Source organism: Theropithecus gelada, chromosome 4, assembly GCF_003255815.1.
Source record: "Theropithecus gelada isolate Dixy chromosome 4, Tgel_1.0, whole genome shotgun sequence".
NCBI classification, from domain to species: domain Eukaryota; kingdom Metazoa; phylum Chordata; class Mammalia; order Primates; family Cercopithecidae; genus Theropithecus; species Theropithecus gelada.
In genome coordinates this window covers 32,625,609-32,697,697 of record NC_037671.1, presented here as the reverse complement: position 1 = coordinate 32,697,697, position 72,089 = coordinate 32,625,609, and the positions used below count along the sequence as shown (strand labels likewise).

General features: G+C 45.9%; 1 pseudogene; it reads right to left on the bottom strand.

Moving 5' to 3' along the window:
* Positions 1–37,404: 37,404 nt before the first annotated feature.
* Positions 37,405–42,507, bottom strand: LOC112622557 (annotated as a pseudogene).
* Between the last annotated feature and the right edge of the window lie 29,582 nt (positions 42,508–72,089).

Below are 72,089 nucleotides of genomic sequence, written 5' to 3'. Positions count from 1 at the left end.
TGCAACCAACAAATACATTAAAAAAAAGCTCAACATCACTGATGATCAGAGAAATGCAAATCAAAACGACAATGAGATACCATCTCATGCCTGTCAGAATGGCAATTACTAAAAAGAAACAACAGATGCTGGTGAGGTTGTAAAGAAATAGGAATGCTTTTACACTGTTGGTGGAAATGTAAATTGGTTCAACCATTGTGGAAGACAGTATGGAGATTCCTCAAAGATTTAGAACCAGAAATTCTAAACCAACAATCCCATTACAGGATATATACCCAAAGGAATATAAATCATTCTATTATAAAGATACATGCATGTGTATGTTCACTGCAGCACTATTCACAATAGCAAAGACATGGAGTGAACCCAAATGTCCACCAATGATGGACTGGATAAAGAAAATATGGTACATGTACACCATGGAATATTATTCACCCATAAAAGCTAATTAGATCAAGTAGTTTGCAGGGATATAGATGAAGCTGGAAGCCATTATCCTCAGCACACTCACACAGGAGCAGAAAACCAAACACCGCATGTTCTCACTTATAATTGGAAGCTAAGCAATGAGAACACATGGACACAGGGAGAGTAACAACACTCAATGGGGCCTGTTGGGGGAGGGCGGTGGTTGGGGGAGCATTAGCAAAAATAGCTAATGCATGCCAGGGTTAATACCTACATGATGGGTTGATAGGTGCAGCAAACCACCATGGCACAGGTTTACCTATGTAACAAACCTGCACATCCTGCACATGTACCCTGGAACTTTTTATTTATTATTTTTTTTTTTATTTTTTTTTTTTGAGACGGAGTCTGGCTCTGTGGCCTGGGCTGGAGTGCAGTGGCCGGATCTCAGCTCACTGCAAGCTCCGCCTCCCGGGTTGATGCCATTCTCCTGCCTCAGCCTCCCGAGTAGCTGGGACTACAGGCGCCCGCCACCTCGCCCGGCTAGTTTTTTTGGTATTTTTTAGTAGAGACGGGGTTTCACCGTGTTAGCCAGGATGGTCTCGATCTTCTGACCTCGTGATCCGCCCGTCTCGGCCTCCCAAAGTGCTAGGATTACAGGCTTGAGCCACCGCGCCCAGCCTACCCTGGAACTTAAAATTAAATTAAATTTAATTTAATTTAAAAACAAGCTTTAATCATTAAAGAAAAAAATTAGATAACAGATGAAAGGAATGAGGCACATCCCCCATATATCTCCCAACTTCCTGAGCCCAGCACAAACACATTCCTCCATATTTCTTTCCAACTTCAGAAAAACACCACCTAGGAAATCCCCAATAAGGACACAGCGGGAACCAATAAAAAATGCTAAATGTGCTGTAACCGAGAGAATTACCTTGTTCCCCTGCAACTTTACATATCCTGTTTACATCGGGCTATAAAAAGCAAGCGCTCGCATTGTTCGGGGCCCTCTTGTATGCTGTGCAATGGAGGGACCAAGTTCGAACTTGCAGTAAAGATCCTTGCCACTTGGCTTTGACTCTGGACTCTGGTGGTCTTCTTTGGGGAACAAACGGTCTGGGCATAACATCTGGGGGCTCGTCCGGGATTCCCCAAGCCCACCAGACCCCTGGTCAACGGATCTACTAGGATCGATCTACTGATAGGTGAGCCGGCTCGTCTCCGTTTGTCTGTCTGTGTCTGTTCTGAATCTGAATCTGTGACTCGCGAGGTCTGAAACTGGAGCTGGCACAGTCCTGGCGGACGCGCTATAGGACGGCCAGCGGAGACCGGTGGGAGACGTCCCCTGGCTCTCGTCTGATCTAGTTTGCGATCTGGGCTGCCGGAGCGCCAATGCAAACCGAGCAGCTAACTCTGACCCGGGCTCCCAGTGCTCGCTTGCAATCTGGGCTGCCTGAGCGCCATCGCGATCCGACCAGCTAACTCTGACCTGGGCTCCCGGTGCGCGCTTGCGATCTGGGCTGCCGGAGCACCAACGCGATCCGAGCAGCTAACTCTGACCCGGGCTTCCGGTGCGCGCTTGCGATCTGGGCTGCCGGAGCGCCATCGCAATCCGAGCAGCTAACTCTGACCCGGGCTCCCGGTGCGCTCTCGCCATCGGAGCTGCCGGAGCGCGTTCCCGATCTGGGCAGCAGCTGTCTCTGACCCTGGCTGCCCAGGCGCGCTCGCGATCTGAGCCGCTGGAGCGCGTTGGCGATTCGGGCAGCAGCCGTCTCTGACCCGGGCTGCCAGGGCGCGCTCGCGATCTGAGCCACCGGAGCACGTTGGCGATCCGATCCGGGCAGCAGCAGTCTCTGCCCCGGGCTGCCGGGGCGCGCTCGCGATCTGAGCTGCCGGAGCGCCTTTGCGATCCGGGCAGCAGCTGTCTCTGACCCAGACTGCCCGGGTGTGCTTGCGACTAGATATTATTAATAAGCCAGATTTCCTTTAAAGGTATTCTAACCCATATTCCTTTACAGGAAGAGACTACAAATTAGTGCAGGATGGGTAATACCCAGAGCGCTCCCCTATCTCTCCTTACAAGTAATTTCAAAGATGTAAGAGCAAGGGGCCATGATCTTAGTTTGGAAATCAGGAGGGGAAAGCTCATTACCCTATGCCGCTCCGAATGGCCTGCTTTTGATGTGGGGTGGCCACCCGAAGGGACGTTCCGACTTGCTGTCATCACTAGAGTAAAGTCCAAGATTTTCCTGCCTGGGCCTGCGGGCCACTTAGATCAAATCCCATATATCCTCATATGGCAGGACCTTGTTGAGAACCCGCCTCCTTGGCTGTCCCCTTTCCAATTAGCCCCTGAACCCTGTAAGGCATTGGTTGCTCGACCACTAAAATCCAAGCAACCAACTGCCCCCCCCATCCTGTTCTACCTGATAGCGGGGACCCACTGTTCACAGAACCCCCTCCGTACCCCTCTGGGCCCCAGGCCCCAGACCCCGGGCGGATGGGAGGCGGCCGGTACACAGGGACCCGCTGAGAGTAAAAGTAACTTTGAAGGGCCGGCGGGGCGGACGGACGCGAGGGTGCACTTCGCGGGCTAGCCCCCACCCAGCTGCCTGACTCCACAGTGGCTCTACCCCTTCGGGAAATAGGACCCCCAGATGACACGGGAATCCCCAGGCTCCAGTACTGGCCATTCTCTACCAGTGATCTGTATAACTGGAAGACCCAGAGTGCTTGGTTTTCAGACAACCCCAAAGATTTAATGGCTTTACTGGATAGTGTCATGTTCACCCACCAGCCCATTTGGGATGATTGTCAGCAGCTCCTCCGAATCTTGTTCACAACGGAAGAGTGAGAGAGAATACAGGTAGAAGCTAGAAAGCTGGTCCCGGGGGACGACGGTCAACCGACTACCAACCCTGACCTCATAAATGTGACTTTTCCTCTGACCAGGCTGGCATGGGACTACAACACGGCAGAAGGTAGGGGATGGCTACGCCTTTATCGCCAGACTCTAATGGCGGGTCTCCGGGCAGCTGCTCGCAAGCCCACTAATTTGGCTAAAGTATACTCTGTTCTGCAGGGAAAGACAGAGAGCCCAGCTACCTACTTAGAAAGGTTAATGGAAGCTTTTAGACAGTACACCCCCATAGACCCAGAGGCTCCAGGAAGTCAGGCAGCTGTTGTAATGTCTTTCGGAAATCAGGCAGCCCCAGACATTAAAAGGAAACTCCAGAAATTAGAAGACTTAGAGGATTATGGACATACACCCAACTGTGCCAAACCCGTATACCCTCCTGAGTACCCTAAACCCTAAACATCAATGGTACACTGTTTTAGATTTGAAAGATGCTTTCTTCAGTTTGCCTTTAGCCCCTCAGAGCCAAAAGCTCTTCGCCTTCAAGTGGAATGACCCTGGAAGGGGCATAAGTGGCCCACTGACATGGACCAGGCTGCTGCAGGGATTCAAAAACTCTCCTACCCTGTTCGATGAGGCCCTCCATGAAGACCTGGGTGAGTACCGACGTAAACACCCTGAGGTAACTTTACTACAATATGTTGATGACCTCCTGATTGCTGCTGAGACTCAAGAAGCTTGTATTCAAGGGACCAAGAGTCTCTTACAAGCTCTGGGAAATCTAGGCTACCGAGCCTCGGCAAAGAAAGCTCAAATCTGTAAGCCAGAAGTAACATATCTGGGGTACCTGCTAAAAAGAGGGCAGCGCTGGTTAACAGACGCCCGGAAGCAGACTATTCTGCAGATTCCCAGGCCACAATCCACCCGACAAGTGAGGAAATTCCTGGGGTCGGCAGGATTTTATAGACTATGGATACCTGGGTTCGCAGAACTGGCTAAACCCTTGTATCAGGCAACACGGGGGCAGCAGCCATTTAATTGGACAGACGAAGCCGAGTCGGCTTTCCAACAGATCAAAACCGCCCTACTCTCTGCGCCTGCACTGGGACTACCTGTTGTCACCAAGCCCTTCCACTTATACGTGGACGAGAGTAAAGGTGTCGCCAAGGCAGTAATAACTCAGAATTTAGGCCCCTGGCAGAGGCCAGTTGCCTACCTGTCAAAGAAGTTAGACCCAGTGGCTGCCGGGTGGCCCCCTTGTCTCCGAATGATTGCGGCCACGGCTCTGATGGTACAAGATGCTGATAAACTTGTCATGGGTCAAGAATTGCGGGTCGTTACCCCACATGCCATCGAAGGTGTACTCAAACAGCCACCTAATCGATGGATAAGTAACGCCCGGCTCACCCACTACCAAGGACTACTACTAAATCCTCTCAGGATAACTTTCCTGCCCCCAACAACCTTAAACCCTGCCTTGCTGCTGCCCAACCCGGACCTGGACACGCTGCTCCATGATTACACCAAGATACTAGCTCAGGTGCACGGAGTTCGAGAGGACCTGCAGGACCGCCCACTCCCTGACGCTAACCTCGTCTGGTTCACTGATGGGAGCAGCTTCATGCATCAAGGCCAGAGGTACGCTGGAGCGGCAGTGACTTCAGAGACTGAGATACTTTTTCAGGGTGGACTGAAGCATTTCCAACCAAAAGAGAAACTGCTCAGGTTGTAGCAAAGAAAATTCTGGAAGATATCCTCCCCAGGTATGGCTTCCCCGTCCAGATAGGGTCAGATAATGGGCCGGCCTTCGTCGCTAAGGTAAGTCAGGATTTGGCTTCCATCCTTGGGGCAAATTGGAAACTACATTGCGCTTACAGGCCCCAGAGTTCAGGACAGGTAGAAAGGATGAATCGGACCTTAAAAGAGACCTTAACTAAATTGACTATAGAGACTGGCGCTAACTGGGTGGTCCTTCTCCCCTACGCTCTGTTCCGGGCCCGTAATACCCCTTACAGACTGGGCCTTACCCCTTACGAAATCATGTATGGCAGACCCCCACCCCTGGTTCCCAGTCTAAAAGATGATCTGCTCAAATCTGAAACAGAAAATGTCTCTGAACTCTTATTTTCCCTACAAGCCTTGCAGAAAATTCATCAAGAAATCTGGCCCAAGCTGAAGGAACTATATGAGACCGGTCCCCCACCAACACCCCATCCGTACCAGCCGGGAAACTAGGTCCTGGTTAAGCGACACCAACAAGAGACCCTAGAACCCAGGTGGAAGGGACCACTCCAGGTACTCCTGACCACACCCACCGCCCTGAAGGTAAAAGGCATCGCGTCGTGGATCCACTACACCCACGTCAAGCCAGTGGACCCAACCTCCGGCCTTCTGGGACCAATCACGGCAGCGGCTAAAGCACCGGCCACGTGGACTGTGGACAGAGCTAAGAACAACCTCTTAAAACTCACCCTGCGCAGGCAATATAGCTCACTGCAAACATGCAGTTAGGTAGTCTAGCCCTAACGTTAGCCCCCCTAGTGGCCGCTGGGGAAAACACCAAACCAGCACCTAAACCCCAGTCAGGAGAAGTTTCCCTACTGTTTCTCAGGAACCAATTCCAGCCTCTGCAGCACCACTGCAGTGCCCCCTAATATCACCCTAAGGGCTCCACTGGGCATATTCTTCTGGTGTAATGGGACATTATCTAAGAACCTACCTAGTCCCTCTGTTACCAACCTACTGTGTCTTCCTGTCACATTAGTTCCCCGGTTGACTCTACTAACTGCTGGCAAGTTCCTGGGGTACACCGGTAACTGGACTAGTACTGCTATCCACCCAGTCCCTAGACCGAGACCTGCACAAGCCATATTTCTCCCCCTCATTGCAGGAATCTCCCTCACTGCATCCCTCATTGCGGCTGGGCTAGCGGGGGGGTGGGCCCTAGGTCACACCCTCATAGAAAGCAACAAGTTGTACCAACAATTTGCCGTTGCTATGGAGGAGTCAGCTGAGTCCCTTGCCTCCCTTCAGCGGCAGCTCATGTCCCTAGCCCAGGTAACCTTGCAGAACCAGAGGGCCCTAGACCTACTCACTGCTGAAAAAGGTGGTACATGTATGTTTCTGAAAGAGGACTGTTGTTTCTACATAAATGAATCAGGGCTTGTAAAAGACCGGGTCCAACAGTTACGCAGGTTAAGCACTGAAGTAAAAACACGGCAGTTTGCTTCAGCTGCAGACCAACGGTGAAATTCCTCTATGTTTTCTCTGTTAGCCCCCTTCCTTGGACCCCTGCTAAGTCTACTATTTCTGCTAACCGTAGGACCTTGTGTTGTTAACAGAATTTTGCAGTTTGTCAGAGAAAGGTTTAACACCGTTCATCTCATGGTCCTCAGAGCCCAATACCAACCTGTAAACGCTGAAACAGAGTCAGACTTATAAGACCCAAGATTGGCTCTAGAGTTACCTGAAAAGAAGGGGGGAATGAAAGGAATGGGGCACATCCCCCATATATCTCCCAACTTCCTGAGCCCAGCACAAACATATTCCTCCATATTTCTTTCCAACTTCAGAAAAACACCACCTAGGAAATCCCCGATAAGGACACAGTGGGAACCAATAAAAAATGCTAAATGTGCTGTAACCGAGAGAATTACCTTGTTCCCCTGCAACTTTACATATCCTGTTTACATCGGGCTATAAAAAGCAAGCACTCGCATTGTTCGGGGCCCTCTTGTATGCTGTGCAATGGAGGGACCAAGTTTGAACTTGCAGTAAAGATCCTTGCCGCTTGGCTTTGACTCTGGACTCTGGTGGTCTTCTTTGGGGAACAAACGGTCTGGGCATAACACAGAAGCCTTTGATTTACAAAATCCTGAAAAATAGTTTTAATTTTGCTTTTAACATATATGCAAATCATTTAATACTACTCCCTTCCAGAGGTGCAGCTTAATTTCCTCTCTTGAGTGTGACTTGGACTTAATGATGCCTTCTGATATGGCCTGGCTCCCTGTTCCCACCCAAATCTCACCTTGAATTGTCATGCAAATTGTAATCCCATGTATTGGGGAAGGGACCACATGAGAAGTGATGGGATCATGGGGACGGTTCCCCCATGCAATTCTAATGATAGTGAGTGAGTTCTCATGAAATTTGATGGTTATATAAGGGGCTTTTCCCCACTTCGCTCTGCATTTCTCTGTTCTGCCACCATGTGAAGAAGGACAGGTTTGCTTCCACTTCTGCCATGATTGTTAGTTTCCTGGGGCAGCCTCCTTAGCCATACAGAACTGTGAGTCAGTTAAACCTCCTTTCTTTATCAATTATCCAGTCTCAGGATTTCTTTATAGCAGTGTGAGAACGGACTAATACAACTTCTAACTGATAGAGTAATGCTGACATAACAGTTTGTGACTCTGGGTATAGAACATAAAACTCACTGTGGCTTCCCGCTTCTCTCTCTCTGTCTCTGGGATCATGAGCTCTGGGGGAAGCCAGCTGCTGTGCTATAAGCAGCCCTGCAGGAAGGTCCATGTGGCTAAGAACTGAGGCCTTCTGTGACCAGACCACAAACTAGGCCTTTTCCAACAGCCATGTGACTGAGCCCTGTTTCATGTGAATCCTCAGCCCCGGTGAAGCCCTCAGATGACGCAACCCTAGGCTGACAACTAGACTGCAACCTTGTGAGAGTCCCTGAGCCAGAAGCATTCAGGGAAACCTCTCCTGGATTCCTGACCATTGGAAATTGTGGGAGATGAGGAATATTTGTTGTTTTGAGATGCTATGTTTTACATAATTTGTTATGCAATACTAAATAACTCATACATATTCGCAAGACAGGATGTATTATTACAGGTTAATTTGCATTTTCTTTAAATTTATCATCATCATTACTATTTTTGAGACAGGGTCTCACTCTGTTACCCAGGCTGGAGTGCGGTGGCATGATCACCATGCACTGCAGTGTCGACCTCCTGGGTTCAAGGGATCCTCTGATCTGTGTCCTGAGTAACTGGGACTACAGACATGAACCACCATGCCTGGCTAATTTTCTAATTTTTTTGTTGAGATGGGGGTTTCACCATGTTGCCCAGGTTGATCTTGAACTTCTGGAGTCAACAAATTCTGACTTCCTCTGCCTTCCACAGTGCTGGGATTGCAGGCATGAGCCATCACACCTGGCCTAAATTAATTATAAGATACAAACATGTAATTTAGTTTTAAAAGGTAAGGAGAATTTCCATGACTGAAGAGGATGTATTTTATTACCATTCACAATGATCACTTTACTTGAACTTCAATTTCCAACTGTGTCCCAATGAAACACAAAAGGAAGATCCAACCCTTGCTAGACTGATTCTATGATGGCTTCAACAACCAGCTCCTGGCCATTCACCTTCCTCTAGTTATTCAAACCACTCTAGTGCAGGTGCTGCTGTGAAGGGATTTAGCAGATATAGTTAAGGGCCTCAATTAGTTGACTTTAGGCTGGGTTTATCCTGCTTGGACTGTCCTCAACAGTTGAGCCCTTTAAAGGACTAGGTTCTTCCTGCGCATAGAAATTCACAGTGTGAGAGGGATCCAGCATGAGGGGTTTCCTCCACTGTGGGCTTTGAAAATGAAGGGGCTGTGTAAGAAAAAATGCTGGTGGGCACCAGGAATTGAGCACAGCCCTCCCTGTTCTCTACAGTGACAGTCAGCGAAAAACAGGGACCTCAGTCTTACAACTGCTAGAAACTGCGTTCTGCCACCTCTGTATGAGCCTGAAAGAGGATTCAAAATGAAAACACAGCTTTGGGAAGCCCAGAACAGAGATTCTATCCACATCATGCCCAGATTTCTGACTGAGGAACTATAAGCAGATAAATGAGTGTTGTTTGGCCAGGCGTGGTAGCACACTCCTGTAATCCTAACATTTGAGGAGCTGACACAGGAGGATCTGTTGCAGCCAGGAGTTTGAGACTAGCTGAGATAAAATAGTGAGACACTTATCCCTACAATTGCTTTTTAATTAGTTGGGCGTGGTGTCACTTGCCTGCTATTCTGAAGACTGAGGCAGCAAGATCCCTTGAGCCCAGGAGTTTGAGGCTGCAGTGAGCCATGGTCATGTGAGCATACTGCACCCTGGATGACAGAGGGAGACTCTGTCTCTAAAAATAAATAAATCAACAATAATTGGGTGTTGTTTCAAGTCAATGTTTGTGATAATTTGTTATGCAATCTTATAAAATTCATACACAGGCTCAACAGACTCATGGAATGAATTGAATTGATATGCATACTAGTTACATAAAATCTTAACTTGTCAGTGTTTTACTTTTCATAACTTTTTGTGATGCAATTAATACACTCATATTTCATTCATTCAGTCAATAAAAATTAATTTAGTGCATAAGATGAACCAGGTATGCCCTCATATGCTCATGTACCTGACATTCTAGAAGCTTCACAAGACCGAGGTGGAGCCACTGGAGTGTTTTATGTGAGGAAGTGACACACTCTGACTCACAGTAGCAGGACCAACGTGGAGAGAACAGTCACGTAGCAGGTAATGGGACAGTGCTAGAGCCACAATTTAGGAGTGACAGGGTGGTGGGGACTAAGGGGAGAGGAGGGTCTGAGGGATGAAAGGGACACAGGGAAGGGCTGGAGACGCAGGAGGTTAGGAAAAGGAGCAGAGGGAAGGAATTGGAAAGCAGTAGAATTCTTACGTTTAAACACACTGTTTTATAGATTTTTAATACATCCATCGACAGAGCCTTGCTGGGTGTTCTTTGTAGTTGGCCTTTAATACCTAATGTAGGACTGCCTAAAACTAACGTTTTTTATGTTAATAAGGTTTAAAAAATACTTAATGTTCCTTCTTTGCAGTTGGCCTATAATACCGTATTTGGGACTGCCTAGAAACTAATTTTTTTTTTTTTTATTAATCAGGTTTTAAAAATACTATGTGTTCCTATAAGATATACACACCACTTAGACGTGAATAATTCCTAAAAACAGGCAGTGCATGAGCACTGGTGAGCGGGACTGTGACTGCATTGAACACTTGAACTGTGAGCTGAATAGTCTGTACCGGCTCCCGGTTGTAACATACAGTAACACAGTGTGCTCCTTTGTATTGAGGCAATGTCTTAGACTCACCCAGTAACTCAGGGCTATGGAATGAAGATAAATGTAAAATACAACAAGCAGGAGTCACAGATACATTCTCTGTGAAAGTGAAACTTAGGAGCTTTGTGAGTCCTGTTGTACTGCTTTTAGACATATTTATATATGAAGGGGCCAAAGTCACATTTTTTACCGATTAGAATCCTGATCATTCAGGGGTTATCAAGAGTCTGCTACTCACTGTAGTTAATAAACAGAGCAAACTGGTCTCTATTCTATCTCATGCACTCAGGCACAACTTTTCCGGGTTTAAAAAAAAAAAAAAAAACACCTGTCTCTACACCTCTATCCCCAGGAGGAGCTCACTCTCTGGCGCCAAGCTCCCTGGGGTGAGTTTTCTTCTAGAAGAGTCCAGGGGAACAGGTAAGGAGTGAGAGGCAGGGAGCCCAGTTCTGGGATGGGGATTCCGGGATGAAAACTGAAGAGGGATGGGGCCCATGACGAGGGTTTCTCCCTGGTTTCTCAGACGGTTCTTGGGCCAAGACTGAGGGAGACATTGAGACAGAGGCTTGGCACAGGAGGAGCGGGGTCAGGTCGAAGTCCATGGCCCCAGGCGTGGCTCTCAGGGTCTCAGGCCCCAAAGGCTGAGTATTGATTGGGGAGGCCCAGCGTTGGGGATTCCCCATCTCCACAGAGTTTCTCTTCTCCCTCTCCCAACCTATGTAGGGTCCTTCTTCCTGGATTCCCTGTTCTGAAGTCCCCGCGAACCCATTGGGACTCAGATTCTCCCCAGACCCCAAGGATGGGGTCATGGCGTCCCGAACCCTCCCCCTACTGCTCTCGGGGACCCTGGCCCTGACCGAGACCTGGGCGGGTGAGTGCGGGATCCAGAGGGAAATGGCCTCTGCGAAGAGGAGCGAGGGGCCCGCGCAGCTGGGGCGCAGGACCCGGGGAGCCGCGCCAGGAGGAGGGTCGGGCGGGTCTCAGCGTCTCCTCGCCCCCAGGCTCCCACTCCATGAGGTATTTCAGCACCGCCGTGTCCCGGCCCGGCCGCGGGGAGCCCCGCTTCATCGCCGTGGGCTACGTGGACGACACGCAGTTCGTGCGGTTCGACAGCGACGCCGCGAGTCCGAGGATGGAGCCGCGGGCGCCGCGGGTGGAGCAGGAGCGGCCGGAGTATTGGGACCGGAGCACACGGAACACCAAGGCCCACGCACAGACTGACAGAGAGAACCTGCGGACCCTGCTCCGCCACTGCAACCAGAGCGAGGCCGGTGAGTGACCCCGGCCCGGAGCACAGGTCACGACCCTTCCCCATCCGCACGGACCGCCCGGATCCCCCTGAGTCTCCGGCTCCGAGATCCACCCCGAAGCTGTGGGATCCTCGACCCAGTAGAGCCCCAGGCGCCTGTACCGGGTTTCATTTTCAGTTTAGGCCAAAATCCCCGCGGGTTGGTCGGGGCGGGGCGGGGCTCGGTGGGCGGGGCTGACCGCGGAGGCGGGGCCAGGGTCTCACACCCTCCTGATAAAGTATGGCTGAGACTTGGGGCTGGATGGGCGCCTCCTCCGCGGTTATGAACAGCACGCCAAAGATGGCAAGGATTACATCGCACTGAACGGGGACCTGCGCTCCTGGACCGCAACAGACACGGCTGCTCAGATCACCAAGCGCAAGTGGGAGGCAGGGGAATTTGCAAAGCAGGTCAGGGCCTACCTGGAGGGCATGTACGTGGGGTGGCTCCGCAGACACCAGGAGAACGGGAAGGAGACGCTGCAGCGCGCGGGTGCCAGGGGGCAAGGGACGCCTCCCTGATCGCCTATAGATCTCCCGGGCTGGCCTCCCACAAGAAGGGAGGGAAAATGAGACCAACACTAGAATGTCGAACTCCCTCTGGTCCTGAGGGAGAAGAATCCTCCTGGGTTTCTTTCCAGATCCTGTACCAGAGAATGACTTTGAGGGTCTACCTTGCTCTCTGATACAATTAAGGGATGAAATCTCTGAGGGAATGAAGGGAAGACAATCCCTGGAATACTGATCAGGGGTTCCCTTTGACACCGGCAGCAGCCTTGGGCCCCGTAACTTTTCCTCTCAGGCCTTGTTCTCTGCTTCACATTCAATGTGTGTAGGAGTCTGAGTCCAGCTCTTCTGAGTCCCTCAGCCTCCCCTCAGGTCAGGACCAGAAGTCGCTGTTCCTTCCTCAGGGACTAGAATTTTCCACGGAATAGGAGATTATCCCAGGTGCCTGTGTCCAGGCTGGTGTCTGGGTTCTGTGCTCCCTTCCCCACCCCAGGTGTCCTATCCATTCTCAGGAGGGCCACATGCGTGCTGCTGGAGTGTCCCATAAGAGATGCAAAATGCCTGAATTTTCTGACTCTTCCCGTCAGATCCCCCCACAACACATGTGACCCACCATTCCATCTCTGACTATAAGGCCACCCTGAGGTGCTTGGCCCTGGGCTTCTACCCTGTGGAGATCACACTGACCTGGCAGTGGGATGGGGAGGACCAGACTCAGGACATGGAGCTTGTAGAGACTAGGCCCGCAGGGAATGGAACCTTCCAGAAGTGGGCAGCTGTGGTGTGCCTTCTGGAGAGGAACAGAGATATACGTGCCATGTACAGCATGAAGCATTGCCTGAGTCCCTCACCCGGAGATGTAGTAAGGCGGGAGATGAGCCAGGAGGGGAAGAGGGGGGCAGTCATGTCTCTTAGGGAAAGCAGGGGCCTCTCTGGAGACCTTCAGCAGCAGCAGGGTCGGGGCTGGGGGCTGGGCATCAGGGATCCTCACCTTCCCCTTTTTTCCCAAAGCAGTCTTCTCAGCCCACCATCCCCATCGTGGGCATCATTGCTGGCCTGGTTCTCCTTGGAGCTGTAGTCACTGGAGCTGGGGTCGCTGCTGTGATGTGGAGGAAGAAGAGCTCAACTGGGGAAGGGGTGAGGAGTAGGGTCTGAGTTTTCTTGTCTCACTGGGGGTTCCTAGCCCCAGGTAGAAGTGTGCCCTGCCTAGTTACTGGGAAGCACACTCATCGGCCAACCCAGCCTGGGCCTTTGTGCCAGCACTTACTGTTTTGTAAAGCACCTGTGACAAGGAAGGACAGATTTATCACCTTGATGATTGTGATGATGGGGACCTGATCCCAGCAGTCACAAGTCACAGGGGAAGGTCCCTGCTGAGGACAGACCTCAGGAGGGCAGTTGGTCCAGGACCCACACCTGCTTTCCTCATGTTTTCTGATCCTGTCCTGTATCTGCAGTTACACTTTTCTGGAAAATTCTCTGGGATCAAAGACTAGGGGTTATGCTATAGGGCCATAACTCCCTTTTGGCCTCTCACAGACATTTTCTTCCCACAGATAGAAACAGAGTGATCTACTCTCAAGCTGCACGTAAGTATGAAGTGGGCTGATCCCTGAGATCCTTGGGATATTGTGGTTGGGATCCAATGGGAGAGCTTACCCAACCCCAAACTCCTCCTCTAGCCAGATCTCCTCTGGGCTCTGACCAGGTCCTGTTTTTGTTCTACCACAGGCAGCAACTGTGCCCAGCGTTCTGATGTGTCTCTCATGGCTTATAAAAATGAGACCCTGGGGGGCCTGATGTATGTGGGGTGTTCAGGGGAACAGTGGATGCAGCTGTGCTATGGGGTTTCTTCGAGTTGGATGTATTGAGCATGCGATGGGCTGTCCTGGTTATCTGCCCATTCTCCAAGTCCATAATTGGCCTTGATGCACTCAACAGGAGTCACCCCACACTGTGTCCCTAATCTGGAGAGTAAGGGCTCTCATTGTGCTAAAGCCCAAAGGGAAACATCCCTCATCCAAGCCAAACCAGAAGCAATATTGTGCCCCAGGGTGGGTCTTGTGGAGGGTACTGCAGGTATTGTAGGGGTAGCACCGCCATTAGAGAGCTGAAGGATGCGGGGTGGTGTTGGGATTGCCTGTAATCTCCATATAACTCAGCAATCTGTCCCTGAAGAAGCCTGATATGGCTAAAGAATGAATGGAATTCCTCCAGACATGACCAACTAGGGGTCCTGATTGCAGCTGCCATACTGGCTGGATATCACTGCTTGGGGAGATTAATAATGCCTCAGTCACATGGCAAGCAGCTGTGGATTTGGTGAGTGCATTCCCTCCCATTTCATTTAGAAGATGGAAATGGAATGATTCACACTTACATGGGATTTATAATACGTTTATTGATAGCTTGCCTCAGGGCTACCTTAACTCCTCAACCTTCTATAAATATCGCCTTGAGAGACCTGGACAAATCAAATATCTCACGGAATACTATATCTGCTCATTTCATTGGCAATATCACATAAATTGGGAAGGATGAGCAAGAGGAGGAAAGTACACCGAATTCCTTGGCAAAACACGTGCACTGTGGAAGGTGAAGATAAACCTCACAGAGCTTCAAGAGTGGCCACTGCAGTGAAGTGTTATGGGTCCAGTGGTTACAGGCATGCAGGGCTCTCCCCTCCAAAGTAAAAGACACACTTGCATCTTGCATCCTCACCAGAAGGAAGGATGCACACTGCCTGGTAAGCCTCTCTGGATTCTGGCAACACCACATTCCACATCTAAGTATATTGCTTTGGCCCACACTCTGGGTGATATAGGAGGAGGCCAGTTTTGAGTGGGGCCTGGTCAGGAAAAGACACTGCCACAGACCCAGGCTGTGGTGCAGCCAGTCACCATCCCTCAGCACCTGGTGCTAGAGGTGGCAGTTTGAGGAAAGATGCAGGATGGAGCTGAACCAAGCATCAGTGGGAGTCAGAATGGAGGGCCTGGGATCAGAAGTAAGGTCATGGAATCCACAGCAGAGAAACATGCTCCTTGTTAGAAGCAACTTTTAGCATGTTCCTGGCCCTGATAAGATAGAATGCTTGATCGTGAGACACCAAGCAACCTGTGATTCCAAGTGCCCTTGTGTATTGGCTTCTATGTGACCCATAGAGTCATAGATTGGACAGACCCAGTGGCATCTATCATGAGATGGAAATGGTCCATGTGGGTTGAGCCTCAATTCCATGTTAACACCCACAGAAAACACCCAGCCCTGACGTGGCCCTGAATCACCAAACAAATTGAAGATAAATTGAGGTTAGCCAGTCCGCATCCTGGATCAGCCCAGGCCTGATAGGAAGGACCCATGAGTGGAGCAACCACAGTGGTAGGGATGAAACTACAAATGAGTCCAGCAGCACTGACTGCCCGCTACTAATACCAATCCAGCTACTGCTTCCACTGAATACTCTGCTTGTGAGCCTTACAGACCAATGATGGGCACCGATAGGGCACTATTTCTTCAGGTAACTGACTAGCCCCTAAGTGACAAGTTGAATAGCTTGAACCCCATCCATCTTGGAAGGGGCAGAAGTTCATCCTCACAGGGATAGGCACCTATTTGATGTGGTGTGGTTTTCCTCTCTGCTCTCAGACCCTCAGCCAGCGTCCCTATTGGAATGCCTGATCCACTGGCTCAGAATTTCAGTACATTATCTGCCTGGGGGACACACCTCATGGGGAAGGGGATGAAGCATGGGCCATGACCATGGGATCCCCTGGTCATATCACCACCTGTGCTTCTCAGATCCTGCCAGGCACACAAGAGTCATGGACAGGACCCTGCAGGCACAACTCACTACCAGCTTGGATGAAGCCCTCTGAGGAATGGGTGTCATTTCTCAGGATGTGATACATGTATTGAATCAAAGACATCTCTGTGGTGCTGTTTTCAGAAGGCAGAATGCGTGGGTCCAAAACCGAGAAGGCGAAGCAAGTGTCTCTCATTCCTTATATTCACCCCCAGGGTGATTGATTTAGTTATAAGAAAATAAATACATAAATAACATAAATGAAAGAATTTATTTATTTATTTTATTCATTATATTCACCTCCAAGGTGATTTTGCTTTTCTTACCTCCAAAATCTGGACTCCACAGGGCAGGAGGTCCTGATTTCTCAAAGGGGGCACCCTGGCAAGGAGACAAATGAGAGTCCATGGAACTACACATTGTGGTGGCACCCAAGGATATTTGAATAGTATGTGCCCAGAGACAAGCAGGTGAGAAGAGGAGGAGGCAGGGCTGCTATCACACAACGAGGGCAGGAGACGTGTGCATAGAAACCAGGAATCCACTTGAGGATCTCCTGGTTTCCCTTGCCCATTGTAAGTGTGAGCAGAATCATCCAGCAACCCAGTCTGAGAGGGTTTGATATTCAAAAGCCCAGAACCCTCTGTAAGGAAGGATTGAGTCATACTCCTAGGTAATGTCCCAAGGCTCCGCTCCTGTGCTCTGACATCCTCAGCAGGATTAGTGCAGAATCCCTGCTTCCCATGGGTTGTTCCCAGCCAGTGACCGGTCACAGCAGGCGCACTAAGGCAGGCCATTACCGGGAGACAGGGGACTCCTCTGATGGCCAAATGTGGCTCCAGGACTCCTCCATGCCCTTGCTCAACCCTCCTTAGATTGCCTGTGCTCTTGGGCGCGTCGAATAAACTTTCTCTCCTTCTGTCCAGCACTTGGGGTCACACTTGCATCATTGTCTGCTGCCTTTTCCAGGAATTTCTGGCTCACTTCCCATATTCCCTTACAGGTGTGTTCCCTCATAAAATGCTGCAGACTTTAAGCTCCTCTTGGCATCTGCTCCTTGGAGAACTTGGATCAAAAAGCATTTCCATCTGCACACCAATAACTCTTATTTATTACAACCTGTAAAATCTGTCTCTTTATCCAACTTCTGCCACCCCCATAAAATCTAGTTTGCTTGTGTTTGTAGTGTCTCTTTGAATTAACAGATATTTGTTGTATCAAGACACTAAATTTTGAGGTAGTTTGTGACACAGCAGTTAATAACTATTAAGGCTTTCTTACGTTTCTATTATTCCATGGATGTTATCTACATCTTTTAATTCCCTGCATTTTAATAATGTTAAACACACTTGCTATTTCCAATCCTTTCCTCCTATTCTTTTTTGAAAATTTTCATTTTGTCTTTCTCTGTCCTTCTTTCCTCCTTTCCTCCCTCAGAGCTTTCTCTCTCCTTCCATTTTTCAGAAACTCTATGTGGTTAGGCTAAAAGGAAGCATTATTTGAATCTTACGCTTAAAGTATAAAACCATAATTTACAGGATAAAAGTAAAGAAAAGGAAGTTATTAATGGAATATGAAAAAATGCCTAGGGTGATTCTGTAGCCAAGACAGTGGTTTTTAACATTTAATCTCCACCTTCAACTGAATGTTTTCAGAACACATGAGCAACATGAACTCTTTCCCATTCTTGGTACAAGCACTTGGGAAATCAAACTAGCCTTATCTAGTATGATTAACATCCATACACCATATAATCCCACCGTCTGCCTCCTGATCATACACTCTGGGGATATTCTTGGCTATGTGTCCAGGAGATGTGTACACCAATGTTTATGGCAAAAAACTGGAAACAATCACATACACATCAATGAGAATTAACAAAATTGTGGTATATTCATAAAAAGTAAAACTTCAGCAGTAAAAATGAATGAGCAGCACCCTCCCACATCAGAGATAACTCTCCTACACATAAAGCGATTGCAGAAGAATACACATAGTGTGAGTTCCCTGTACCGGGAAGTTCAAAAAACACAAACTGTGATTTGGGTATATATGTACTTATTGTAAAAATCTTTAGAGACAGTGAAAAGGAATAGTAAATACAAGACTCAAGAAAGAGGTTGCTTTTGGGGGATATGACTGGGCAACAGTCTAGGGTGCCTTCATAGGTTCTGATTTTTATGCCAGGAGAAGATGTCCAGGTAGTTACTTGATCATAAATCTTTATTTATTTATTTATTCATTCATTTATTTTTGAGATGGAGTCTCACTCCTGTCGCCCAGGCTGGAGTGCAGTGGTGTGATCTCAGCTCACTGCAACCTCTGCCTCCCGTGCTCAAGTGATTCTCCTACCTCAGCCTTTGGAGTAGCTAGGATTACAGGCACCTGCCATGGCACCTGGCTAGTTTTTGTATTTTTAGTAGAGACTGTGCTTCACCATGTTGGCCAAGCTTGTCTCCAACTCCTGATCTCTGGGGATCCACCCACTTCGGCCTCCCAAAGTGCTGGCATTAGAGGCATGAGCCACTGCCCCTGGCCCACAAATCTTTAAAGTGGCATTTTTCAAAATGCACTTTGTGTGCCATTCCTGATTATTTGGAAATGAAAGAGAAAAGAAAACACAAAAGTTCATTGCAAGGATCCTTAGCGATAACTACGCGCGTTAAAACAAAGCCACAGGAGGGGCGCGGTGGCTTCAGCCTGTAATCCCAGCACTTTGGGAGGCCGAGACTGGCGGATCACGAGGTCAGGAGATCGAGACCCTCCTGGCTAACATGGTGAAACCCCGTCTCTACTAAAAAATACAAAAAACTAGCCGGGCGAGGTGGCGGGCGCCTGTAGTTCCAGCTACTCGGGAGGCTGAGGCAGGAGAATGGCGTAAACCCGGGAGGCGGAGCTTGCAGTGAGCTGAGATCCGGCCACTGCACTCCAGCCTGGGCCACAGAGCGAGACTCCGTCTCAAAAAAAACAAAAAACAAAAAAAACAAAAACAAAGCCACAGCCAATTGTAAGGAGCCATGTGACAGAGAGGACCAGGATGCCATGAAAAATAGCCTTGGCTAGAAATAGGTCATTTGATTCTTGGCTAATTGGCAACTCTCTACACTTTCTGGTATACGATGTTCAATCTGATGTGCAAGGCAATTGTATCTTGAAAAGAATTTGAGAATTTGATATGTTGCTCACATTTTACTACACACACAAGTAAATTAATCTTTCACAGAATAGAGAAAAAGCATTGTTGAGCAAAATAAATTAAATGAAAAGACATAAAGAAATAACTAGTGATGAAATAGCAATAAGAATGGAAAACATGAAAGAGCTGCTTTTAAAGCAACATTAGAAGCACAAAATAACTGTATTTTTGAGAATCATACTGGAGTCCAAATCACTTCTACCACATCTAATTAAAAAACACAGTGAAAGATGTTAAAGTGATCAATAGATGCCCACTGAATATCTAGTTATTGAAAAATCTTGTTTCTAAATTGGAGTTAACCATTTCCGCCTACCACATCAAACCGAATCATTGTTGTGATGCTAAGCTAGCTGCACAGAGAGAGATGTGAGACACATTTTCCTAACTGCAAAGCACCCTGATTAGGCACATATTTTTGTAGAAGCTTGAGTAAGACAATTGGCATTGTGGGCATTCTTAAACGGAATTACAAACTTCTGAGGAAAAACAAAGATAGTTATGATTGTAAAGGCATTATTGTATGGCACCAGTCTTGGGACTCTTTGATCTAGCTGCTGTATTTTCTCAACTTTCTTGCAACTCGTCAAAGAGAACATTAATATTAAAGGAATTTGCAAAAAAATCTGAGATATTGTTGTATCTCCTTTCTCTGTCTCAAATTTTTATTCATTACTTTACAAAAGATAATTTTAAAGTATAAAGAAAATTAGTCAGATACAAGAAGTATTTGATTTACAAAATCCTGAAACAATAATGTTAATTGTGGTGCCAGCTACTTGGGAGGCTGAAGGAGGAGCATTGATCGCGTGAGCCCAGGAGGTTGAGGCTTCAGTGAGTCATGAGCATGCCACTGCATTGCAGCCAGGGCAGCAGAGTGATACTTTGTCCAAAAATAACTAACTAACTAACTAAATAAATAAATAAATAATAAAGGCAATGCATGAGCACTGGTGAAGGGCACTTTGGCTGCATTGAGTGCTTGCAAATTTGAGGTGATTACATTCTGTACATTACTTAACATGCATACTGTGCATACTTAACATGCACATAAATTCTTTGATACTCCTTGCAGAGGTGCAGCTTCATTCCCTTCCTATGAGTGTGGCCTGAACTTAATGACTCACTTACAAACTGATAGAGTAATGCTGACATAATAGTTTGTGACTCTGGGTATAGATCATAAGACTCACTAAGTCTGGGAGTGGTCACTCACGCCCGTAATTCCAACACTTTGGGAGATCAAGAGGGCAGATCATGAGGTCAGAAGTTCGAGACCAGCCTGGCCAACATGGTGAAACCCCATCTCTACTAAAAATACAAAAATTAGCTGGGTGTGTTGGTGCATGCCTGTAATCCCAGTTGCTCAGGATGCTGAGGGAGGAGAATTGCTTGAACCTGGAAGTCGGAAGTTGCAGTGAACCAAGATCCAGCCACTGCATACCAGCCTGGGCGACAGGGTGAGACTCTGTCTCAAAAACAAAACAAAACAAAACAAAACAAAAACCTCACTGCAGCTTCTACTCCGGTTCTGGTTCTTTCTTTCTCTGGGATCATGAGCCTTGGGGGAAACCGGCTGCTGTGTCATAAGCAGGCCTGTGGAAAGGTCCAGGTGACAAGGAAGTGAGGCTGGGGCCAGACAATAATAAGATGAAGCCTCTTCCAACAGCCACGTGGGGGATTCTTGTGTCTTGTGAATCCCCAGCCCCATTTGAGTCCTCAGAAGATAAAGCCCGGATGACAGCTAGACTGCAACGTTGTGAGAGGCCCTGAGCCAGAAGCACTCAGAGAAACGACTCCTGGATTCCTGACCACTAGAAACTGTGGGACATGATAAATATTTGTTGATTTGAGTTGCTAAGTTTTAAGTGACTTGTTATGCAGCAGTACATAACTAATATACCTTCACAAGAGAGGATGAATCATTGAACTTTTTCATTTGCTCTAAATTGATTATAAGATATTAAACATGTCATTTGCTTTTAATATTTAAGAAGAATTTTCATGACTATATAAGATCTATTTTATTGTCATTAACAATTATCTATTTTTTTTTTTTATTTTTACCTTCAATTTGTATGTTCTAGTCAAACACAAAAGGAAGATCCAGGCTATGCTAGGCTGATATTATGATGACACCTCAATAACTACCCTTGGTTACTCACGTTACCCCAGTTACTCAGTTGACACTAATGCAGGTGCTGCTGTGAAGGGGTTTTGCAGATAGATTTCAGGTCCCCAGTCAGTTGACTTGAAGATGGGGATTATCCTGCTTGGACTGTCCTAATCAGGTAAGCTCTGAAAAGGACTGGGTTCTTCCTGAGAACAGAGACTCACAGTGTAGGGGCATTCAGTGTGAGGGGTTTCCTCCACTGTGGGCTTTGAAAATGGAGGGATCATGGGGAAAGAACACTGGTGGCCAATAGGAATTAGAGGCCCTTCCTGCTGTCTACCCTGATAGCCCGAAGGAAACAGGGACCTTAGTCCTACAATGGCCAGAAACCGAATTCTGCCAACGAGCTCTATATAAGCTTGGGGGAGAACCCCAATCTTAAGATGAGCATACACCTTTGCGAAACTCTGAACAAAGAATCTGCCACACTAGGCCTGGATTTCTGATGAAGGAAATGTAGACAAATAAATGAGTGCTGTTTCAAGCCACTAAGTTTGTGGTAATTGGTTATGTACTAATAGAAAATTAGTAACAGATTCAATAGCTAAACATATGACATGTTCTCCACTGGAATGAGTTTATGAACTGATATGCAAAATAGTTGCATAAAGCCAAACGTTTCCTAACTTGCTTTGCATTTTTCATTTTGTGATTTTTGTGTGATGCAATTTTTAACACAATCATATTTCATTCATTCAGCTTAGTGCCTACTATGTGGCAGATATGCTTTTATATTCTGTAGACACAACTTTGATCAAAACAACCCAAAGCCCCTGTGCTTGTGCTTCTTGAGAGTGACATGGAGCCATTGGAGGGTTTTAAGTGAAGAAATGACACAATCTGACTCACATTAGCAGGATTGCTGACCATTGTGGGGGGAACAGCTATGGGCAGCAGGAGAGGGGACAGAGCTAGGGCCACAATTCGTAGTTACAGGGTAGTAGAGACTAAGGGGAGAGGAGGACCTGAGTGATGACAGGGACAGAGAGAAGGGCTAGAGAAGCAGGAGGTGAGGTAAAGGAACAGAGAGAAAGAATTCTAAAGCAATAGAATTCTCAGACTTAAACAGTGTTTTATAGATTTTATAGATTTTTAATCCATTTATCTGCAGAGCCTGGTACAGTGTTACTTGCACCTTGGTCTTTAATACATTCTGTGGGGCTGTCTAAAAACTAATTGCCTCCTTATGATAAGCAGGTTAGAAAAGAATACCAAGTGTCCCAATAAAATATGCACATAGCTTAGATGTGAATAATTCATAAACATAGGCAGGTGCATGGGTCAGCCATTGTGGCTCATGCCTGTAATACCAGCATTTTGGAAGGCTGAGGCGGGAGGATCACTTGAGCTCAGGACTTCAAGACTAGCCAGAGCAACATACAGAGACCTCATTTCTACACATATTTTTAAAGAAATATTAGCCAGGGTTGGTGGCACAAGCCTGTGGTGCCAGCTACTTGGTAGGCTGAAGGAGGAGCATTGATAGTGTGAGCCCAGGAGGTCAAGACTTCAGTGAGTCATGAGCATGGCACTGCACTCCAGCCAGGGCAACAGAGTGATACTCGGTCTAAAACTAACTAACTAACTAGTAAATACATAAAGGCGGTGTATGAGCACTGGTGAAGGGCACTTTGGCTGCACTGAGCACTTGGAATTTTGAGGTGATTAAATTCTGTCCAGACTCCCGGTTGCAATATATGGTAACACATTGTGCTTTGTGTTGAGATGTCCTGGACTTGCACACACAAACTCAGGGTTATGAAATAAAGATAATTTAAAAATACAACAGACCAGAGTCACAGATACACAATCTGGGAAAGTAAAACTTAACTTTGTGAGTCTAATTGCAATGCATTTAGATACATTTATATATAATGGGGCCAAAAATCACCTCTTTTACAAATTAGATTCGTGATCATTCAGTAGTTACCAAGATTGTGCTACCCGCTGTAGCACAATCGGAGAGGCACCCGAGGCTGCTGCGAGACCAGCGGAGGTCCTCGACCCCACAAGAGCCCCGGGCGCCTATACCGGATTCCATTTTCAGTTCAGGCCCAAATCCCCGGGGGTTGGTCGAGGCGGAGGCGGGGCTCAGTGGCCTGGGCTGACCGCGGTCACTGGGAATGGGTCTCACACCCTCCATTGTATACACAGCTGCGACCTGGACCCGGACTGGCCGCGGGGATGAACACACCCTACGAAGGCGCCAGTTACCTCCTCATAAACCAGGAACTGTGCTCTTGGACAGCACGGGACAAGGCGGCTTAGATGCTCTGGCAGAGAAACACGCAGAGCTGCTCAAAACCTACCTGCAGGGAAGGTGGGCAGAACGGCTCAGCAAAGGCCTTAAGAATGGGAAGGAGACGCTGCAGTGCGCGGGTACCAGCGGCCGCGGGGCGCCTCCCTGATCTCCTGCAGATCTGCCCGACCCACCTTCTAAAAGAAGGGAAGGAAAATGGGACCAACGTTAAAACATTCCTCTTCCTCTTGTCCTGAGGAGGAAGAGTCCTCGTGGGTTTCCATATTCCATACCAGAGAGTGACTGCGGGCCCGCCCTGCACTCTGGGACAATAAAGGATGAAGTTTCTGAGGGAAAGGAGGGGAAGACAATCCCTGGAATACTGATCAGCTGTCCCCTTTGACCCCGCAGCAACCTTGGGCACCAGGAATTTTCCTCTCAGGCCTTGTTCTCTGCCTCACACTCAATCTGTATTTGTGGGTCTGATTCCAGTTCTTTTAAGTCCCTCAGCCTCCACTCAGGCCAGGACCAGAAGTCTCTGTTCTGGCCTCAGACACTAGAACTTTCCAAGGAATAGGAGATTACCCCAGGTGCCTGTGTCCAGACTGGTGTCTGAGTTGCTCCTTTCCCCACTTCAGGTGTCCCATCAATTCTCAGGATGGTCCCATGAGGTGGAATGTCCCATGAGGAATGCAAAGTGCCTGAATGTTCTGACTCTTCCCCTCAGAACCCCAAAAGACACACATGACCCACCACCCCATCTCCAACCACGAGGCCACCCTGAGGTGCTGGGCCCTGGGCTTCTACCCTGTGGAGATCACACTGACCCAGTAGCGGGATGGGAAGGACCAAATGCAGGATGCAGTTTATGGAGACCAGACCTGCAGGGTACAGAACCTTCCAGAAGTGGGCAGCTGTGGCGGTGTCTTCTGGAAAGGAGCAGAGATACACATGCCATGTGCAGCACAAGGGGTTGCCAGAGCCCCTCACCCTGAGGTGGGTAAGGAGGGGGATGAGGGGTCACGTCTCTTCTTACGGGAAGCAGGAGTCCTTCTGGAGCCCTTCAGCAACATCAGGGTTGGAGGCCTGATGGTCATGGCCCCTCACGTTCCCCTCCTTTCTTAGAGCTGTCTTCCCAGCCCACCAACCCCATCTTGGGCATCGTTACTGTCCTGGTTGCTCTTGGTGCTGTGGTCACTGGAGCTGTGGTCACTGCTGTGATGTGCAGGAATAAGAGCCCAGCCCGGGTAGGAAAGGGGTGAGCTCCAAGTTTTCTTCTTCCATTGGTGGATTCCCAGCCCCAGATAGGAGTTGGCTTGTATTCTGCCTAGTTGTGAAGCACCGTCTCTGTGCCTCTATCAACACTTACTCTTTTGTAAAGAACTTGTGAAAATGAAGGACACATTTATCACCTTCATTGGAGTCATGGGAACCTGACTTCCAGCAGTCACAGGTCAGGGGAAGGTACCCGCATAGGACAGACCTCACTAGGACAATTAGTCCAGTTTCAACACGTCCTCTTACCTAGGGTTTCCTAATCCTGACCTGGGTCTACAGTCACAGTTCTGGAAACTCCTCTAGGATCTCATGGCCCTGCCTCCTCCCTGGCCTCTCACAGTTTGTTTTCTTTCCACAGATGGAAAAGGAGGCAGCCGTGCTCAGGCTTCATATAAGTGAGGTAGGGGTGGGAGAGTGATCCCTGAGATCCTTGGGATAGTGTGGACAGGAGCCCATGGGGGAGCTCACCCACCCCACAATTCCTCCTTTAGTCACATCACCTGTGCGCTCTGAATAGATTTTGTTTTTATTCCACCCCAAACAGGGACAGTACACAGGGCTCTGATGTGTCTCTCAAGGCTTGTAAAAGTGACATACTAGAGGTCCTGAAGTGAAAGAGGAGTTGGGGCAGAGGGGATACAGTTAGAATTTGGAGTCTTTGATTTGCTATTCTTGAGGCTGTGGTGGGGTGTTCAGTGTCACCATTTACCATGCCTGACCTAAATTTGTTCATGACTTTTTTTTCTAAGACTGCCTTGTGAGGGACTGAGATGCAAGATTTATTCATGCCTCCCCTTCGTGACTTCAAGAGCCTCTGGCTTCTCTTTCTGCCAAGGAATCTGAATGTGTCTACATCCCTGGTATCATGTGAGAAGCAGGGAGACCAGCCCACCCTAATGTCCACCATGACCCCTGATATTGTTTGGATCTGTGTCCCCACCCAGATCTCATGTTCACTTGTAATCTCTAAGGTTGGAGGTGGCACCTCAGGGAGGTGATTGGCTCATGAGGATGGATCCTTCATGAATGATTTAGAACCATCTCTTTGGTGCTGTTCTTGTGATAGTTCTCACAAGATCTGGTGTTTAAAAGTGTGTGCCACCTCCCTGCTTTCTTTCCCTCCTACTCCAGGCTTATAAGTCATGCTTGCTTCCCCTTAACATTCCAGCATGATTGAAAGGTTCCTGAGGCCCTCTCATAAGTTGAGCAGATGCCAGAATCATCATACTTCATATAGCCTGCAGAACTATGAGCCAATTTAAACCTTCTGTCTTTATAAATTATCCAGTCTTAGGTATTTCTTCATAACAGTTGAGAATGAATAATTCAGAAAATTGGTACTAGGAGTTGGGTACTGCAATAAAGGTAGCTAAAAATGTGAAAATGTCTTTGGAACTGGGTAACAGGTAGAGGTTGGAATAGTTTGGAGAGTTTAGAAGACAAGAAAATGGGGGAAAACTTGGAACTTCCTAGAGGTTTGTTAAATTGTTGGGACCAAAATGCTGACAGTGATATGGACACTAGAGTCCAGGCTGATGAGGTCTCAGATGGAGATGAGGAACTTACTGGGACCTAACTGGGACCTAGAGGAAAGGTCACTTTTGTTATGCATTGGCAAATAACTTGGAGGCATTGTGCCCCCTCCCTAGGGATCTGTGGAACTTTGAACTTGAGAGTGATGATTAAGGGTATCTGATAGAAGAAATTTCTAAGCAGCATAGCCTTCAATATTTGGCCTGGCTGTTTGTCATAGCCTACGCACATATGTGTGAGCAAAGAAATGATCTGAAACTGGAACTGATATTTAAAGGGGAAATTTAATATCCTGGACAATTCCTAATGGAGTTGCAGAAGCAGGACCCCTGCCAGGACTACTAAATGGTAGAGTCACTGGTAATGTGCAAGCTGAGCTTGGAAAAGCCATAGGCATTCAATTTTTACCCATGAGAGCAGCTATATGGGTTATGTTCAGCAAAGCCAAGGATGTGGGACTACAAATGGCATTGTGAGCCCACCACTTGCACCAGTGTGCTCAGGAGTCAAGATATAGAGTCAAAGGAGAATATTTTAGAGCTTTAAGTTTTAACATCTCCCATGATGAGTTTCAGCCTTGTGAGGACACTGCATTCATTTCTTTTGGCCCATTTATTCCTTTGGGAATGGAAATGTATAGAAATGTCCCTTCCACTCTTGTATTAATATTTTAGAAGTAAATAACATTTTTAAAACTTTATAGGCTCACAGCTATAGAGATTTACCTTGAGTCTCAGATGAGACTTCAGAATTTTGAGTTGATGCTGGAGCAACCTAGCACATTTGGGACAACTGGAAAATTATCATATTTTGCAATAGGAGAAAAACATGAGCTCTGACTGGCTAGGGACAGCATGTAATGATATAAATATTTACCCCCGATACCTCATGTTAAAATCTGACCCCCAGTGTTGGACGTGGGGCCTAATGGGTGCTGTTTGGGTCACGGGGGCCAAACTTTTATGAATAAAGAGCTACTGTCCTCTCTCGTGAGTGAATAAATTGTTACTCTTTTAGTTTCCAAGAGAGCTAATTGTTAAAAAGAGCCTGTTCCTCTCTTACCATGTGATCTCTGCACATACCAGCTCCCCTTTGCCTTCTCCCCCTCCCTACCCACCTCAGGGTGAGGGGCTCTGGCAGCCCCTCGTGCTGCACATGGCATGTGTATCTCTGCTCCTCTGCAAAAGACACCACCACAGCTACCCACTTCTGGAAGGTTCTGTACCCTGCAGGTCTGGTCTCCATAAACTGCATCCTACATTTGGTCCTCCCAATTCTGCTACTGGGTCAGTGTGATCTCCACAGGGCAGAAGTGGGAGCAGTCTGAGGCCCTCACCAAATGCTCAAACATTTCCAGACATCCCAAGTCACATGAAACTTGTTTATATAAATTAGTCAGTGTCAGACATTTCTTTATAGCAACACAAAATGGAATAAGACAGCACTCTCATCACAGGTATGTGTCTCTGGCAGCCAGCCCCCATTCTCAAGATATCCAGGGTCCACTCAGCCATGAGTCCTCTCATCAATATTCTAATTCTTATCACTCAAGAGATTCTAAGGTTTTTAGGAGAAACCAGGGACAAAGACTAAATGTTTTTCTTATAACTCAGATTGCCCACTTTTCTTTGACCACGTATCTTTTATAGGAAAAGGATTACAAAAGTAAAGAGGTATTGGCAGATTAACAGAGTATAATTCAGTCATTCAAAATTAGAACAGTCTATCATCCTCTTGTATGAATATGTCTCCCAGGACGAAGTCACTCATGTTTGCAGACACCACTCAACCTTACTGGGTTCCAAAAACAAGAGTGGTCTTGGGGACATATGGTTTTCACTCTTTTAGGCATCCAGTATAATTGACCTAAGAGACAATATCTTCTCTTGCTCATAGCACTTTCGAGGAGTTAAGCTAATATTGAATTTCACTCATTTCATAACCCTTTAATTTATTCACTTAACCCTCAGCCACTATTCCTCCTTCTGTCCCTTTATATCAATCTTTTCCAGTTTTAGAGGTGACATCAGGTTTGGCTGCTGTGCTAGCCTAGACTGCAGGCAGCAATAGTATCCTAGCATGCCTTCCCTCAGTCTATTCTTGGTCATAGAGGGTAGGTTATGTAGGTAGGGAACTAGTGGGGGCCATCTGACCACCAGGCTATATAGCTCTATTTAGTATTAATCCTGACTTTACCAAATGAAGCGAAGGCATAGCACAATCTTTGAGTTGCTTGGGAATTCTTACATAAAGGTGTAAAATTATAGTTACAGTTTTTGGCTTAAAGATAATTCTTGATTCTGGTACTTTTATTTGCATCCCTATTGCTGGTACCAGTGCATCACATATGAAAAAAGAAATTTGAGGTGAAGTATAGTCATTATTCCAGCATCCTCTCCCCTTCAGAAGAGTTGTATGTATAGTCATAACAGCATCATCTTGATTCTTCAGGTAAAAGAGAGGGAGTTACCTAGTGGAGTCACTCTTGCAGCCCCACCCATGTTGACAGTGAGCACATTCATGGAGATATAAAAGCCAGTCCTTCATGTTTATATTGCCCAACAATTAGATTCACAGTTTTTAGACAAACAATGCTTCAACTGACTGTTTCAATTTTCTATCAAAGTTTTCTTCTGAGGAGGACATGTCCCTGTACATTGTTGGTTGTTTGAGGCTGTAAAGTGTGTTTTCTTGTGTAAAGAAATGGGACTCAGCAGTCCAAATTGGTGCAATCTCTTTTTTTCTGGTTCTTTTATAGCCCTTGAAGCACTGACATCTACCCCTGATTGAGCATAGTCCAATCCAGAGTCAGTGTCTTTCTTGTCAAGATCCACTGGCAGTTCCTTTGGGGTTGCTGGCATCAGTCTGGCTTGCCAGCTATGTATGATCAAAGCCTTCCCACTAGAGAATCACAGAGCCATCTGTTGCCTCTGTCTGTTTTCTTGACCAACAGTCAAAACAGAGATTATGAGAAATGAGATAAATTACCAAAATTGTGAACAAAAGAGAGATTATCACTAGTGACCCTTCAGAAATTAAAAAGCATTGAAGTGAATACTCTGAAAAACCTGAAGTCAATAAATTAGACCACTTAGATAAAATGGACAGATTCATACAAAGATAGAAATTGCCAAAACTGACTCAAAAATAACTAGAAAGCCTGAAATAAGGAAAAACAAAAAATAATAAATTATTGCTGTTTTACTTGGCCTAAAAAGCCCATCCGTCAACCTTCAGTCCTTTGGCCTAAGTTTAGCTCAAATAAGGACTGCGTATGCCAAGCTTTAATTCTCTATGTGAATGATAAATCCCCATCTTCTCAAGAGGAGATGGGTTATGCTGTTTGTTGGAAGAGTGAATTGACCCGTGTTCCCCCTTGAAGAGAAATAAAAAGAGCATAGTAAAGAGCTCTCACCCAGTGAAAAGCCCTGGGATCCCCTAATACGTTTGCCCTCTACCCTATATATCTCACGAAGTAGAGGACAGGGAGATCAGGGGGCAAAAGGAAGAGTGGAGGAAAAGGATTTCGGAGATAATGAAGGAGCTAAACCCAATGCTCCCTTAAATCCTTATCCAAACTTGAGGAAAGAATTAGAACAATGTAAGAAGGACAAACTTGACAAAAGCAAGCAACGGGGAAACGATTCCCTATTTAATAAATGGTGTTGGGAAAATTGGCTAGCCAAATGCAGAAAACGGAAACTGGAGCCCCCTCCGTACACCTTATACAAAAATCAACTCAAGATGGATTAACGACTTAAACATAAGACCTAAAGAAGAAAACCTAGGCAATACCATTCAGGACATAGGCATAGGAAAAGACTTCATGACTAAAACACAAAAAGCAATGGTAACAAAAGCCAAAATTGACAAATAGAATCTAATTAAACTAAAGAGCTTCTGCACAGCAAAAGAAACTATCATCAGAGTGAACAGGCAACCTACAGAATGGGAGAAAATTTTTGCAATCTGTCAATCTGACAAAGGGCTAATATCCAGAATCTACAACAAAGTTAATTTACATGAAAAAAAAAACAAACAACTCCATCAAAAAGTGGACGAAGGATATGAAAAGACGCTTCTCAAAAGAAGACATTTATGCAGTCAACAAACATGAAAAAAAGCTCATAGTCATTTATCATTAGAGAAATGCAAATCAAAACTACAATGAGATACCATCTCACTCCAGTTAGAATGGCAATCATTAAAAAAGCAGGAAACAACAGATGCTGGAGAGGGTGTGCAGAAATAGGAATGCTTTTACACTGTTGGTGGGAGTGTAAATTAGTTCAACCATTGTGGAAGATAATGTGGCAATTTCTCAAGGATCTAGAATCAGAAATACCAATTGACCCAGCAATCCCACTACTGAGTATATACCCAAAGGATTATAAACATTTTACTATAAAGATACATGCACACGTATGTTTATTGCAACGCTGTTCACAATAGCGAAGACTTGGAACCAATCCAAATGCCCATCAATGATAGACTGGATAAAGAAAATGTGGCACATATACACCATGGAATACTATGCAGCCATAAAAAGGAAGAGTTCATGTCCTTTGCAGGGACATGGATGAAGCTGGAAACCATCACTCTCAGGAAACCCTCAGCTATGTGTTCTCAGGGTCTCTCAGAGAGAGACCCACAAAAACAGAAAACCAAACGCCACACATTCTCACTCATAAATGGGAGCTGAACAATGAGAACACGTGGACATGCGGAGAGGAACATCACACACCAGGGCCTGTCTAGGGGTGGGGAGCTTAGGGGAGGGATAGCATTAGGAGAAATACCTAATGTACATGATGAGCTGATGGGTGCAGCAAACCACCCTGGCATGTGTATACCTATGTAACAAACCTACATGTTCTGCACATGTATCCCAGAGCTTAAAGTATAAAAATAATAATAATAATGGGTTTGTAAATGTGCCTTTAACAAGTACTGAGGTTAGGAATTTTAAAAAGGAAATGAGGCCACTCTTGGAAGATCCCCTCAGTTTAGCAGAGCAGCTAGATCAGATTTTAGAACCCAATTTTTATACTTGGGCTGAGACAATTCAATCATGAATATTCTGTTTACCGGGAAAGACAGGGGAACAATTAGAAGGGCAGCCATAATCATTTGGGAGAGACAGCAGCATCCTCCTGGGTAAGGAGTCCTGCCAGCTAAGCAGAAATTCCCAAAAGCAGATCCTGGATGGGATAATAATGACCCCAGGGATCAGGTCCAAATACAAGACCTTAGGGAGCTAATAATTAGAGGGATTACACAATCCACTCCTAGGACACAAAATGTCCCAAAAGCATTCGAGATCCAACAACAAGAAGAGGAGACTCCCTCTGCATTTCTGCAGAGGCTCAGGGATCAAGTGGAAAAATATTCAGGATTAAATCCAGAAGACCCAGTAGGGCAAGGCCTTTTAAAGGTTAATTTTGCAACTAAAAGCTGACCTAATATTACTAAGAAACTGCAAAAGATTAATGGATGGAATAAAAAAACAAGGAAATACTGAGGGAAGCTCAGAAAGTTTGTGCGTGTGAGATACAAATGTGTATGCGTGTGAGAGAGAGAGAGAGAGAGAGTTAAGCTGCTATATCTGAAGGAAGAGAGAGCCAGTGGCACAGCTGTGTGTGGCAACTGGCTTCTAAAAGCTGTTGATAAAGGTTACTGCTGAGTCATTTCCGCAGAGCTGCCTGTTTTTGCAGACAGACGAGGGGAGCCAGAGCACAGCATGGCTTGGCTCATGCCCAGAGAGAGAAAGAGGAAGAAACTGAGTGTGAGAGAGAAAGGAAACAGGGGATGACAGAGAGAGAATAGAAGAGGAAAATTAGTGAGAGAGACTAAAAGAGACAGAGATCAAAGAGAAACAGAGAAGGTAAAACTGGGGAGACAAAAAATGTAAAAGGAAAAAAGAGTACACGACGAAGTGAGGGAACGCAGAGGGGTTGGCAGGGCTGGGGGAAGTTTCTTGGGGGTTAAGCAACAAGGAGTTGCATGGAAAGGGTGCATGCAGCGCAACCACTGAGGAAGGACAGAGCCTGGGAACTGGGGGATGTAAGGGAGAAAGGGATGTGGAAGAGTTTAGGATCAGGCTGCTTGAGGTGTAATGGGTTGCCTACAGCAAAAACTAGATGGCTGTTTGTCAGGAGGTGGTCAAAAGGATTCAAGTTATGGAAGAGTAAATGAATAAGATGACATTAAGGTTTTGTTGTTGTTTTACTGAGAGGCTGTAAGGGCACCAGGGGCAGTTAGCTGTCAGTAAGGCTGCAGAAGAGCTGGGGATGCTACATGAGGAGAATCAGCACTAGGGTTTTAAACTCAAATGACTACAGGGTCAGCAAACAATAAAAAGGGCCGGGTGGGAACTGTGGCAATTGCTCAGCTGTTCTCACAGTGCCGGTCCCGCGTTGCCAGATTGTCTGCTTTGTCAGAGGACAAAATTCTGACTTTTTATGTAAAATGTAACTTTTAAATACTGATAATCAGTTCAAATAACTCAAAAACCCAACACAGGCAAAAGAGGATGTCAGTTTGCAATCCCTGAAGTAGAGAGAGTTCATGCTGGGGAAAAGTCTGCCAAAACGCTTCAAGGAGTCATGTATAAAAGTTCTGTTTCCCAGAGCCGGGCTGGGCCAGGGAAGGGTCCTTGCAGCCCAGGAGGAGGAAAAGCAGTAAGTCCCCTCCCAGGGCACGACAAACTGGAGACACTTTGCAGTTGCTGGGTCACCAGTGGGGGTTGCATGAAACACAAAGAGGGCAGCTCTAGGCCTGCCAGGGAGAGGAATGGTGCCTTTGAAGCAAAAAAAAAAAAAAAAAGGAAGGGAGGGCGGAGCCAGAAATGCCTTTGCTAATGAGAGCGCCCATCAGGGAAGGCGCCACAGGCTGGCAGCTCTTCAAACCAGCAGCTGTTGGCCCAAAGCCAAACCCAGCAGGGCCGGGCCACGGGCACTCTGGGCTGCCAGCTGGTCAGTCTCTTGCCCTCCCCAAGCTCCTCCTGGGGTCCATGGACCCTGGGGAGGTTCCTAAACTAACGCCAACCGGTTTCTTATGAAAAGGAGAGGAGAATAAGAAGGCGTCAGACCATAACTGTTTAGAGATCATAGAGTATCAAACTCAAGTTAGTAACAAAACCTTAAAGAAACTCTGCTACATAATGGGATGAGGTTGTTTGTGAATGGGACATCCTGAGAAATAAATGGTAAAGGACACAATGGTTGTGCTGTCATTAATAAAAACAAACAATCCTTACGTGAAAAAGGTAAATTACTCAATAACTGGTCAGCCCAAACCTGTAAATTATATGCTCTTAACCAGACCCTAAAGCTCCTAGAAGACCAAGGAAACACTGTATATACTAATTCACAATATGCCTATAAAGTAGTACACACTTTTGAAAAAATCTGGACAGAGCAGGGACTAGTCAATAGCAGGGCAAAAGAATTGGTAGGTGGGGAACAAGTTTTAGAAAGCCTCCTGCTTCCATCAGGGATAGCCATAGTTCATGCAAATGGCCATCAGAAAGGAAACACTATGAAGCTGTAGGGAAGAGACTTGTAGATAAGGCTGCTAGGTAAGTCTCCCTGGAGGAAAAATTTAAACTGTTCAGCTCAGATATCCCTAAGGTGATATTAAAACCCCAATTTTCAAAAGAGGAGGAAAAGCTAGGCAAGATAGGAGCCACTCATACCAAGAATGGTAGGTGAGTGCTCCCTGATGGGAGGGAAATAATAAATAAACCCATAATAAAAAATCGAATGTCTATATTGCATAAGGGAAGTCACTGGGGTCCCCAGGCCATGTGTGATGAAATGCTAAAGAATTATGGGTGTATAGAAATGTATACCCTTGCTAAACAAGTGTGTGGGAATTGTGTGAACTCCCAGGACAGGAAACCACTTCGGTTAAAAGAAATTGTAACTCAAACCCCACCTCTTGAGTTCACAGTTCACCATTTCCAGCCAGGCAACTCAGTGCTAATTAAGACTTGGAAAGAAGACAAGCTCCACCCAAGCTGGGAAGGTCCCTGTCAAGTGAGACAGCTGTACAAACAGCTGATCGGGAGTGGACACGTTACACTCGGGTCAAGAAACTGGTTAAAAACAAAAAACAGAAGGAAAGTAAATTGGAAATGTATAGATCACCTAAGAAACCCTTTAAGCTAATTCTAAGGAAAACCTAAAAGGAAGCTATACGCAGGCTCCAACACTGGCGGCTGATATGGTTAGAATTAATCCTAACACAAGGGGTGAAAGGAAACCTAAGTATTGTATAGGAACCACACGCCACCTAACTGTAAAAATTTAAAATGCAATCCTATATTAATTACCATAAAGAACCCAGCTACTCTAAACCAGAAAACTTGAAGGTATAAAATAAAAATAAATATCTCAAAAAGCAACTCCATGGAACAGTTAGATTTAGGTTAGTCACCAACTCTACCCCAAGCCCACCCAGAATTACTATAACTCCTGGTCCCATTAACTTCCTTTAACCCACCAAACAATAACCCTAAGAGAGTAAAAACAATTAAAATAACTGACTTAAGGCAGACTTTAAAAATTAAAACGGGATATAGAGACATAAATGCCTGGGTTAAATGGGTGAAATTTTCAGCACAAGCCCTCAATAAAAGTAACTGTTATGCGTGCACCACCGTCAACCTCAGGCACAGGTGGTCCCGTTTCCCCTTGGATGGGATACTAATCCCAAAGGAATGCATTGCATGTTGGCTGTATACCAAGACAAGGATGCATGGGGAAATAAGACTTGTAAAATCTGTCATTGCTCTTTCCCACTTTGCAGAGATCAGATCCTAAAGCAATCCCCTCGTTCTCTATAGGGAGTATAAATCACTCCTCTTGCCCCTCTAGACAGAAGATGAAGCTCGATAAACCCATGGGAAAACTCTCAACCTGCACCCACATCCTAAATATCACTGGGAACCCAGAATGAGGCAACCACTCATCGGGAAAGGGACCCTCCGTAACTTGTTACCGTCCAATTGGACCGAGACTTGTGCTTTAGTACAATTGGCCATTCCGTTCACCCTGGCATTCCACAAAATAGCTAAAAATACACATGGTCATCGAGATCAGAGAAATTTAGCAATTCATTTTAACCCATATATATACACATATATATATATACACACACACGTGCACATACATATATATATGTGTATATATATACACACACACACATACACACAAGCCTTCTGGATCAGGGGATGAAAACTTTGTATATCTATCTATCTATTCATCTATCTATCCATCTATCTATCTATCTATCTATCTATCTATCTATCTATCTATCTAAACTCCATAGGAGTACCTAGAAGACAGCCTAATAAATTCAAAGCATGAAATCAAATACCTGCTGGATTTGAGTGAGCACTTTTCTGGTGGTCAACTATTAACAAGAATGTAAATTGGATAAATTACATGTCTTATAATCAGCAAAGATTCATCAATTACACTCCAAATGCCCTTAAGGGAGAAACCAGATAACTAAAGGCCACTAGCTAAATGGCTTGGGAAAACAGAATTGCACTGGATATAATCTTAGCAGAGAAACGTGGTACATGCGATATGCTGGGCAGAAAATGTGACACTTTCATTCACAATAATGCTGCCTCAAATGGAACCATCATAAAGGGACTGCAGGGACTAACAACTCTAGTCAATGAGCTGGCAGAAAACACAGGAGTAAACGACTCTTTTACTAACTGGTTAGGAGGTTGGTTGGAAAAATGGAAAGGAATGGTAGCTTCAGTTCTTACATCTCTCATAAGACCCCTAAGGCTGGGGTCTTAGCAGCCACAGGATGTTGTGTCATCCCTTGTGTGAAGGGCTTAACACAAAGGTTAATGAAAGTAGCTATTAATAAACAAATGCCGCTAATGTCCCAACAGAATGACTTACTATTATTAAAAGTCAAACTAAACTCCTCCTCCTATAATGAAGAAAGTAAAAACTTCCAGATATCTAAGTGAAAATAAGACCAAAAAGAGTAAAAAAAAAAAAAAAAGAGGAGGGAACTGTAAAAAATAACCTACACGTGATGGTTCATTTTCATAAGTGCCTTAGAATATGTTTAAGCAGTCCACATGGAAATAAAGAGATAAAGAAGCAAAATGTACTAAGCCACAATCCCCTCCTTCCTGCTTTCCCTTTGACCCAGTGTCCAGGAGCTTATTGGTCGGGGTCCCTTCAATGACCCCCCTCCCCACCTCACCAAAGAATTTAGTTTGGGCTAGCTTGCCATCACCTAAGTGCAGCCACTACGGCCATAAGTCAAATGCCAAAAGAGTCCTGAGACAGTCACCAGGCATTATGGGCTGCAACAAAATGCAGCAAAAAATGCAGCAAAAAGACCCTGAAGAACATACTTGAAATCTTAATCCAACTACCAATAGGCAATGCCCAGGAAGACTGTAACCCCATGGTATTCAGCTAATGAGGAATTGGGGGAGGGACTTGCACACTAGGGAATAAATTGTTTTTTGAAACTGTCCCAGGTGTACCTGCACTCCAGACACCTGATCTTGCAAAACTGTCATTAAAAGTCTCTCTTTCGCTGTTCTCTGGGTCTCCAAGTCTATTCTTTGGGTTTGAATGGGTGAATTTCTTTCTCACAGGGGTGTAGATGGCAACGTGGCTCCCATTCCCCTCCCAAATACCCCAACTTTCATCACCTGTTCCAGAAGCCTTGTCACCTACATGCCTATCTGTACAGAAGGTATGAGGGGTCCCTACTGCCCCAGCCAGGGACCTTCCCATCTCTAGCAGCTGTCCCCTTTTCTGACCTGGACCCGCTGCACCTGATATTGTCTTCTTCTTGTATCAAAGGACACAGAGAATAATAATACTACTAATAATACTAATGATGATGAAAGCAGCAACAGTAGCAACATATGGAATGGCTTGTCATCAACTCTGAAGCACCAGGGCCATCCCTGGAAAAGAGGGCCTGTTACATACTGGGCACCCAAAGCCACAGTCATTCCTGCTTCCCCCACCCTGGCCTGATCCTCCTTATGTTGGAACCCTCAAGGGTGGTCCCAGATTCACTAGAGGACACAAGGTGAGTGCTGTGATTCCTACTGTATCCGATGGAGCAGGTGACCCTCTGCTCCTCTCCTTGGGGAATCCTGTAGGCCACCTCTGTCTTGTAGGTCCCACCCCGTGGACAGAATACCCCCAGACTGCTGGGCATCCTGGCTCAAAGACGCCCCATCCTGACACAGGTCAGAGAGATATTCTGGAGATAGAAGCCAGAGTCCAGCATGTCAGGGTCATGTTGCCCTCCAGGGCCTCGCTGTGGGTCATATTCATGGTTGGCGAGGAGAGGCTGGAGAAGAAAGGGCAGAGACAATGAGGCACATGGCCAAACCCTGCTCCCTCTAATGGAGATGCAGGGAACAGGGCTGGTCCACTCCACTGTTCCAACTCTGGTAGAAGTCCTCACAGACCCCAGACCTTCTGCAAGTCTGTCCTCACCCCGGGGCCCAATTCCTCTAGGCTGGCAGAAGGATGGGCCTCCAGACTGTGTCTTTATGCTCTGGGATCCCTACACTGATGCTGAGGAGGGGAAGGTCAGGCGTGGGCTCCTGGTACGTGGGGCCAGAGGAACTCTTTGGGATGGGCAGGCTGGGAGGCAGATGGGGCAGCCTTGGCCCTGGGGCTTCCTCTCCTGCCTGACACCCACCCAGGTTCAGGCTTCTGTCAGAGGGCCCACTGCTTCCCCAGATTATGACACTGGACTCTTCAGTCCTTGAACCCCTGTCTTTTTCCAGTGGCTCTAACAGGAGAGAAAAATCAGGATATAACACACCAACAGAAAACACTTGCATCCACAGCACAGGGAGAGTTTCCCTGATGGAGCTGGAGGTAGGGGTGACTCTAGTGGAATAGTGGAGAGGAAAGCCCCTACCCAGGCCTGTTCTCCGGACACCCATGCAGGATTGCAGATGCACTGTAGTTTCTGCCCGAAGTCTGCCCATACAGGGCAGGAGTGTGTCTCGGCCTGCATAGCATCTTCCTTCTAGATATGCGATGTTCATAGCAGAGGTCTGAGCTCTGGAGGACTGGGATACTGTCCATTCCTGAGTCTCCAGGTTGAGAGAGAGGAAGAGCTACCCATAAGAGTAGGAATGCCTAAAGCCCCTGGTGCTGCAGGCTTCCTGATCTCACAAACCCTAATCTCCTGGAGGGAATGTAAGTCTACCCCCACCCAGCAGGGACTTCTCCATTCCAGGCCAAGTGAGGAACTCAGACCAGAGGGGACCCCTTGCTGGCCCTCCTCCATGCCTTTCTGTGTGGGCTGAGTGCTAGCTCACCTCCCCGCTGAGCTCTGCTGACCCCCATTCCTCACCCCTACCCCCAGCCAGATCCAGTGGGAACAGACAGGTCCCTGCTTTCTGCCCCCAGCTCTCCTGGAAAAGGCCTCTCCCATCACTCTTGCCCGCTGCCTACTCTCACCTCCTTTCTGGCCCTTGATATATGCCAGGGCCCTTCTGAGGTCCTGTCCGTTCTCTGTCAAGTCCTCAGTCTCTGTGTCCCAGGTCTCAGCTCCCAGAACCGCTTCCGCCCACTGTTCTGGGACCCAGCCCTGCCTCTCTGCCTGTTGAAGAGCAGGAAGGGCTGACCATCCAGATGTCCCTCAGCGAGAAACCCTGGCTGCACAGATCCATCCCGGGACAGCACTGTGAGGTTGTAATGAAGACTGTGGGGCCCTGGGGAAGAGGAAACTACAGATGAAACTTCTTCCTGGAAGCAACTTTACATCGAAGTTAACACACAGGTCTGCTGTCCCGACCTTCCTGAGGAGGCAGGAAATGCACACAGGCAGAGGGACAAGAATGAGGATTTTAGATACAAGGAAAACTGGGAGGGCAGGAGGATGGAGGAGTGGACTGAGGAACGGAAGATGGGGGAATGGAGATGGCAAACATGTAGGCCAGGTGCCAAGGCAGGGCAGCCACAGGCCACCTAAGGGTATAGGGAGGAGGCCAAGGAGACAGGCTGCCCTGTAGTGGTGAGGGAGGAGTATGAAGGCAGTGGTGGAAGGAAGGTCTTGCCAGAGAAGAGGGTGGAAATGGGAAGGGACCCAGGCTCAGGGTGACCCATGACCAGCATGGCTCTGCTGCACAGGTGAGGGTAAGATGGAGTCGAGGGCCGCTGCCTTTGAGGAAGGCTCATCGTAGACAAGGTGGGAGTAAGGGAGGGTCAGTGCATCTTTTCAAGAAACAGTGCTAGGAACACTGGACGTTCACACACAAAAAGAAATGAAGTTGGACTCCTAACTTATACCACATATACAAGTTAACTCCAAATAAATCAAAGACCTATACTCAGGAACTAAAACTGAAAAATTCTTAGAATGAAACATTGGGAATAATCTTCATGACATAGGTTTTGACAACACATTTATGGATATAACACCAAAGCACAGACAACAAAGAAAAAATTGGTAGGTTGGACTCATCAAAATAAAAAAGAAATTGAGCATTAAAAAACACAATCTGCAGAGTGAAAAAGCAGCCACCAGAATGGAAGAAAATATTTGCAAATCATATATCTAATAAAAGATTAATATCCAGAATACATAAAGAACTCCTATAACACAAGCACAAGACTCAAAAAAACTGTGTAGGCAAAGAATTTGAATAGCCAGTTCTCCAAAGAAGATATACAAATGGCCAATAGACACATGAAAATATGCTCAACATCAGTAGTTATTAGGGAAATGCAAATCAAAACCACAATGGGCTACTACTTCACACCAACTAGGATGGCTATAATCAAACACACACACGTACACACACACACACACAGAGAGAGAGAGAGAGAGAGAGAGAGAGAGAGAGAAACAGCAAGTTTGGCAAAGAGGTAGAGAAACTAGAATGTGTACTACATTGGGAAAAACAAAATGGGGCACTGCTATGGAAATCAGTATGTTGGTTCCTCCAAAAACTAAACAATGAATTACCATACGATCCAGAAATTCTACATCTGGGTATTTACCCAAAAGAAATGAAAGCAGAACATTAAAAAGATATTTGAACACTCATGTTCATAGCAGCATAATTCCCGATAGCCAAATTCATAGAGACAGAAAGTAGAACAGTGGTTTCAGGGGCCGGGGGAAGGAGGAATGGGGAGTTACTGTTTAATGGGCACAGAGTTTCAGGATGCACAAAAATAACAGTGTACTTAATGCCACTGAACTGTCCACTTTTAAATGGTGAAAATAGTAAAGTTTATATGTATATTTTACCACAATTAAACAACAAAATGAAATTGTCACAGTGTACCAAACAATAACATAGAATTAGAAAGTGGTTGGGGTCCTGGTCAGAGAGAAAAAAACCAAGGCAGAGGTGAGATTCACGCCTGAGGAAGGGCCTTCAGAGAGGAGTGGTGCTGGAAGGGGAGCAGTCACACTCCAAAAGAAGGTTCAGGTTATGAAACCCTCACTGGAGGAAGGTGGTGCTGGGAGAAGGCCCAGAGGAGGAGACAACCACAGCCCACTATGTGGTAAGGGAAAATTTTGGATAAGTCTAGGAACTGAGAGCCCACTGGGGTCAAGGAACCAAAAGAGGATGAAGATCAAGGAGCCCTTGGACCAGAGCCTGTGTTGGGTCTGGGTGGGGGTGAGGAGATGGGCAGGGCAAAGACTAAAGGATGGCATGAGCATGGAGTGGGGGTGACCCTGGGAGAACTTGGGGTAAAGTGAGAACGGGAAGGGAGGGGTTCTGGGGGGGAGGGTGGGGTTTGGGGAAGGTGAGAACTTGCTGAGGGCCCAAGGCAGCTGGGCAAGAGGTGGGAGCAGCACAAGGTCCCAAGGTGGAAAGGGGCAGAGGGACCAGGGAGGGATGGTCCAGCACCTGTGTGCTGCAGGGTGGGGTCCTCAAGAGGGTGAGACTGAGGATGGAGTGGGGAAGGGGCCACTGTGAGGCAGGGCCCAGAGCAGGCACCTGCGCTGAAGGGGAGGAAGCATCTGTGCTGCCCTGTGCCCTGCCTAAGGCCCAACTTTCATTAGCACCAGGGCTCCCCTCAAGTGGCCTGGAGGGAAGTGGGATGGAGGGAAGACCACGGGACAAAAGGCAGCACCAGAAAGTTAGGGTCAGGGACATTTGGGAAGGGGGAGGCATAGGGCAGCACTGGGTGAAGGCTGCTTGTAGAGGGACCTGTGGTGGCAGGGCAGAGAATGAGGGCAGAGGATATCCTACAAATAGATCAGAGAACTGCAGACAGAAAGGGGTAGCAGGAAGCAGGGAGGACAACAGGACCCAGGGGACCCTGAGATGGGACAGGGAGGAGGTTGGAGGGAACCTGGTGTCCTTAGATCATTGGAGTCCACAGCAGCGGAGAGGGTTGCCAGAGAGGAAAGAACCTTGGGAGGGGCCGGCCGGGGGAGAATGAGCTGGGGATGGGAGAAGTCACATGAAGAATCCTCTGCCCGGAGCCTGCAGACTCCAACCCCTCAGCTTGAGAGTCAGGAGCCCCACAGTCCTCACAGCAACAGGAAGCACCAGCTCCTGGTCCCGAAAAAAGGAGGGCCCCAACTCCAGGGATGGCGGCCCGGCGGGGAGCTGAGAACACGCGAACTCTAGGGAAAGGACAGGGCTTCAGGGACCCGAAAGTCGAGCACCGGGAAATGTGGCTGCCTCTGCGGCAGAGCTGGAAGGGCCCTCTAATGCCATTCACAGGAACAGCCCGGGGACCCAGGGACATCAGAAGGATTGGTTTGTCCGAAAAGTGAGAGGAGGCGGAAGAGAGGTGAGGAGACCAAATGCAAGAAGAGACCAGAAAGTGCAGGGGACGGGTGATGCGCGACCCCGAGGAGGACTGAAAAGAGACAAGAAAGCAGGGCTGAGGAGTGGCGGCAACCAGCCGCGTTCAGTTCCGCCATCCCCGACATCGCACCTGAGCCACGCCGCTCCCGCTCCACGGAGGGCTGCAGCAATCCTGCCACTTCAGCCTCCTGAGTAGTTGGGACTACAGGCGAGTGCCACCACGCCCAACTGTCATTTACCATCTGGTACCAGCCCCCATTAGACAATGAACCATCCACGATCAGGAACTGTGTCCATTCCATCTTCGTCAGCCTTACGAACATTATTTTTTAAATGGAACTATACCTATGATTACTAACCATTCCCCAAGACCCCTAGCCTGCACTTTTCTGTAGATGAAAATGTCATACATCACAGAGTTTTAACAATTACTCAATTTTCCCATCCATATTCACTGATTATTTATTTTGATCATCATAATTTATTGAGCACAGCAGGGACTGGGGTCCTGTCCCCACCTTAGAGGGATTATTTACACTGCTAAAGGTCACAAGGGTAGTGAGGGTAGAGAGGGAGATGGACCCAGCTCTCCTGACAATGGCCCCAAGCCCTTCCCTCCACAGTGTCTACCCTGTCTGGAGGACTTTTTCTCCCTGTGCCAGTTCCAGCAAAGGGTCTCATTCAGCTCACCCCCAAAAAGACTTCTAATACTTCAATGACGATAATAATAATAATAATAATAATAATATGCAAAGTTTGTTCCTATGCATTTAGAGGTGATCACAAGACGGGAAGCCAATCCCTCCCTTTTTGGGGTAGGGGAGGCCCTGATAATCTTGGACTTCGGGCGAGTGGCTCCCCAGGTCTAGGCCTGGCTGCCCTCCCCAAACAAATCTCCCAGGTCTTTTCTGTCCAAAGCCCTCCCCCTCTATCCCATCTCCAGCCTCTTCTCTTCAGGCCCATCAACGAAGCTTTCACCCTCAGCACTTGCATTACATTCCTGGACTTACCAGCACACAGGTGATTTTCTCCTCGCAGACTTTAGGCGCCACAGCTGGGTCCGGAAAAGAAAGAGAAACCTCCCAGCGCGGTCGCTTGTGTAACTCAGGACGAGGCTGCGCTGGGCGCCCGCGCGCGTTTTCAAGTCTGTGGCCCGGAGTTCCCTTCGAGCACTGAGATCACCCGTCACCCCGCCCTGGTCTACGGAAAACGAAACGTGTTTACTGATATAGAAACGGAACAACGGCGCTGCGGGCTGGGGAGGGCGGAGCTGCCTTCAGGCTTCTGGTCTCCAGCTGCGGGTCACTCACACCTGCCGCTGTGAAATGCAGACCCGCGGGGCAGGAATTCCGAGTCCAGGCTGCAGAGCGATCTGGAATCTGACTCGCTTGAAACAGCACCGCGGTGGATTCGGAGCCGGGTGAGTAGGGAAATGCGCCTCAGTCCCTCCCACGGGCCGCCCACGGATTCCAGGATCCGAAAACGCTTCCTGCTGCTCCGTCTCCCCAGGAAGGCAGAGGCCGCCTCTGGGCGGTTCTGATGGAAACGGGCTCCACCGCCCAAAGGAAAACCCACAACTAACAGGCCAGGAAAAAGCCTCCCAGGGTCCCGCCCCTTCAGTGAGGATCCTAATTTACACCCCGAGTGTGGCCCCATCAAAGACTGGAGCGAAGGTCACTGAAATGATACAAGATCAGCGGGGCCCAGGGCGCTGCGGCTCACGGAATCCCGTGATAGCTCTGCCTCGCGTCCCTTCCCTGACCTGCCCCAGGCGGACGCGGTGACGTGTGTTGGCCTCCAGGCTGGAATACATGGGGATCGAAAGCAGAGAATGGAGAAAGGAGGGAAGAATGGGGGGGACATTTCGAAGAAAGGAAGGGAGGGGGAGAAAAGGGGAGGGAAAAGGTGAGGGTGAGAATAATATTTGAAAGATGTAGTTTTATTATTTCTAACTTTTAATTTTGCCCTTTATCTAGTTTTGTTAATTATGAACATTTTTACCATAGCTTTTTCTTTTCTCTCTGTGTGTGAATCTGTAAATATATGGCTTATTATTCTTATTTCAGAGCCTGCGAGGTGGTCAAGCTGCAGAGAACATGAGCTTCTACCTCCAGATGTGCCAGGGTGTATCTCTTGGGTACAAAAACAAGAGTTTTGTTTTGTTTTACAAAGTCAAAGTACAAACCTCAAACAGGATAATATTTTAAACCATTATTGGGACATACTTTGCATACAATAAATGTATGTATTTGAAATGTACAGCTCATGGGGTTGTACTGTTTGGCTGTTTTACACAACCACATATCCGCTACCACAATGAAGATAAAGAAATAACATTTCCGTAGTCCTCTAAAGAACAGCCATGCGTTAAAATTCCATGCAGTCCTTAAAAAGAGGACGATGAATTTTTAAGTATTGTTATGAGAAGATTTGTGCCCAGCCTACTTTTACCCATTTTTAAAAGGATAAGGATATATGGATGTAAGGATGTACCACTAATGCCACTTACATAGTATATATTTTAAGTAGGGAAAACCCGGAGGATTACTCACCAAAATTTTGGCAGGGACCCCAGGGACTGGGGTAACTTTGTGACTTTCGCTTTCTCTGAAATGTTGGAATTTTATATTACAGTATAAACTCAGATATTGGTCAGGCACGATGGCTCAGGCTCTGGAAGCTGAAGGTTAGCTTGAGCCCAGGAGTTTGAGGCTGCAGTGAGCTAGGATCTCACCACTACACTCCAGGCTGGGTGACAGAAAGAGATTTGTCTCAAAAATAAATAAAGAAAATTTAAAAATAAAAATAATAAACTTGGCTTTGTATGGTGGTTAAATGTAAGCTGCACACCCAAATAGTTACAGGATTTTAAAACCCAAAGTGTTAATTAAAACCCAACTCCAGAAACTCACTTTTAAGGGGACTTCATATTTTCAGGTCATTAAATCTTTCTCAAAGTGTCTTTGATAGAGCTGTTTTTAGTGCAGTAGGGAGATGTGTAACCATTTTACAAAAGGGGCGGGCTGTAATAAAAAGGGAAACGCAAAATCCAGTGGGGACACGCTGTCCCATTTATTTTCAAAGCAGGTTTGAAAACTGCACTGCTATAGTGTCTTTGGGTTGAGACAAGGTCGAGGAAAATCTTGGAGTGTTGATTTCCTTTTTCCAAGGGCCAAAGCCTTTCGAAGCAAGTCTAAAAACTCAGGCTGACTTTCAGATCTGAAGAAATCTCAAGAATGTTTGTGCGGACAGCGACGCTCTAAGAATCCAGCCCTCTTGGGCTCCAAGCTCTCTGGAGCTTCACCCAGTGACAATGGGCGAAAGGACAGTACACAGTGAAATGGCACCAGTGAGTCAGAGGCCAAAGGAGGATTTCTGGCCAGAGGGCGCAGGATGTGCTTTGTCATAGTGAGGTTGGGGTAGCCGAGCAGAGGCAAGGCCACTCTGGGAATAAGTGACAGAGAAAAAGGAGCGCTAGGAAGGATCCAAAGCCTTTAACTTCTTCCTTTCCTTCCAGTTGGATTGGAGGGGACCAGCATGGTCCCTGAAGGAGAGGTCCGTGGGGTGCAGAGAATGGGGTGGCTGCAAAGGGGCATTGCGCGTCCCACACAGGCGTCTGGCACCCTTCTCCCAGCTACTCCTGATGAGTTCAAACTAGGAGGAGACTAAGACTCGTCCTTTGCAATGTAGACTCCGTATCTCGCGCTTCGGCTGGTTTATTAAATCCATCTTAATAAAACACAAAAACCAAGAACCAAATTCTGCGTGTGATATTTCTGACCGCTAGAAGGTCCTCCCCTTCCCCATTCCTCGCGTGCTCTCTTCTTGCCCCTCCCCCTCCACTTTGTCTCCACTTTCCCATCCCTGTCCATCTCTGGACCCCGCTCCTGAGTATCTCCCCCTTCTTCAGAGGACGTCCCCTCATGGAGTACAGACTCCTCCACTTCCAGGGAAAAGAGACAAAGGCCGCTGAGAGGGACCTGAAGGACTCCTGTTACTCCGCCCCTGAAGTCAGCCCATCCCACAACGCTCCTTCAGGCTGTGTGTGTGCCTGTATGTGTGTGCCCGTGTGTGTGAATCTGTGTCTAAATATGTGTGTGAATGTGTGTGCGACTGTGTGTGCCTGTGTGTATGATTTAGCGTGTGTGTCTGTGAGAGTGTACGTGTGTGTGTGTGTGTGTGTGAGAATGGGAGTCAAAGTGCTAAACCTGGCATCCAGGAAACCTCCCCACCTTGGCGCTGCATGCAGGAGTCAGTGTTATGTGCACCTGTGCTTTTATTTCAGGAGCTGGGACAATTATATTAATCAGATGTGCAGAGAGGCAAGGCCCCCACACTGGAAAGCATTAGAGAGGAGGGTGAGATTGGAGGGGCCCCTGACTCCAAGTCTCCTGATCCCTCTTACACACAACGATCTTGAAAAAAAAGTGCAGGACACTCCATTCTCTCCTGGGACTGACAGGGACGCCAGAGCCACCATGTATGTCAAATTTCATCAAAGAAAAAAAATTATTGCAAAATTTTCATGTCACAGTTTTAAGCCTGCACAATGGCTTAAATAGAACCAGTATCAAAAAATAAATAAATAAATAAATTCCTAGCTCAGGTGAAATCACTGAAGTTGGCTGTCAGGTGTTAAGGAAGCTGCAGGTATAAAGGACATCTCTACCTAGGGCTGCAGCCCAGTCGCCCCGGCATCTTAGGGCCCCTGGAAAGGACCCTCTCCATTCAACAGGGCAGGGTGTGGATATTTTGGGGGAGAAATGTAGACTGTCCTTAGACCCCTGAGGTTTGTACATTCACTTTCTGACTTTTTAGGTGTTGACTTCATTTTTGAACAAATTACAGTTACATAATTTGCTTTAAGTGTAAAACAGGAAAATATTCCTGAAACAGAAAGCAAGGGCCAGGTGACCTGCACTGTCACCCCTCTCTGTGGCTCCCTGATGCAATAAAATTGTGAACCAACAAATCCATGGCTAGGTAAACAGTCAACTCCATTTCAGCAAATGTTTCAGATGTTCCTTCTTGCCTAGCAATGTTCTATCTTTACTACCGTTTTAATATTTTAAGTCTATCGTTTCCTAACTGTTGGTTTTTAAATAATTCATGTATATTTATTAATTAGGTTTATTGCAGTAAGCTACCTGGAATCAATTGTGGAATGAAGATCAGTAAATAAATGTGTGGTTCTCTATTAAATAACTACTAAGACCATCTGAAAAATGTGTTAACCCCAAATCCAATCACTTCACGTTCCTCTACTGCTTCCTCCCCAGAGCCATCCTCTGTAGGATAGTAAACCAGAAGGGCCTTCCAGTTGGGCTGCCTGCTGCCTCTCACGCAGCTGTCCATCACCCACACAACAGGCAGAGTGAACCTTTCAAATAGGAATTAGAGCACATCCTCAACACCACTTCCCAGAGAAACTCCAGCCTCTTCCCTTCCTCTCACCATTTCCTATCAGCCCCTCATCACAGGGCCCTTCTGGCCATTCTGGCCTCATTTCATCACTCTCAGTCCAGCTCACTCATCTACACTCGCACCAGTCTCTTGTCACTGCTTCATCCTGCCTCTGCCACTGGCCCCTGCTGGGACTCCCACAGGCACCTGCTCCCCAGAGATCCACATGGCTCACTCTTCATGCCATTAGTTCTCTGCTCAAATGTCCCTTGGTCAAGTTTTCAGGAACCTCTTACCCAACAAAATACATCTCCTGCCATCCTCACCACCACCAATCTTCTAACCCAGGTATATTTTCTCCATAACATCACTGATAATTAGAATAAATTTGAAAGTTGTCGCACAAGTATACATATGTAACAAACCTGCACGTTATGCACATGTACCCTAGAACTTCAAAGTATAATAATAAAAATAAAAAAATTTAAAAAAAAGAAAGTTGTTGTCTGTACCACTGAAACATCTTTGAGGCCAGGACCTTGTCCAGTCACCACTTGCATCCCCAGCATCTAGAACATCCCAGTACAGAGAAGGGACTTGACAAATAAGGAGTGAAAGATGGGTGAATATGATTGGTATGCTGCTTTTGAGAAGCAATTTTACAACATGTGTGTCTGAGGCAGGTGCATCACCTGAGGTCAGGAGTTCGAGACCAGCCTGATCAACACGGTGAAACTCTGTCTTTTCTAAAAATAAAAAAATTAGCCAGGTGTGGTGGTGCACACCTGTAATCCCAGCTACTTGGGAGGCTGAGACACAAGAATGGCTTGACCCTGGGAGGTAGAGGTTGCACTGAGCTGAGATTTTGCCACTGCACTCCAACCTCAGTGACAGAGTGAGACTCCGTCTCAAAAACAAAACAAAACAAAAAAGTTCGTGCACTTTGACCAAATAACTTATATTTGAGAAATCTATAATTCTACAATGAAATCCAAAATATAGAAGAATCTTTAGGTATAAAGATATTAATCAGATATTATTTACAATAAGGAAGAAGAACTTGCAAAAGAAAAGTAGCTAGGTCATTTTTTGGAAATAGTATACAGCCAGGAAAAGTACTGTTTAAGAAGAGTTTGTGATAACATATAAAGTTGCTTATTGATAATAATGAAGTTTGAAAAAGCAAGATTCAGAATAACTCATACAGTGTGACTACACTAAGTCGTCCTGCACAGACACCACATGCACAGAAACCAGGGATGGAAACTTAGGAGGCAGCTGCAAAGCACAGCTCCAGGGCCCCTCTTCACTGAAGTCTTTGAGGCTCTGCCAGGCAGAGGTTCATCCTGATCCTCCCAGTGGGGACACAGGTGTTTTCCACATTTCTGCTTCTCCACATTTTTTATATTTTCTGTAATTGAGCAGATTCTACTTTCTAAAAGGATAAAATGCTGATAATGAAGTTTTACAACATTTTAAATACAATTTTAATGAAAAAGTGCAAATGTCCTGTCCCAGGTCAGGTCACTTTCTTTTGTTTTAGAGATAGGGACTGGCTCTGCCACCCAGGCTGGAGCGCAGTGAGTTGATCATAGTTCACTGCTGTTTTCAGCTCCTGGGCTCAAGTGAAGAATCAGTCTCCAGAGTAGCCAAGACTACAGGAAAACACCAAAACTACCATCTAATTAAAAAAAATTGAACAGAATACATCTCACTGTTTCCTAGGGTGGTCTTGAACTCCTGAGCTCAAGTGATCCTCCTCCTTTAGGCTCCCCAATGTTCTAGGATGACATGGGTGAGCCACTGTGCTCAGTCCTAACTTACCTTGAAGCAAAGTCTCCTCGCAACATCACAGCACAAAAACTCCAGCTGATGGAGCCTTCGGAAAGAAGAAATTAACTCTTCCTCCACAACGCCTGATCCATCCCTGGGTTATAGGCATCGGCTGAATGATAAAGTCAACACTGAGAATATGACCATTTTAGATGACCGATTGTCATTTAATTTTAATTCCACCACACCTGACAGAGTGGGATGGATTCTTTCTTTTATTATGTTTTGAGCATCTGCGTCCCTTCCATCCTGAACATCTGACATGGGTACTTCAAAAATGTAGACCTTGAGACTTAAAGGGCACTCGGTCTCCTGAGCAGGCCCCCTGCTTGCGCCACACCCACAGAGGCTCCATAACAGTGGGAAGAGCAGCCAGGGTCAGAGCCCAGGTGGGTTCACACTGAGGGACCATCCACATCCAGGACACACAGAGGAGGGGCTGGGGTAAGAGTCCAGCCTCTGTCTAGGCTGTGGGTGACAGGTGGGTGGGACAGTCAGCTACTGAATATTACTAGAGTTATTGCCTTTTTTCTCCTGAAGACCCTGCACACACCAAAACTCTACATTCTTTGTGGAGCAGTTTTCTTTTTAGAAATGTAAACACCCCCAATCTTAAAGCCACCCAATATCACTCATAGTGACACCGCAGTAGGATAAGCTCTTAACTCCCAACAAATTAGCCTCAGAGGTGTAGTTTTTGTTTGTTTGAGACAGAGTCTCACTCTGTCATCCAGGCTGGAATGCAGTGGCATGATCACGGCTTACTGCAGCCTTGAACACCCCGGCTCCAGCGATCCGCCCACCTCAGACTCCTGAATAGCTGGCACTACAGGTGTGCGCCACAAGCTCCAGCTAATGTTTTGTGTTTTTTGTAGAGATGAGGTTGTGCTATGTTGTCCAGGCTGGTCTCTAAGGCCTGGGTTCAAGTGATCTGCTGCCCCAGCCTCCCAAAGTGTTAGGATTAGCATGAAGCCCCACACCAGGCCTGACACTGAGTATTTGGAGCTAAGACAGGAAGTTGATGTGGGGTTTGCACCTGGCTAATCTAAAAGTTGTTCCTGAAAGGTAATGTGTGATTAGGTGGACCTTGGCGGGGAAGCATAGATGTCTCTGATGAGAAGAGAACAAGGCAGATGGGAAGTTTCTAAAAGTGAACGTCAGCGGGCCCTGTCTCACACAGCACTGGGATTTGGAAAACCTTCTCCCAGCCACTTCTGGCTTGTGAGTTTTTATTCCACCTTCTTGTCTCCTAGGTCATTGCAGGGAATCCCTTCATTTGGTAAACATTTATCAAACACCTACTATGTGTCAGGCATTAAGGAGCTGGGGCTGAGGTAAGAGGAACCAAACACCCTTGTCTTCAAGGTTGAGCCAGTCTTGCTCAGGCAGAGATCAGTAAGGAAATTCTTACACAAATGGTTGACAGAACATGCAACTTGCTTTGCAGATGCACAAGTAGACCAACTGCTCTGACCAAGGAGTCACAGAAGTTTCATAAGAGACAACATTTGAGCTGTGTTTTGAAGTATAAGTAGGAGCCCGACAGGCATCCAGGATAGGAGAGCATTGCTCAGAACCCAGGAACATGAATTTTTCTCCCTTAGGCCAGGCCAGGACTCAGACTAAGCTGACTGAGGAGCCAGAAGCTTCCTGGCAAGGAAGTGTGTCCCACATCTGACTATCCAGAAGTTACAGCTGCTTAATGTTGAGTCTTGAGACAGAGAGAGGCTGGCCTGATTTGAAATGCAGAATTCTGTTGGGGGCTTGTTAAAATGCAGTTTCTGATTCAGTAGGTCTGAGTCAGGGCCTGAAAATTGCGTTTCTAACAAGTTCTCAGGTGATGTCAATGCTACTTGTCCCAGGACCACACTTTGAGAATCAGCACCCTACGGCAATCCATATTGATTTCTAATATCAGAAGAGGGCTAAGAGGCAGAGGTATAGGATACACTAGACCATGCCTGGCCCATCCTGGAGAGCACCCCAGCCAAGGTTGCAGCGTTTGATTTCCTTGGGATCCCGGGAATGGCAGACACCCAGGAATGAACCAAATGTGGGATTACAGAGCAATCCAGAGGCTCAGTTTCACACAGCATCTGGGGCTCCCACTACTTCACAACTGGCCCCCACACTCTCAATCCTTCCCACCCCTTATGAAACTGACCTACAGGCCTTTGTCTGCTGTCCTGGGCTGTTTGGGCCTGGGATGTGAACCTAGGAGCTCTGACTGTACCTTCTGATCCAAATACAGGGTGACCTCATATGATACATACTTAGAATGGGCTCAGAATGAGGACCTTCCAAATTCAGCAAACGGTTCAATCACATGTTTTCCAGGAGAATTACCCAAGTGTTCTCTTTTTTAAATATCACATCCTTGAGCCCACATGGACAGCAGAGGGAGTTCTGAGCACGCTGAAGCCACAATTGGCACAGTGGACCCCAAAGAATTCCTTGTAGATTGGGCTTCACCATTTACATCACGATTTGGTCTAAATTTCCTTCATCAAGTCAATTGTATTTGTTAATTAACCATGCCCTCATTTTGCCTTTTAATGAATGAAAGACACACACACATAAAGAGAGAGAGTGCAATGAAAAAGAAAACAACATACTGAATTAAAGTGGCAGGAAACAGGTAAGAGAATTAATTCTGTCAGGCTTTTTTTTTAAAAAAAGTTTTTTATGTTGAAGGATTTGATTTTGTTTGTTTTGTCTGCCTTGGAATTGTCTTCTATTTTATGTTTTGACTCGGCTCAAAATTCAAGAAGTTAAAAGTCTCTCTCTTATGCTACCCTATCTTGACAGGCAGCCATTTATATCAGTTTCTTGCTTATTCTTTCAGACATTTTGTGAATGCAAGTCAATCTAAATGTATAGGTATATAATCTTTCTCCCACTTGACACAAATTTTAGCAAACTACATCTGCTTTCCTGCACCTTCCCTTTGCCCTTCACATTGTATCACAAAGACGATCACATGAAGAAATACCAAGAGCTTCGCTACATCTTCGTTTGAAATTTTCATGATCCTCCATTGTATACATATGTAATATTTTTTTAAAAAAATAGAGATTGTTTCTTTTGAGTGTGGTGCTCTTTAACCAGCCCCCTCTTGATGGGCATTCGGATTACTTCTTTCAGAGAACAATTTTGCATCATGTAGCATCACGTGGAAAAAGTGCAGTGACCCCACTCCCACATGCATATCCTAGGGGAGCTCACATATCCCTGAGAGCAGGAGGCAATGTCCCAGGATGTTCATTGCAGTGAAGTCTACAATAGAGACAACCTAAAGGTCAATGAAGAGGGAAAGAGATAAATTGTTATATTCCTCCCATGGAATACTATCCAGCAATGAAACCAAATTAACTATTTGTATGAACATGGATTCATGTCATAGAACATGTTAACTGAAGAAGCAAGCAAATGAATGATAAAATTAGCAAGAAACAATTTCTAAGAAGTTTAAAAGCAAAGCCATGCCAAGTGGTGTACACTTGTAATCCTAGCACTTTGGGAGGCCATGGTGGGTGGATTGCTTGAGTTCAGGAGTTCCAGACCAGCCTGGGAAACATGGCAAAAACCCTCTCTCCAAAAAATACAAAAATTAGCCCTGCATGGTTGAGCACAGCTATACTCCCAGGTACTTGGGTGGCTGAGGTGGGTAGATCGCTTGAGCCTGGGAGGTTGAGGTACAGTGAGCTGTGTTTGTGCTACCGCACTCAAGCCTGGGTGACAGAGTGAGACCCAGTCTAAAAAACAACTCTAAAAGACTTCAAACAAAGAGATTTCCTAACACTTAGTAAAAATATAAAGGCATGCACCACATTCAAGACACACATCCTCCTGCAGTTCTTGCTTTGCTCATTACAGTATTGACTGAAGCACATGCATATCAGAACTGTAAAAAATCAAGGCTATCTTCATATATTTCTATTATTCTTCTGTGTATACTACATACAGCCAATAATATTAAAATGTCACCAATTGACAAACCTGGGTGGTGGCCTTCACAAAGATTTTTTTATAACCCTCTATTCTTTCTTCCAACTACAACTACTTTGAATTAATATTTGTGAAGTGAATCCACAGGAACCGAGCAAAATAAGAAAAGAGTTATTGAGTGTGAGGAAAGCTGTGGAGAGGTACAGACAGATGGAGAGATGACAATACCGAGTATGTCAGTGACCTTCACAGTAACAGACCTTTTCAAGGAGAGTGAGCTGGAGCCAGAATGAAGTGGATAGAATATAAAGAGGGATGAAGGAGTGGGGACTTCAGGGAGCAAATATGGGGTTGGGTGGGTTAGACTGGGAAGTGTGGATGGATTCTGGACATTCCGTTTTAGGTCTAGCACTTACAGAAAGAGAAATCACGTTTATTTAGCTCCTTCCACAATCTTTAGAGAAATCTTCTGAAACATCACATAAAAGATATACAAATGGCCAACAGTCATCAGGGAAAAATGCAAAGTAAAACCATGGTGAGAAACCCCTAAGTGCTAATTAGAATGGCTGAAATTTCAATGATTAATAAATATAAATGTTGGCAAGGATGTGAAACAGTCTCATCCATTGCCTACAAGAATATGAAACAGCCACTCTGAAAATCAGTTTTGTATCATCTGATAAAGTTAAACAGGCTCGTACTCTATGGCTAGCATTTCCACTTGTAAGTATTTACTACAGAGAAATAAAGTTATGTCCAAGAATTTCTGTACAAGTATTTCCATAGTTCCTTTATTTGTAACAATAAAAAAACAAGAATAACCCCACAATGTACAAAAAAATTGTGATTCAATTATACAATGGAATACTACCAGCAATAAAAATGAATGAACTACTGATACATGCAACAACCTGGGTGGACCGCATAGATATTACACCAAGTGCCAAAAGCCAGACACAAGGGAGGCCACATGGGAAGCAGTGGATACGTATGAAGTTTTAAAACAGGAAGAACTACTCTGTCATGATAGTCATCAAATCAACGGCTGCTGGGCAAAGGGGGGCTAGGTTGAATGCAGAATAAAGAGAACTCTGTGTATCTGGATAGTGGCATGGGTGATATGGCTGTATTTGTCAAAATTCATTGATGAATTTGATGCAGATCTGATCATTTCAGTATATATGTAAATTTTACAAGTTTAAAATGCTTACAATAAAAATTTACATGTTAGTAATAAAAAAGAGTAATTGAAAATTTTAGCAAACGAATCCAATAACAGATCCTAATAATACACCATGATCAAGTGAGTTTTATATCAGGGATGCAAGGATTGTTTGACATACATGAATAAAAAAATGTGATATAACACATCAACAGAATGACGGACATAAACCATATTATCATCTAAATAGATGCAGAAAAAGCATTTGGTGAAACTAAACATTGCTTCTTAATAAGAACTCTCAAAGGAGTTCCTTTGACAAAGGAACCAAGAATATACACTGGGGAAAGAACTGTCTCTTAAATAAATGATGCTGGGAAAATGCTACAAGATGCAGGAGAATGTCACTAGACCCCTGTCCCTCACCATGTACAAAAATCAACCCAAAAGGGATTATAGACTTAAACGTAAGACCCAATACTATAAAACTACTAGAAGAAAACATATGGGAAACACTAAAGGACATAAGACTAGGCAAAGACTTTATGGCTAAGACCTCAAAAACACAGGCAGAAAAAGTAAAAATAGACAAATAGGACTATACTAAGCTAAAAAGCTTCTACACAGCAAAGAAAACATCCAACAGAATGAAGAGATAACCTGTAGAATAGTGAAAATATTTGCTAAGTGTTCACCCAACTAGTATATTCATCCAATTAGTATATTCTAGACTAATATCTAGAATATATAAGGACCTCAAAACTTAGCAGTAAAAAATACAAATAATCCAATTAAAAAGTGGACAAAGGATCTGAATAGACATTTCCTAAGAGCAGGCATACAAGTGGCAAACAGGTGTATGAAAAACACCCAACATCACTAAATACCAGGAAAATGTAAATCAAACTACAGTGAGATATATCTCATCCTAGTTAGAATGGCTATTATTAAAAAATAAAAAATAATAGATGCTGGTGAGCATGTGGAGAAAGGGGAACTGTTATTCACTGTTGGTGGTAATGTAAATTAGTGCAGCCATTGTGGGAAACAGTAGAGTGATTTCTCAAAAAAACTGAAACTACTAATGGAACTAATATCCCATGCAACAATTCTACTTCTGGGTATTTATCCAAGGGAAATGAAATCAATATATGAAAAGAGTACGTGCACGCCCATGTTTATTGAAGCACTATTCACAGAAGCAAAGATGTGAAATCAATGGGTGAATTTATCAATGGGTGAATGAATAAAGTAACTGTAGTATGTATACACAATGGAATGCAATTCAGCCATTTAAAAAAGAATGAAATTCTGTCAGTTGCTCCAGGATGGAACCAGAAGTCAGGTTAGGTGAAATAAGCCAGGCAAGGAAAGACAAATATGACACATTATCACTCATATATGTGAGCTAAAAATGTTAATCTCGTGGAGGTAGAGAGTAGAATGACAGTTACCAGAGGTTGGGAAGAACGTAGGGGTGGGAAGATGTAGAAAGGTAGATTAATGGGTACAAACATTCAATTAGATAGAAAAAATAAGTTCTAATGTTCTAAAGCACAGCAGGCCAACTAAAGCTAACAAAAATGTATATTTCAAAATAGCTAGAAGAGTGGATTTTAAATGTTCCTAACACAAAGAAAAGATAAATGTTTGAGGCGATGGATTCCCCAAACACCCTGAGTTGATTATTCCACATTCTGAGCATGCATCAAAGATCACATGTGCCCCATAAACATGTACAAATGTTATGTATTACTTTAAAACAAACTCGACACAATACGGGACATTTTAAACAGTACAAAAATAATGAGTATATTAAAACTTTGGCAAATATATTCTTTTTATTAATATCAACTTTTATCTTTTGTAAGTCCCAGCAGAATGAAGCCCATACAGCATCAGAAGAGGTGGCTCTCCTGAGAGAATCTTCTTCCCAGTTAAAAAGGCAGAAACAGAATTCCTAGAGAAAGTAAGACTTTGGAGAACTGCATACACCCCTTCTTGGTGTCTGGGATTACCTAGACTTAGGGAGGGTTCACCTTCTGGGAAAAACACAACTTTGGTTCTTGTCCTTTTTTGTTCTTATGGCAAGACCAAAATTTCAGAAAACCAAGATGAAGCACCAAGCTAAAGGGATGTACTCTCTCTCTCTCTCTCTCTCTCTTTTTAGAATATCCACTACCAAGGATGATCCATGCTGTTATGAGATGAATTGTGTCCCTCCCCAATCAAAATTCGTATGTTGAAGTCCTGTGTTGAGAAGACAGAAGTGGCTGTCTACAAGCCAAGGAGAGCGCCCTCAGAAAAACGCAACTCTGTAGCAGTTTGACCTTGCACCTGTAGCCTCCAGAACTGTGAGACAATACATATTTATTACTTCACTCACCCAGCCTGTGGTACTTTGTTATGGCAGCCCTAGCAAATTAAAACAGAAGTATTACCTTTTCTACCCTGTCCTATGTATCAACATGTGATTTTTTTAAGAGTATGAACTGCCTGGGATTCCAAAACATAGAGTGAGTCAATGGAAAATAGATGATATAGGGTCACTTCCAAGCCTTTGTGGGTTTCCTGGCCACCACACAAACATGGATGTGTCCCCAATTCTTTTCAGTTCCACACAGAGCAAAAGTTGTGGACATAAGCTGACATAGAATCACAAACCGTATTTAATTTATTTCAGATACTGAGTGAAATAGTTTTGCCTCTATTTTATAGAAAGATGATGAACAATCATAATTACTAAACTAAAGAGGCTTTCTGGCAGGGGATTGCAAGGATACTATGTTTTCTCCTGCTTTTAAGGTACATCTTCCTAAAGAGTGTTGTCTAGGAGTAAATGTCATCACTGATTTTTTCCTCAGCATTGATCACTTGTTCCTCCCTGCATTTCAGTAAGGTTGCTAGAACGGAGGTGTTTGTCCATGATTCCCAGAAGAATCGAAGAGGCCCTAGGAGTAGAGAGCTTCTCCTGAGGTCACACAGCACGTGAGCGGTGGAGCAATGACAGGCACACGACTCTCCAGGTCCCTAGTCCAGTTTTCTGGGTGCCATGAGAATTCCAGCCTTTGGTTTCTCTTACATGTGGTTCATTTCTAAATCTGAGAAGGAGAATGCACCTCAGGTGACTAACATTTTCTGTTGTTCTGCACTTGTCTGAGAATGACCCCAAAAGATGTTTGAAGATTAATTCTTTGGCTACCAACCTATTTGGCCAAGTCACGGACATGGAGCAGGTGAAAACTGCCTTTACCTATGACTTGCCTGAAGATTCTGAGACCCACGTGAATCAGGTAAGCTCCACACACAGAGGGACACTCACTCTCCTACCTGTTTATTTTCTGTACCTTTTCACATTTCACATCCTCATCCCTCCCTCTGGGTGTCTTCCTACTTTGGGGTCTTCTGTTTCTACCCCCTGTCTCCTTTCAGGTGACTAGAGTAGACTCATTTGGAATAGGGCTTGGCCATCATGCTTGTGTCAAATGAGAATGATGCCTGGATCCTCAGTGACAGGCAGCATTGCTTTGAGGTCAGTGATAGTGAGATGACTGATGAGACAGACGTCTCCTCCACAGCGAGTGCTGATCTCACGAAACCCTTAGGTCCTCCCTGTTCCTTAGTGTGTTTGTCTTCAATCCTATCACGTCGGTCATGGGCATCTGTTGCATAATGGACACTTGACTGGTTCATGCCCCCTGGCCTTTGATGCTGTGTTGGGATGTTTTCCTGGCCTCTGTGTGGGGTCTCTGTCTTCCCTCATCATATTACATCTCATGCCCCATCTCCAAGTCCATCCTCTGAACCCACGCAGTACACCAGCATCCGCATGTGTGCTGTGCGTTCCTGCCCGGCTTTGCCCTTTTCATACCTTATTCTCACTGTGCCATGTTTCCTTCTCAGTTGAACAGACGTGGTAGAGGACTCGCTCATTCTGGAATGTGACCATCTGCCCTTCAGGAGAAGACAGCAGGGTAGGGGTGAAGGAGACCCTGCTGCCCCCACCCCTGAAAACCTCCACCCCCACCCCAGAGCTTCACTCTTCTGCATCAGAACCACTTCTGAACCCCCATTACTGATTGTCAGAATTTTTAACACAACTAAACATGAAACACAAGTGCATCTGCATTATGTGTGGGTGCTCTTTCGTTTTATTGTATTTGGGGTGAGGTTATTTTAGGGCATGGTCAGGGTAAATTCTTTTAAGGCCTGGGTGCCCTGCTGTGAGGTCAAAGGAGGATGGGACTAAGACTGCAGAGCCCTGGCTCCCCCATTACCTGCCAATTGTCGGCCCTTTGTGGGGGTCTCTTCTGCTTTATCTGGCCTGAAAGAGACTGGGATGTTTCTGATCCCGGGGCTCCTGGGGGGTGGTGCGCAGTATTTCCATGGATGGAGGGTGCCATTGGCACTGGTGGGAAGCTTGAGTGTCTCCTCCCAGATTCCACTGGTACCTCCTTATCTGCTCCTTCAGCTTCTGGACCTTGAGCACCAGAGTCTGGGCCCCTGACCCCTTTCTGCCCTTCCACCAGGGCCTGGTCCAGCTCCACCTGTTGCTCCAGCAACTCCACAGCTTGGTCTAGATCAGCTGTGTGGGGGGTTCAAGGCCCTGGTGAGAGGAAGTGGTGAAAGAAACATCAGCCAGGGCAGGGGGCTGAGACCCTCAAAACCTGTGTTGCAGGGTCAGCTTTAAGGGAGGAATTCTAACTCCCTTTTCCTTTTTCTAGCCCATTAGCTTGAGGCCCCTGTCCTGAGAAGCCCAGCGAGCTCCCTGCCTCAGGCATAGGCCTCTGGGGGGCAAATAGAGTTTCCTGGCTCAGGGAGTGTAACTGGATTCCTTGAACAAGGATATGGGGTCACTGGAAAGAGAGGACCGGCTGTACCTCCCCACTAAGAAATAATTAACTGTTAGATGAGGGGGAATTCCTGTTCAGTGACTCTGTGGTCTGTGCTGCTCTGGAGGGGGTGGGGAGAGGGAGCCTTGAGGTCTGGGCTGAGGTGGGGGTGGGGAGGAGCTGAGAGCTATAACTAGGCAAGGAGCTACAGGGGTGAGGTTGGTGCAGGGTGGGATTTAGAGGATACTTCCCGACTCCTGTGCTGATCCCCTTCACATCCTCCACCCCCACCCTTGGTATCCGTCACCATGTGAGGGTGACCTCATCTTCCCACTGCCCTTGGAGCTGTTCTGCTCTGCCATGCTTGCCTTGGGGTTTCCAGAGCAGCAACTTTGTGAGTCCTGGAGTGCTAGGGACCAGGAGGGCAGGAGGAGGTGAAGACAATAGCACTAAGAGAGCCTTGAAGAGGGAAAACCATGGTGTGTGAGGCAGGGAGCAGTCTGAGTTGCCCAGAAGACAGTCGGAGACCGCTCTCTGCAGGCCTTGGCTTTACTTCAGTGCCTGGCCCTGCATAGGCCCCACGCCTGCCCTGCTCTGCTGCCTCCACCTCCCTCTCAGCCTGGTCTCAGACACAATCCAGACCAACTCCTGTTTCTGATGTGAAAAATGTTCCTGTCAGTTTAGGCAGAACTTGCTTCAGAGCACTGGTGCCCAGCCTGCCACAGGTCTTGTGTCTGCTTTTCTTGGCACTGTGTTTCTTCTCATGTATTCTTCTGAATTGGCAAGGCAGGAATTACATCACTGGTTTGCAGATGAGGAAACGGACTCAGATGGGTTCATTCAGCACTCACTCACTGGGCAAGTGTCTGTCAGGGCCAACTGTGGGCCAGATGTGCCCAGGGCTCTATAGCTAGCTGGTGGAAGGGCCTGGAGGGTTCATATTCAGGTTCACAGATTGAAAACTCATATTGACCTTACTTAAGCACTGATTCCTGCTTCACAATCCATGCCACAAACTTTATTGTCTTAAGAAGTTGCCACAGCAGCCCCCATTGTGGTCAGTCAGCAGTCATCAACATTGAGGCAAGACCCTACTCCAGCAAAAATATTAGTATTAGCTGAAGCCTCTGATGACTGTTTGCATTTTTTAGCAGTAGTATAACTATAAATTAAGGTATGTACATACCTATTTTATACATAATGTTATTGTACACTTAATAGTCTACAATAGAGTATAAATATAATTTTTATATGCACTGCAAAACCAAAACAATTGTGACTTGTTTTGTTGGCATGGTCTGAAACCAAATCTGCAATAACTCTGAGGTATGTCTGTAATTTCCCTTTCCCCCTTCTTGCTGGCCCAGAATGATCTTGTTTCTTGTCCCTGTCTAGCCCTGCATGCCGTAAGGGTCTGCTTTCTCTGGTAGGTCTGGACACTTTGTATCCCTTGCAATCTAGGCTCTTGGCTTATGACACTGGTACTAGCCTCAACCTCTGTTGGACTAGTGAGCCTCCCTCCACACCTCCTGAACTAGAACCGAAGCTCTGTGCACACACCATTCACGTAGGTCTGTATAGAGATGTTGGCTTCCTGCAGGGTGTTCTGAAAGGGTGTTCTGTTGTGACTGGAGAGCATAGCCACAGGTCTCCAGGCAGAGGTGGCTCAGAAAAGAGTAGATGACCCCAGTTTTGGTCATATGGGAACAGGAAGATCCTGAGACAAAAACCCATGCCTTAGAAGACAACACTGCCCCAAAGCTGGCAGTAGCTAGCCAGCTTGCTATCTGGGACATTACTCTGCACTGGGGGTCAAGATGGCCGCTGCCATGGTGTAGGGATCCAGGAACCAGGCGGGGAGGCCTTCCTATGAGTCAGTGCTTCTCACACTTGGGAGCTGAATCACCTTTAGATGAGGCCTAAGACCTCATGTTCCTCACTAGCTGACTTATTCCCACTCAGTGGAAAAAGAACTCAGAAGCTTCGCAAAATTTTAGGAGAGAGAAACTTTCCCTCTTGTCTCGTAGTGCTAGGGTTATGCATGACTCATGCGTGAACTGCAATGTGGACACAGCTTCCAGCCTTAATTATTAGAATATAAGAGGCCTAAACTACTGTTGTTATAGATCTGTAAAACTACACAGTACAAAATTAAACAACCCACAACCAATTAACAGTGGAGATAAATTAACTCCATTTGTAAATTTAAAACAAGATCGACAGTCATTTAGAAAAAAAAATACAAATGAGACTTTTGCAAGACAGTCTATATGATATGCTAATAACAAAGCTGCATGAAAATGACATTTCAACCATCTTAGTTTTGGTTTTAGGTTATAGACTCCAAAATGGACTAACCCCAAATAATTTACAGTAGGGAGCCCTAAGCCAGAAAGAAAGGTATCAGGGCAGACCTGGGACCTGGAGTGAGCACACCCTCCCTCAGGGTCAAGAATGAATCCTCTAAGACCCCTCCTCCCTCAGACACTCCATCCAGTCATCAGAAGGTCCACACAGTACTATGACCCAACCACCTCACCGTCCTCACCTCCACAGACAGAGCCCAGGTGAGAGCCACCCCTGCTCCTCCTCCCGCTTCAACCACAGCCTCAGCACCATCGTCAGCCTCGAGTCCACCAGGAATGAGCTCCTCATGCTCTTTCCCTGTTTGTGTCAGTCACACTGGGTCCCCCACATTCCCTGCACTTGCATCCCCACAAGGCTCTGCACACCTCTATTCTGTCCCCACACCATGTCCACTACATAGCTCCAGAAATCTTCCCACTGCACCCCTTGGAATCCGCAGTCCACGATCAGCAAAACCTCCTCATTCTTCTCAGGATGTTCCCTCACCTCGAAGCTCTAGCAGGAATCTGGGCCTTCCTGAGGACATGACCCCCTCTGAAGTTCCTCCATATGGGGGAGTTTCCCAGGAACTTGTACCCCTGGCTTCAGAGATGAGGTGGGGTCCTTGCTCCTCACTGTGGTTCTCAGACCTTTCTGCCTCCTTCCTCCCTAAAACCCCTAAGCTGTCATCAGACTAGGCCCCACTTCCCTCACCGTAGCCATTCTCTGTGGGTCCCAGGACGTTCCTATCAATCCTGTCTCTTGTAGCTCCTGGATCACCATTACCATCTTCAGCAGGGCTGTCTCCTTGATTCTTTGTGACTTTGACATATGCAGATGTGGCAGGCTGAGTAATAGTCCCCAAAGAGGTCCAGTCTTAGTCCTTGGAACCTGTGAACAACTTGCATTACGTGGCAAAAGGGACATTACTCATATAATGAAGATAAAGGACTTTAAAATAGGAAGATTATCCTGGACTCTCTGTGTGGGCCCAATCAAATCACATGAGCCATTAAAAGTAGAGAATCTGTTCTGGATGGAGTCAGATGCTGCAGAGGAGGTAGGCAGAGGAGACACAGCAAAGAGGAGATCAGAGGTTCCAAGCAGGAGGACTGGATGTGCTTTAGGCACCAGAGAGAAGTCTCTAGGAGCTAAGGGTGGCTCCCAACAAGAAAATGGGAAGCTCTGTTCTCTCTGCAAGGAGGTGAATGCAGACAAGAACCTGAAAGAGCTTGCATGAGGATTCTACCCCAGAATCTCCAGGAAGGAACACAGACTTGTCCATACCTTGACCTTAGCCCCATGAGACTATGTGGACTTGCAGCCCACAGGACTGTGGCATGATAATTAGGTGCTGTTTAAAGTTGCTTGGTTTGTGGTAATTTTTTTTTTTTTTTTTTTTTTTTTTTGAGACGGAGTCTCGCTCTGTCGCCCAGGCTGGAGTGCAGTGGCGCAATCTCGGCTCACTGCAAGCTCCGCCTCCCGGGTTCACGCCATTCTCCGGCCTCAGCCTCCCGAGTAGCTGAGACTACAGGCGCCCGCCACTGCGCCCGGCTAATTTTTTCTATTTTTAGTAGAGACGGGGTTTCACCATGGTCTCGATCTCCTGACCTTGTGATCCGCCTGCCTCGGCCTTCCAAAGTGCTGGGATTACAGGCGTGAGCCACCGCGCCCGGCCGGTTTGTGGTAATTTTTATGGCAGCAATAGGCACCTATACAGCAGAGAAGATGTCCATGCTCCATGGCCTCTCAGGTCCTGGAACCCCTTTCCTTCATAACCGTGTCCTCTCTCTGCCTGAATCTCATGCCCTTTTTATCCCCTAGGCTTCCTCATGGCAAAGAAGCCCAGCCCTTCCACACTCTCAATTTCACACTTCCCACTCTCTGACCATCTTTCCACTCATCCCTTGCAGGGTAGTCGCAGGCTCTGAGGACACTGATACTATTATTTTATTATATGCTGTGATGTAATATCATGAAACACTCATTGCCTATGTGCCTGCTTTCCAGGTGTGGAGTCCATTCTGTAGTACATCAATTCCAACAATCCTTCCACTCCCTTGGGATTCCTAGTCCAGTGATCCTGCCATATCCTCCCTCTCCCTCAGTGCTTGGATTCACCTCCTCACACATTTTGGATTCTCTGGTAAATAATTTCCATCCCTCCCTTGCCTCTCCCTTGCGTTGTCACACTTGCTTGGCAAAACTACACAGCTGGTGGATTCCACCTCTGCCTATGCTGCACCTGCTCCCTGAGCTGCAGAAGAGCAGCACACAGCACACTGCTCTGTCTACCTTCATGACTCAAACCTCATGGGGAGTCCCCACCATGGCCAGCAATCATCCTCTCCCTGTGTGGCTCACCCTCAGCCCCCTCTGGGCCTGGGTGACTCTTACACACCTTCTCTCTGTGCTTACATATCCAACCCTCCTTCTCCATTCTTACTTCAGCTGATGACCTTGCTTCCTACTTCACTGAGAAAACTCAACACATTAGAAGACAACTTCACAGATTCCACCACCGTCTGCTCACACATTTGCAGCTGCACCACATGGAAGGCATTTTACCACATGGGGGATTGCTGTGTGTTAACCATCCTGCTCCCAGAGCCAGCTCCTCTGCTGGCGCCCTGAACATCATCTCTTCTCATCTACTTAAAGGTGTTAGTTCATCAATTAATACCTTTTTTTCCCTCTATCATCATCGCTTTTCCTCTTACTCCAGTGCATCATTGTGGCAGTCATGAGGATGCACATCCCAGGCCCTCAGGTAGAGGAAGAATAATTGATGATGCTCCAGCTGTCGCAGCCTGAAATCTATTGTCACGTTTACTCTGAGACCACACTTGCCTCGGCTTTTTCCTGATTGAGGAAAGCAGGGAAACTGAGGCAGGAATATTTCTACTCTGAAGGCTGACTGAGGCTCCAGGACTCCCTGCCACTTTTAACGAACTTCCCTTAGCCTGCACAGGGTCTAGAAGGCTTCCAGCTGACCTTCCTGCCCTCTCTCCTTCACTGGGGCTCAGAGTTGCAGTGTGGTCTGATAGCTTTCCCAGTGTTTTCGGTCTCTCTCCTGAATTTCTCTCACAAGCATTTCCCTTAATAAGTCCTTGCACGTTTAATACTGTATTGGGGTCTGCTCCTGAGGACACCATAGCTAACACAGTGGTATCAAGGGTGATACCACAAAGTGGTATCAAGGGTGAAAATGGGCAAAAAAGGGAATTTGAAATAAGCTTTCCCACTGCCTGGCAGACCAAGAGGATGCCATCTGGGTTAGTGGGGGACACAGTTCGTGGCACAAGGTGCAGCTGAGCTGCTATGGGTGTCATCAGCACTAACCTGAGACGATGTCCTTGTTAAAAGAAGCTGTGGCAGGTGGGGTGATAGAATGCCCTGCACAATAATGATGGAATTGGGGGGAAACCCACAAAGACAGTGGAGTTGGCTGGTAACTTCCCAGCTATGTTGATGCCCTATAAAAGGATAATGAGAATCTGCAGATTGTTCACAGCTGTCACTGGCTATGTGTCAGAGCCTCCACAGTGTCTCATGGAGAGAAGCCTTTATCTCCTATAGCGAAAGGATAGATACCATGGAATAGTAGCTGAAGACATCATTAGGAGAGCCACAGTGCTCCAGAGATGTTTGACACTCAGCCAATGCAGGCCCGTTATAGGAAAGTCAGGGCCATGGTGGGGAAACCTGAGATTCTGCAAACTGGAACAAGATCATCCGATGGGTGCCGCCTGGATCCTCTGGGCATACAGAGGAGGCGCACCCTTCTCTAGCAATGGTTCCCACTTCCTACGCTGGAAGATGCTGCAGAAGCCTCATCCCTGTGATGCAGTGGGAATCCCACTCAGGAGCTTTGCAGGAACCAGCCGGCGTGTCCCAATAGGAGCACAGGGAGCACTTCTGGGTTTGAAATTTGAGGGTGTTCGATCAAGGGGTCAGAGTGTCAGGCTGGATTAATGTAAATCCATTGGCTTGGAGGCACTATCTCAGGGCATGAGTTTACCAGACACCCCAGAACTTTGATAAGTGGGGGTAAACCCACTGCTAGGGTGAATCTAGATAAACTGATTCCCAAATCTCAACAAGGTAGACATATCTTAGTTGCCCTAGAACAAGTAGAGGACGGAATAACGAGGCTGAGTGAATTGGGCATGGTGAAGACCCACCAAGACCATGCTCCACAAGAGGATCCAGACGGCACACCTTCCACCAGAGCCTCAGGAATGTGATGGCGAGAGGGACCTGCATCACTAAGAAGTGTTGGGGTGTTGTCCTCTGCAAGCTGGATGTGACGGTAGTAAAGATGGTCCCAGAGTTGTATTTATTAATATCCCTGGGGAGAGCATGGCCCTGAAGAGACAAAGACCAAGTGGTGGCAGTGACCTGCAAATGCCAGACAGCACTGTTACTATGGCAGCCTCAGAGGAGTAGCCAAGAGGACTCAAGCTGCAGGTAATGTGGGGAAGGTTAATAGAGTTTGGTGTCCCAGGGTTAGGACAGGCAACTAACAAGGGCACTGGTTGATATTTATGATAATAAAGCAAGAATTGACAAGCAGGAGGGTAAAGATTTTGGACCCAATACAGTCATGATCCCATCCTCAATGCCTAGACCTCAACCAAGATCCAGATTCAGATCCTTGTGACAGACGTGGAGTCCATATCCCTAGAAAGAAGACCCTGTAACCTCATGAAAGTATATGCCGGGACAACTTCAGTCCTTCGGCAAAGGAACCTATAGTCATTTACTCAGGAAATTGTACACTGGGGAAAGGAAACAGGCAGAACTGGGGAGATTATTGACACTGGTTGTGAGGGACACTGATGCCCAGATGCCCACAGCATCATCATGTCTCCCATTGCAGTGGGGCTTACGGAGGTCAAGGAGTAAACCTGGACACATTATGGCCCACAATGGAACCACTGGATTCACAGACCCAGCCCTGGTTATCTTCCAATTCCTTGAGTGCATAATTGACACTGATGCACTGCTAAGTGGAGTCGCCCCCACACTGGGTCCCTAGTCTGTGGAGTGAGGGCTCTCATTGTGCTGAAAGACAAAGGGAAACCTCTCTCACTGACCCTATCCTGGCCAAATCAGAAATCATAGTGTGTCCCAGCTTGGGTCCTGTGGGAGACGCGGAAAGAACTGGAGGGGGGTTTGAGTCACACTCCTGGGTAATCTCCCAAGGCCCTGCTCCTGTGCTCTGACACCCTCAGTAGCATTGGTGCTGAGGCCCTGCTTCCCATGGGCTGTTCCCAACCAGTGACAGGTCACACCAGTGACACTAAGGGAGGACATTTCTGGGAGAGAGGGGACTCCTCTGATGACCAGCTGTACCTCAAGGACTCCTCTATGGCCTTGCTTAACTCTCCTTATATTGCCTGTGGTCTAGGACACGTCCAGTAAACCTTCTCTCCTCTGTCCATCATGGGGGGATCACACTCACATCTTGGTCTGTTGCCTTTCTCAGGGTAACCTGTCTCCCTCCCTATGTCTTCTGACAGATGTGTCCCCTATAAAATGCTATAACTTTAATCTCATGATGGAACTTGCTTTTTGGAGTATCTGGACTACAAAATCATTTTCATCTGCACACCAGTGTCCACTTACTTATTCCCATTTGTAAAATCCTTTTGTTTATTCAACTTCTTCTATCTGCATTGGCACCATTTTGCTGGTATTTGTATTATACTTTTGAGTTTGTCAGTGTTTGTGACTTCAAGTCACTAAATTTGGGAGTAGTTGGTTACACAGCAACGGATAACTCATGAAGCCCTCTTATATGTCCATGATTCTATAGAGGTTAACTACACCTGTTTTATTTCCTCCCATTTTGATAATATTAGCCATACATAGGATTTCTAGTTTCTCAACACCTATTCTTTTCTTTATTTTAGTTTCTTTTCTCCTTTGCTCCTTCCCTTTCTCCTTCCTTCTGTCCCTCCCTCCCTCTTTTTCTTCTCTATTTCCATTCAACATCTCACCCTCCTCCTTCTCACTCTCCTTTCCTTCCCTTCCCCTCCCTTCTTTTCTTCTTTCACTTTTCCTTCCATTCCTCCTTCTTTCCCTCCCTTCTTTAATTTTTTCCTTTTTCTTATGAAATTTTCCTAAATATAAAATAACCCTTTGTGATTGTGCTATAAGTAAGCATTTTCTGAATCTATACGCCAAAAGTATAATGCCACAGTACATAAGAAACAAGTAAACAACAGGAAGTTATTAACAGAGTCTGAAGGAAAATGCCTGCTGTAATTCTACTGCCAAGACAGTGACTTTTAACTCAATCCCTTTGTTGCAGTGTTTTCAGAATACATCATCAAGTATTACACATTTATTGTAAAAGTTTAAGTAGTTACAATCACTTTGGAAATCATATTATCATTATCTAGTATGATTAAAGTCCATACAACGTATCATCCAACCAACCCATCCCTAATCATCCACTCTGGGGGGCTTTCTTACCCATGTGCACAGGAGACATGCACATTAATGTATATGGCAAAAAGTGGAATCAGTCACATATACATCAATAGGAAAGTAGTGAAATTGTGGTATAACCATAAAATGCAAACCTTCAGCAGTAAAAATGAGTGAATGACAGTCTCCCACACCACAAATAACTCCTGTATGTAAGGTGCATCATGGGAAAATAAATGCAGTAGGAATTTGCTGTACAGGAAGCTTAAAAACCAGCAAAACTAACTGATACTTGGTTTGGGCATATATAAATACTTATTACACAAATCTTTAAAGAAATAAAAAGGTATAATAATCACAGGTTCAGGATGGAGTCTCCTTCTGGGGAAGTGAATGGGCAGCAGCCCAGGGGGGCTTTACAGGTTCTGTGTTTTACACCAGTGCTGGGCACCCTGCTAGTTACTTGATTGTAATTCCTAAACAGAGTTTTCCAAATTAAAATAGACCTGTTTTTTGTAGAAATGAAAGAGAAAAGAATTTCAAAGTTCACTACAAGGATCCTTAACAAGAACTACTTACATTTGAAGAAAACCACAGAGAACTGTAAGGAGCCATGTGACAGAGAGGACCAGGATGCCATGAAAATGGCCTTGGCTACAAATAGGCCATTTGATCCTTGGCTCACTGGCATCTCTCTAGATTTTCAGTTATACAATGTTCAATTTTCTGTGCAAGGTAATTCCACCTTGCAAATGATTTGATGTTACATTTTACCACACATGAAACTGAATTAAACTTTTACAGAATTGGAAATGCACATCATTCATCAAAACAAATGAAACAAGAAAAGAGTAGGAAGGAATACCCAGTGATGGAATAGCAAATATGAATGGAAAATAGAATAGGACTGCTAAAAAGAAAAAAAAATTGGAAGCACATAATAGAGTGCTATATGGAATCATAGTGGTGTCCAAATCACTTCTATCACATCTCATTGAATACCACAACAAAAGATGTTAAGTTCATTATAGAATGTCCACTGAATAGCTAGTTTTTGGGAAAAAAAAAAAAAACTTGTTTCTCAATTCGAGCTAACCATTTCGGGCTACAGCATCAAACCGAAGTTATTGGCATCATGTTAAGTGAGATGTGCTGACCAAAGTATGAGATTCATGTTTTTGTAAGTGAAAAGCGCTTTGATTAGGCAATTTTTTTCTAAGTGAATGCAAGTTTATTAGAGAAGTGAAGAAATAAAAGAACAGCTACTCCATAGAGCAGAGATTTTTTTTTTTAAGTGTACGCAAATGTTAATGAAGATGATATTTCAATGAGAAAATTGGGGCTTGGGGCATATTTCCACTAAATTTGAGACATCTTAGACAAAACAAAGATTTATTTCCAAGGCATTAGTTTTAAGGGACTGAAGTCTTGGAACTATTTGATCTAGTTACTCTATGTTCTCAACTGTGTTAACTCATCAAAGAGAACACTGTTATATAATAACAATGGTATTGGCAGGAAAAACTCAGAGATACTGCTGTATCTCCTTACTCTGTCTCCAACTGTGTTTCCCTCAGCACCCAAAGCTCTGTGATGTCTCAAACTTTTAATCTTGAATTTAAAAAGAGAAGTTTATCACGGAATTAGAACAAAATTATTTTAAAATTCATATGGATCCCAAAAGAGCTTGTAGAGCCAGAAAAATCCTAAACAAAAAGAAAAAGCTGGAGGCATCAGGCTACCCGACTTAAAACTATGCTACAAGGCTACAAAAACAGGCACATAAACCAATGGGACAGAATAGAGAACTCAGAAAAGAGACCGCACATCTACAACCATTTGATCTTCAACAAACCTGACAAAATAAGCAATGGGGAAAGGATTCCCTGTTTAATAAATGATGCTGGGAGAACTGGCTAGCCATATGCAGAAAATTGAAACTGGACCCCTTTCTTACATTTTACACAAAAGTTAACTCAAGATGGATTAAAGACTTAAATGTAAAACCCAAAACTAGAAAAACCCTGGAAGAAAATCTAGGCAATACCATTCCGGACATAGGGATGGGCAAAGATTTTATGATGAAATCGCCAAAAACATCTGCCACAAAAGCAAAACTTGACAAATGGGATCTAATTAAACAAAAGAGCTTCTGCAGATCAAAAAAAACTATCATCAAAGCAAGCAGACATCCTACAGAAGGGGAGAAAATTTGTGCAATCTATTCATCTGACAAAGGTCTAATATTCAGAATCTACAAAGAACTTAAGCAAATTTACATGAAAAAAACAACTTCATTAAAAAGTGGACAAAGGACCTGAACAGACACTTCTCAGAAGAAGACGTACATGTGGCCAACAAAAATATGAAAAAAAGGTCAACATCACTGATCATTACAGAATTGTAAATCAAAACCACAAATGAGATACCATCTCATGCCAGTCAGAATGGCAATTATTAAAAAGTCAAGAAACAACAGATGCTGGCGAGGTTGCGGAGAAACAGGAATGCTTTTACACTGTTAGAGGAAAAGTAAATCGGTTAATCCATTGTGGAAGACAGTGTGGCAATTCCTCAAAGATATAGAACCAGAAACACCATTTGACCCAGCAATCCCAATACAGGATATATAACCAAAGGAATATAAATCATTCTATTATAAAGATATATGCATGTTTACACTCATTGCAGCACTATTCACAGTGGAATAGTGAATAGTGAATAGTCTTCAGCGAAGACATGGAATCAACCCAAATGCCCATCAATGATGGACTGGATAAAGAAAATATGGTACATATACACCATAGAATATTATGCAGCCATAAAAAGGAATGAGATCAAGTCCTTTTCAGGAATATGAATGAAGCTGGAAGCCATTATCCTCAGGAAACCAACACAGGAACAGAAAACCAAACAAAACATATTCTCATTTATAATTGGGAACTGAGCAATGAGAACACATGGACACAGTGAGAGGAACAACACACCCTGGGGCCTCTTGGGAGAGGGCAGTGGTTGGGAGGATCATTAGCAAAAAAAGCTAATGCATGCCAGGGTTAATACCTAGGTGATGAGTTGATAGGTGCAGCAAACCACCATGGCACACGTTTACCTATGTAACAAACCTGCACATCCTGCACAGGTACCCTGGAACTTAAAATAAAATTAAATTGAAAGACAAGTTTAAAGAGTTAATGAAAAATAATTACATAAAAGAAGACTTTGATGTTCAAAAACCAGAAACAATAGTTTTAATTTTGCTTTTAGTATATATTCAAATCCTTTGAAACTGTTCCCTTCCAGAGATGCAGCTTCATTCCCTCTCTTGAGTGTGGCTTGGACTTAATGAGGCACTTCTGATATGGACTGGCTCTGTGTTCCCACCCAAATCTCATCTTGAATTGTCATTCGAATTGTAATCCCTACCTGTTGGGGAGGAACCACATGGGAGGTGACTGGATCATGGGGACAGTTCCCCCATGCTGTTCTCATGATACTGAGGGAATTCTCACGAGATGTGATGGTTCTATAAGGGACATTTCCCTGCTTCATTCTGCATTCCTCTCTTCTGCCACCATGTGAAGAAGGACGTGTTTGCTTCCACTTCTGCCATGACTTCAAGTTTCCTGGGGCAGGCTCCTCAGCAATGCAGAACTGTGAGTCAGTTAAACCTCTTTCCTTTGTAAATCACCCAATCTCAGGTATTTCTTTATAGCAGTGTGAGAATGGACTAATACAACTTCTAACTTATAGAATAATGCTGACATAACAGTTTGTGACTTTGGGTGTAGAGCATAAAACTCACTGCAGCTTCCACCTTCTCTCTCTCTCTCTGTCTCTGGGATCATGAGCTCTGGGGGAATCCAGTTGCTGTGCCATAAGTAGCCCTGCAGGAAGGTCCATGTGACTGAAAACTGAG